Raw genomic sequence first — 71,730 nt, 5'->3', positions numbered from 1 at the left:
AAAAAAAAAAAAAGACAAGCAAGCCAGGGAGATGAATCCTAGCTTCTTCCATTGGAAAATTTAAGAGAAGTTTAACAACAAAACATTTGCTCTAGGGGGGGCAGGGAATACACAGATGCGTTGCAAAGGTAGGTTGAAGGGACCACTCTCTTACCAGTACCAGAAACACAATTGTAAATTTAAAAAAAAAAACTCTTTCTATTTAACAGTACATTTGTGTGGCTCTCAAACATCCCTTTGGAAGGGATTGTGTGTACTATGTAATATACTGTATATTTGAAATTTTATTATCATTTATATTATAGCTATATTTGTTAAATAAATTAATTTTAAGCTACAAAAATTATTTCTATACTGATTTAGTCTTTTATTTTAATTTTGCTTCTTGCCATCTCTTTATGTGTACAGTTGCTTTTCAATTTGATGGTAGTTTTATGCCAGCAACTTTGAAAGGTGATAACAGGGTATGCAGGGATAGAGGGGGGTGTCTTTTTGAACACACAGGACAGATCTGCATTAGCAAAGTCAAGTGGAGAATTGAAGCAATTACCTAGGATAATTAGGCTCAATTTTCCAATTCACTTTAAGCTGAAATCGACACTTGCTCGGCAACGTATAACCAACTCTTGCTTTCTTTCTCTCCTTTTAACCTGTCTATGAAAACAAAGCAAATCGCCCAAATGGCTTGATGACTGTAGACAGCTAATCCAGACAATTCCCACCTCCGCAAATCTGTTTTCCCACGAGAGGCCAGCTGGGGATGGAAGCGATTGCTTTGCTTCTCTAAATTACCCCCAGTGTAGACGCGGTTTGTGGAACTAATTTTGAGCTGCCAGAATATAAGCGCCTTCTCATCCCCTATTCTGGGCGCTAAAAACACAACACAACCTAACAAACTTTACAGAAAACCCAGGGCCACCTTTCATTCTCGCCTGGAAAGTCCTCTACAGGAGCCCTGTTTCCAAACCCTCACAAACTCGGTTTTTCTTAAGATCAGTCTTCCAGGAGAATATATTTGCACACGCGCCAAGTTTAGTTTTCCGGGGAATTCTGCAAGGACGCTGAATGCAGAAAATTACCCCTTGGTCAATAAAGCCTATTAAGCTCCAGGCACCGCTCTGTTGTCTTTCGTGTTCGGGCTGCGGCAGACCTGCACATTCCTCTCCTCCTTCAATCTCTGTGCCGCGGTGGCCCGCTCCTCCAAACTCCAAGTAGGATAGCGCTGGACTGTCTGCAGTAAGCCGTTAAGAGGGAGGCCAGTAGACTAAAGATGGTTCGAAACCTGGGTACCTGGCGTTGAACTTGGGCAGGGGTGAACAGCTCCACAGATAGAGACATTAAAAACAGAGTCCCGAGCGCAGCGCGCGATTTCTAGCCCCAGGACCCTGAGGTCGGCCTAGGAATTCCCAGTGAGCCCAGGGTTGGGGGAATGCGTCCCCGGCAGGTTCTGCGCGGGCGCCGGGCACATTCCGGGGCATCCTGGGCCTCGGATCCTCCAGTCTGCAGCTCGGGCAAAGATTCTGTCTACCCTGGCTGGAGCTGCAGTATGAACTTGTTACAACTCCGCTCCTTTAGAAAGAAAAGCTTGCTGTGGAGGGCAGTTTCGCTCCTGGGGAGCCCGGGAGCTGTTGCCCTCGGCCTGGAAACCTCTAGAAAAGCACCAGAGCCCGGATCTGGGCCTTTTCGCCCCCCAGAGGGGAGCTATGCCTAACAAGCTCTCAGACTCCCACGCCACGCAGCTCTCTAAAGATGCTTAGGGTTGAAGTGCCTCGCCGCGTTTTTTTTTTTTTTTTTTTTTCTTTTCTCTATAAATTAAGCAACCCTCGAATGACGGCACGCAGGACGCACGGCTCTGGCAAATCTGGGTTCCTTTCTGGAACACGCTAGAGACGTCCTCGTCGTGGGGTTAGTATTGAACTTGAAGTCAGAGACCCAATGTTGTTCAGTGTGGATCAAGCCCGCCACTTACTATGAAAGATCACATCATCTCTCTGCACCGCCGTTTTCTCGTCTGTGAAATGGGCCTTGGCCTCTTCCTCCTACACCCCAGGATTTGGGGGAAGGGTCGACGAGCCCCCGCGCGGGAGGGCACCCAGGGAATACCGGGTGCATCTGAATTTTCTTGGCTTACTGCGCGTCCTCAGCACTGAAGTTTTTTCCGCGCATCCGTGAAAGAGAAATGGCAGGGCAGGATCGGGTGTCTCCCCCGGCCCCGGCTCTAGGGCCTCCTGGCTCCTTGGAGTTTGGCAATTTAGGGTAGAGGTAAATTTAGAGCAACATAATTGCGGTAATGAGCAACGGCTCGCGCTCTGCAGACGCGTCGCGGCTCCAGTGAGGCGGTAGCTGCAGGCGAGGCGGGCACGCCTCCCCGCCCCCTCCCTGCGCGGCAGACCGGGTGCGAGGGCCCCACCGTCCTGGGACCCCGGCCCGCGCGCGCCTCCGCCTCTGGCTGCCGGTCTTGGATAGGGACTTCCTTCCACTTCTGGGCCTCCGAATCTCTCCATTTTTGTTTCTGTCCGTCTATCCCGTTCTTTGCCCCCCTTTTGTTTCCTCATTCCCTCTCTGAACAGGATGTGCACACAGAAGGTGCTCAATAATTGTTTGCTGGATCGGGGCGGTGCGCTGGTGTGGGGAGAAAACCCAGAGCCACAGTCAGCAGGGTCCGGCCGGAAATCGCGGCTGCACTCCCGGCACTGCTTCTCATCCATCCCAGTCCTTCGAACTCGGTTCCCTGGTTTATCAACCGAAGGAGGAGTGGGCAGGGGCTTCCTGGGCCTGTTCCTTTACGGACCAATTTCCTTCTCTGGCCAGAAACATGGGATCTACCAGGCGGAGTGGCCGGCCACCTTTCGCGCTGGGAGGTAGTGATGGAGCAGTTTCCACTTACAGCCTACTGTGTGCCGGGAGTTCCCGCTCACGCTGACTCCCAACAAACCTAGGAGATTTTTATAGCGCAGGGGACTGCGGCTCAGAGAGGTGACGTGGTTTTCCCAAGGTTACACAGTTAATAAAGGACAGAGCAGGAATTTCAACCCGGATTCCACTCGAGGATCCGACTTTTGCCGCATTGCCCATCTCCATCTGGTTGAGGGTCAGCTGGTGCCTGAGCAGCAATCCCGCGAAGTGCGCGTCTCGCTGGAAAACGGAGCGCAGAATCCAGGCACTAGTTCTGAATTTAACTCCTTGCGCTCTAACCACGAACAGACACTGTCCCTTGAGAAATGAGAAGGGCGTCTTACCGGCCCTGCACGCTGTGAAAGCGTTTTCGTTTTGTTGGGGAGGAGACGGAAGCCTCATTTTGCAAATTCAGCTTCTGACCACGCAGTCAAGACCAAAGCAGTCCGTGGCGTGGAAGCGGGGCAGAAATGAAGTTACCTGGCGGCAAGGGACCTGCGGCGCCTCTAGCTTTGAGCATAGGTCCGCGGGGCCCGGGCAGTTGGGGACCCGGAGGCTAGGGTGGGGCTTAAGACCTCGCCCTAAGAGCGCCTTATTTTAAGGTTAGTTTCTCCGATAGCTGAGCCCGGGGCTGAAGGCCCAGATTGCGCAGGAGGCCCAGTGAAGACAGTTACTGGTGAGGCAGGGGCCCCGAGTGCGAATCCTACGGCTGGGCCCTCCTTAGTGACCCAAGGCCGGGAGGTGAGCCCAGCCCGGTCCAGACCTGCGCCCCGCCTAGAGCCCTCCGGGGCGCAATAGGAAGCGGCGAGAAGAGGCCGCCGCCGCCTTTCAACTCGGCGGCTGGCGCCGGCCTGGCCGGGCCCCCGGGGCCGCGCGGCCTTTAAGGTTCGGTCTCGCCCGCCCAGCAGCTTGCATCGCCCCACAGTGGAAGAGTCCCCCGGCCCCGAAGCCGGACGCCCTGGGAAGCCGCCGGCCCCCAAGTGCCACCATCAAGTGCCCACTCTCCAGAGCACCCCAGGCCCCACTCCAGACTTGTGGAATTTTCCGCTCCACTCAACAGCTCCCACGCCTGCCGCGCTGTCCGCTGCCTTCCCAGGCCTAGGGGGACCTGCATCCACACCGCCTGCCTCCCCCACAGCGCCCTCCCGCGGCCCTCAGCTCACAGTCCGCTTTCCCAGCGCCTGCTCACTGTAGTTCCGGTGCCGGACACTGGCCTTGGCTCCCTGTGTGACAAGTAGATCCTCAAGTGCACACACACACGGACCAACACACATCATCAACACGACATTCCAACATACACCGAAACAGACACACATGCAACACATATGTATAACCCACATGCAGGCACCAACACACACCGTACACATAAACAAATCAACACACATCACTCACCACACACACCCAGCACATACACACAAGGCTGACAAATACAAACACAACACATAAATCAACACGTATCACCAACACACCCAGCCACACACAACCAACACATGCTAGACACAAAACCAACATACACTCAACGCCCACAATCAACACACATCCAACACCCACAAGCTCTAGTTATAGAGGCAACCATACACACTCAAGGCCACACTCTAACATCTCCACAGGGCTTCTGGTGACACAGACACATATCATATTGGGAGAAAGGGGGAGGGAGACCCCAGAGATAGAAATAGGTGGGAGAGAGAAACCAAGGAGGTGCTGTATTGAGAGAATTTCAGACTCAGGGACTCCAGGGAGAGGAGGAGCAAAACCACGCAAAACCGGAGCGGCGGAAGCTCAACACAGCAAGTGAGAAACTCAGCTCAGAGCGCAAGGTGTGAGAGCTCTGGGTGCTCTGCTGTGCTGACACCAGAGGATAAGCGCGGAGTCTGGCTCCACGCACGCACGTGGGGTCAATCCCCGGACACAGACCTTTTACAGGAAGGCCTGGAGAATCGCCTGAGGGAATGCCGGGAGTCCCCCCTCCAAGAACAGCCAGTGACTTCAGCTCTCCTTTCTCCTCCTGGGTCCCCTCCTCTGGGACCCCCTCCGGCCCCATCTCATCCTGTACACCCACCTTCTCCCACCTAGGCAGAGGGTTTCAGAATGCCTTGATCAGACCCAACACCCTGCTCATTCTCCACGGACCAAGGCCGGAGATCTGGAATGCCCATCCCATCTCCCCTTGACAAAGAAGGCGGTACTTCAAGAAGCAGTTGCAGACCCTGGTTAGGGCGGCTGTCGGAGTCGCCGGCCTGGAATCAGATCATCTACTTATAAATCCTCGTTTTGGTACTTACTGTGTGCCTTTGGGCAAGTTCCTTAACTTCACTGAGCCTGGCTTTTTCCATATAAAGTGTGGAATCGTCACAATTGCTTCTATTATTAAGGGAATCAAAAGAAATGCTCTGTGAGATGCTTGGCACTGATAGCAATTAACGTTGATTATGAGTTCTGCACTTAGATCAATTTCAAAGTGGGGAGGGTTATGTCTATACCTCCCTGGAACCTCCCAAAGAGTCAAGGCTGGTCATTGACTCAGACATGGGGCTCAAATCTAGGTTTCCCCCTCAGGGTGAATCTCTGCCCTTAATGCCAGGCTCGCAGGGGCNGTGGGGGGTGGGTAATGAAAAGCGAATTCAAAAGTCCACCCTTAATTTGGAGCCTGATTAGGGGCAGATGGAAGGAAGGGTCCCCCGACCCTTAATTCTGAGTGGGTCTGGGCAGCCTTTGTTGCACATTTTACAGGCGAGGAGACAGTGGTGGGATCCGAGCTCGCGACTGTGGGACCTCAGGAGTTGCTTTCTCCTCCACCAGCTGGGTGCAGATTTTGATGATTCGCAGGCGCGGCTGGACAGTTCGTGTGTGCGCCCACGCAGCCAGAGTTTGGGGAGTTTAGGGAGCGGGAGGAGGATCTGATAGACCCCAAAGCCTCCCCTTTGCGAGACCACTCCTTGCTTCACCCACCTGGCGCTTTCCATAACCCCCTGCGGTGCCCTGCCTCTTTGTTACCCCTTAGACAGCTGCCCCAAGGGCGGGCTGGCCTCTGGTGCTTTGAGTCCTTGTTTCTCTGACGATGCTGCTTTTAAAACGATACCCCCGTTTCCTCTCTGATGACTCCCCATGGCCCCCCGGTGACAGCAGGGCCTTCTCCACGGGAGAAACGGCCACATCGACTAAAAGGGAATGTTTGAGGCAGGCTGAGACCTTGGGTGGGGCCCCCACCTCTTGAGTTTTCAAAGACTCAGGTTCCATCTCTGTTAAATGGGCACAATCATGGCCCCTGGCAGTTCCTGAAAGAGTGGAAGGGAAAGGGTTCTCCACGGGCTGTTCCATTCACTTGCGTCCCCAGTTTGGTGATGGCGGTGAGGTCACCACAGTTGTTCCGCCTGGGGTGACCACAGCTGTCATGTATGAGCGCTTGCATAGGGATCAGAACCCTTAGAATCTAAGTTTTCCACGCGGGTTATCCCAACGAATCCTCACTACCAGGTGGACACGTGTCATTGTGACCCGTTTCATAGACTGAAGCATAGAGAGTTGAATGACTCAGACAAGATCACACAGCTAGTGAGAAGGAAACAGAGCTTCCAACCCAGACAGCCATTGCTGGGTGCCACCATCTGGTGCTCCTAAATCTTAGTTTCCTGGTCCGCGAAATGGAATCACTTCCGGGCTGGTGCAGAGGAAACTATGGGTGACTCCAAAGGCAGCGCGCTGTGAGAACTCCGGGTGAGAAGGGGAGCGCGCGCTGAGAGCGCCCAGCGTAGAGGCAGGGTTGTGACCTGAGCGCTCTTTGCTGGCTGGCTCTGCTCCCCGCAGCGCGATTGGAACTCCTTATGCTCCAGTCCTCCAAGGCTGTGTGTAGGTGAGGGGAGGTCCTTGAGGCCAGAGGGATGAGCAGAATGGAAGCGGAGGAAAGTGTTCTTGGTCTTGGAAAGTGTCAGGAAGGGTGGAACACCATTTTCTGTGCGACACTCTGGACCTGGAATTAAGACACCTTCACCTCTTTTAGTCTTCTCCCTATGACGTATGCACTCTATTAATCTGTTTCAAGTGAGAAAACCGAGGCACAGAGAGAGTGTGTGACTTGCCAAATGTCAGATAGGTGTCTAAAACCTGGCCTGTATTTCCCACCAACCTCTGCCGCTGCCGACCAGGCAACCGGGAAGCGAGCGCCCAGGCCAGAGCCGGTTCCTATACTTGGCAGAATTCCCCTTTGGCCATGGTCAAAGTTGACCAGGTTTGCCTCACTCTAGATGCTGGCTGAATCCCTAAACCCACATTGGACTGCGAGAAACTGCTCTAAGCGTTGCCTGACGGATGCTCCACTGTCACCAATGGGCCAACATCTTTCTTTACGGATGAGATACTGGGGCTCAAAGGGGTTTAGTGATTTGAGCGAGGTCCGGCAGAAAGGCTGGACAGAACCGGCATCCCCGATTTTAGTCCAGCTTTCTTAATTAATTCGGCGGTGTTGAACAAGAGCAACACACTAACAAATACGAGTTCGGTAGAACTGAATGCTTCTAAGGGGAGAAGTAACAAGATGCGGGCGGGAAGCACAGTCGGAGCTTATTTTTGGCGGAGCGGTCAAGGCAGGCCTCTCCGCGCAGGCGACTTATGGGTTGAGACCTGAAGGGTAAGGAGGGGCCATAGTTTGAAGAAGGAATTTCCTATTGAGAGGGTTCGGCAAGTGCAAAAGCCCCAAGGAGAGCAGAGGCCGCGGCGCGGCTGGAACCGGCCTTAGGCGAGTTTGGAGTAGGCTTAAAGTTTTGTGATGTTCTGGCGGCCACTTGGAGCAGAAAGATGGGGGCGGGGTAGAAGGGGCCGCGTGCCCTTGTAGGAGAGGGAAGTGTCAATGGCCGGGACCAGGGGTGGTTGCCTGAGACATGTCTCGTCCTTGGCGATTACCCTTCTTTCCTGTAATTCTCCGACCCCCAAATCGAGAGGGTTCCGGAAGAAACTTCCCAGCCTTGCAGAGTGAAGCATCGCCGGGACACACGGATATTTCTCCTCCCTCCGAGCTCACCCGGATTCCTTGGGGCCCAGCTGCGGTCCCGGAGTCCCCGAACTCGGCTGTGCCAGCCCGGGGCGGGGCCAGCTGAGAGCCTCAGTTGTGGGGCAGAGTCCGTCGCGGACACCCTCACCCACGGGGCAACCGCAGGTCCCAACTCTGCTGGCTTTCCCCTCCCTCTGACACCCTGCGCGGCTCCTGCGGCCCAGCTGCGTGCCAGCTGTACGAGCCTGCTAGGCCTGCGCCCCCGGAAAGCAGTCATCCTCCAGGCCCGGCACCGCGCCCATTTCTCGTTCCAGGAAACTGAGGTCTGGAAGCCTGTGAAGAGAGGGACTGTATTGATTCGTACCGGAACCAGACCCTGTGCTAAACGCTCGGCATCCATGGAGCCGTTTAATCCTCACAAAAGCCAAGCGACTTAGGGAGGACTATTATCCCACTGCACACATGAGCACACTGCTGCGCAGAGGCACGAAGGTACCTGCCCAGGGTTTCAGCTAGCCCCATTTCCAACTGAGGAAGGCAAGCGAGCAACACGGGGAGCAAAATGTAAGGAGATACTTTCAGGGTTGTGCAAGTGCGGGATGGGCACCTGGAGAGAAGGGAGGAGGGATGAACTATCCAGAGAGGAAGGCACCCCCGGCCCCGACTTATCAGAATAATTGTCTCAATTCTGCTTTCGCGGTGTCTGTTGTGCCCATTTAACAGAAGAGAAACATGAGTCCCAATCTGCCCCTCGCCGCCGCCGCCAGCACCTGGGATTTTACTCACACTTCAATTCCTGCCTGAGGAATTTATGCCAGGGCCCACTATGGCCCCGCGTGGGGAATCGAGCTCCCCATCCCTCGGTGAGCGCTCACTCTGAGCCTGAGCGTATGACAGCCCCCCCCCAGGCACGGTCTGCCTTAATCCACGCCAAGTGCTCTAAAGGAAAACATTGCCTTAGTTCTTTTTCACAGACGTGTCGACTGTGGATCAGAGGTGTCAAGCCACGTGCCCAAGGTCACCAAGCACTTTCTGGGTGAGCCCTCAGGGAATCCGAACTCCTGACCCAAACCCGGGATTTCCCCGCGCCCTCGAGGGCCTCCAAGGGGAGCTGCGAGAGGCGTGGACGCAGCGGGAACTTTGGGGCGCGGACGCAAGGAGGCGCTGGGACCAGTTTGCTGAGTGCTCCCGCTCCGGACTGCTCCTCGGAGAAGCGGGGCCTTAGGCAGCAGAATCCCAAGCTCCTCCCAGAGGGAAATCCGGCAGCTCCGGTCCGAGGGTTGGGCCAGTAGACCTCCTGATCCAGTAAACTCCACTGGCTTCGGGGATGGGGAGTTGGGGCAGGTGCGCCCGCGGAGCTCGGTATAAGAGCCGTGCCTGTGCCACGTCCTTAATTTCCAGGAGGAGAGCTCTGGATTTCCTGTCAGCCGGGCTGGGGGAGGCCGGAGACGCTGGCGGAGACCCCTGAGAGGACTTCTTCTTGCACCTTCTTTTTTTCCTCCCCAAGTTTCTTCTTCCTTTATTGTCTCTCTTTTCCCTCATTTTGTTTTAATACGATGACTATAATTTCTTACGTTAAAAAGTGTGGCGTGGGCAGTGGTTCCCTGAACGCTGGCTCATTCAGCCACTCCTCCAAGTGCAGGGTCGGGGTGAGGTGCTGAGGTCCCTGCCCCGCAGCAGCGGAGGATGTGAGTGGAAACTGCTGGCGCTAAGAAGGAACGGAAAAATCACACTATCAAGCCAGGTAGTATATAAAACAGAGTGGTGAGATAGCGATGGGGGTGGGGATTTTCCGGAAGAAGGAACATGGGGGACATTTGAATGGAATAAAGGAAGTCCAGGCCACGGAACCAGCAAATGCAAAGTCCCCCAAGTCAACGAGTGGGCAGAATTGTGAGGCTGTGACCATCCTTCAGCCTTCAGATGACCCTGGCATGATTTGCCTCACTGAAGAACCTCTCTGCTGTTCATGTGAATTCACAGACCTTGTCTCCTCTGGCCTTCATCATCTAGCAGGCAACAGGGACGGGTTCTCACCGTGCCCATTTTACAGATAAGGGAACTGAGGCTCTGTGACCTGTCCGTGAGTGAAGAGGTAAATCTGGGATGAGAAAGCAGGCCTGGGTCATTCCAGGACACCCAGCTGACTGCAGGCAAACGGGTTTAGCAGAGTGTTTAGGTCTATGCCTGCATCTCACCAGCACCTTCATTCCAGGAGGGACAGGGTGAGTGGTTTGGATAACCCAGAAGAAATGTTCCAGAGCATGGTGTGCACGGAGCACATTACCCTCTTGCTCAGAGAGAAGCCCCTGGAGGAGATCAGGAACTGTTGGTTTCTCAAGGGTGTTGATATCAGGGGGTGTTTCTTTTTCCTGTATACGGTCTGCCCTACCTCGGTGGGATTCCAAAGATGTTTGGATCCTTGTTCCTTCTGGGAGAAAGCACCTGCCCCTGGGGTCCGTCCACAGCCAGGGGGGATCAGCGCGCACCTGACCAGGCTCACCAAGATTGCATGGGGTCTCTGAAGTAATTTACCTGAATGAACCCCTGACCACTGCTTGGGGAGTGGAAGGGCCCAGGCTGATTTCTTTCTCCCATGCTGGATTCATGGGCATGGGGCTTGCACTCAGAAGGGTGCCATGCTTGGGGTGTAGTGCTTCAGTTACCATCTTGGAGTTCTTAGTGATTTTTATCTTTGAATTTATGCATTATAAGTGATGTTTGATGGGACAGTGGAGTGTGTTCTGGGCACTTGGACCTGCCTCCAATGCCTCTCTGGGACAATTCTTGGCTGCCTGCTTTCCACTCCCTGGGAAGCCAGGCCCTGCCCAGCCTCCAGCTCCCTGTCCCCACTGTGACTGCCACTGCCTTCCACCTGGCAGGGGCCTGGTTCCCAGTGTGAGGAGAGTCAGGGCTCAATGTTCACATCTCCAGCATCACCAGGTGAGACATGGTGGGCACTGGCCGTTCTTGCCCTGGGCTGGCAGTGACATATGTTTCATGGGCAAGGTGGGTAAGGGTTAGCCTTTCACCCAGCCCTGATCCAGGTACCCAGCACATCCAAGCACTGAAATTGCAATGCCCTTGGAGGTTACCCATCTGCCAGGGTTTGGGGCTGTGGCCTGAGGGAAGAGGAGGTAGATGCTTGACTTCTCCACCCTGGGTCAGATTTGTCAGCTGGTGAAGAGCCTTGTGCTCCCATGCCAAGTCACTGTTTGGGGCCCCAAGTGCCTGCGACAATCTGCACTCACTTGCGAATATCCCTGAGGATGCATGAGTGAGCGTGGCATTAAATAGGAAATGTAAAAACAACAAAAATCATGACGGGTCAAGAGCAAGACCACAAAGAAAGTAAAAAGCTTTACGTGAGAATACCTTTAGCAATGCTTCCCCCCAACTTTAAAACAGAGGCCCTGCGTTTTCCTAATGTACTGGACCCTACAGATTACGTAGCTGAACATACTCCCATGTACTGGGTGTCTTGACCTGGTCAGCAGGGCTGAGCCATGAGAGGTCTGGGTACAGGCAAGAGCAGCCTCTCAACCAATAAACATGTCTTTATAAAATAGGACACCCCCCTTCCTCTGAGACCGTAGCTTTACAAGGAGACATGCTTGGCAGCATGCCAGCAGGAGATGCCGCCTGGTCAGGGCTGACATATCTGCAGCAGGGACTCTGGAAGTCCCAGGCTCAGAATCACAGCTGGCAGGGCATGAAGACAGCCAAGGGTACACGTCCTGAGGGGCCACCGGGGGACACTGAGGTTCAGAAGATTTGGTGACAGCATCACACAAGGAGGTGGAGCTGAGCAGGATAGGGCACTCACCTGGTCTGGGCCAATTTCAGCCCCTTGCTTCACAAACCTACCCAGAGAAGGGACCGCACCCCAACCCCAGTTCTTTCTGAAGTCATCGAGGGAGGAAAGCATCTTTTAGCTGAAGGGATTCTCAAATCCCCCAACTTGGAGCATCCAAGCACCTCTTTATTTGCACCTTTTCCAAGATCACATGGGGTCCCTCTGCAGCTCCCAGCATTACTTCTCTTACTCCAAACACTCATCATCCCCAGACATCACCTATTGTTTCCTGTCTTTTAGCCCCACTGGAAAGTTCAGGGGCTTCCCAGTTTCCCTCATTGCTGTGACCCTGTGAGTCCTTAGGGCTGTTACATGGTGAGCAGCCCAGCAATGTTTGTTGAGTGAATAAATGAAACCAACCTCTGCTCTGATGTTTCCTTGTACGTTTCCGTGTATGGAGCACTCACCACCTTGGGAAGCAGTTAATTTGTCTATCTATCCACCTATTTACTCAGCATTTATCTTACCCATAATGAGCACCAAGCACTTATTGAGCACCAACTGTGTACCCAGGACCTGGGCTAGTACTGGGGACACACTGGCAAAGAGGGACAAAAGCAAGATCTCTGCCCTTATGGATGCTGGAGTCTAGATGAGACAGATATTAACTAAAGATTATGAAAATACACATGAATACTCATCTTCATAAGTGACACCGTGCTGAGAGAAAACTCAACATATATTATACTACTTAGTAATCACCTGGGACGTGAGGTCACCACAGCACATGAAGATATTCTTACCTCTGTTTTATAAGAAGGAACCCAAGGCCAGAGAGGAGGAAATTGAAGTTCAGAGAAGAGAAGGCAGGTCACACAGAGGGAGCTGAGTTGCAGAAGCTTATTTTTTTATTACAAATTTTTATTTTACTTTAAGTTTCAGGGTACATGTGCAGAACATGCAGGTTTGTTACCTAGGTATATGTGTGCCATGGTGGTTTGCTGCACTTATCAGCCCCTCACCTAGGTTTTAAGCCCCACATACATTAGCTATTTGTCCTGATGCTCTTCCTCCCCTCGCTGCTCCTCACACCCATCGAAGCTTCTTGATGACTTATTTTATTTTATTTTTTGAGACAGAGTCTCACTCTGTCGCTCAGGCTAGAGTTCAGTGGTGCCATCTCAGCTCACTACAACCTCTGCCTCCCGTGTTCAAGTGATTCTCTTGCCTTAGCCTCCCCAGTAGTTGGGATTACAGGTGCCCACCACCATACCCAGCTAATTTTTTTTTTTTTTTTTTTTTTTGCATTTTTAGTAGAGACAGGATTACTCCACGTTGGCTGGGCTGGTCTCGAACTCTTGACCTCAAGTGATCCGACCCCACTCGGCCTCCTAAAGTGCTGGGATTACAGGCGTGAGCCATCGTGCCCAGCCAATGACTCATTTTATAGATGGGGAAACAGAGGCTCAGAAAGCTTAAAGAACTTTTCTGAGGTCACACAGCTATTAAATATAACAGCCATAGTCTGAACCTTGTCTGGCTGACTTTGAGGTCTGGCTCTACACTCTCCTTTGTCCTCCTAAGTCTTTTCTTTTGTTAAATGTTCTCCTTCCTCCAGTGTCCCTTACCCTGTCCTGCAAGTCCCTACAGGATGTAGCTCCCCTGCCTCTTGTGACTTCGCTGACTGATGCCACTGAGTGATTCTGGCCGTCTCTCCAGCACAGCGCACACACTCCTGCCACAGGGCCTTTGAACTTGCTGTTCCCTTTTCCGGGAACGCTGTGCCCTGGTTATTTCTGTGCTTCTTTCTGTCCCTTTTTTCCCTGGCTCAGGTGCCTGCTCGGTGGCTCAGAGAAGCCTTTCCTGACCCCTTGCCTAAAATTGTGCTGTTGTGAGTCTTTATGGTTCCTCCTCACCTTGCTTTGTTTTTCTCCATTTAAATCACTCCATGACAGCAGAGGTCATGCTTACATGTTTATTTATTCTTTGTCTCTCCCTCACTAGGCCCTGGGCTCTGTGACGGCAGTGGCTTCATCTGTGTAATTCCCTGATCTTCCCAGCACCTGGAACAGCACCCAGCACACAGTAGGACTTTGATGTTTGTTAAGTGAACAAAGGATTTTGTTTTTTTTTTTTTTTTTTTTTTTGAGACAGAATCTTGCTCTGTCACCCAAGTTAGAGTGCAGTGGCGTGATCCCGGCTCACTGCAACCTCTGCCTCCCAGATAGGGTTCAAGCAATTCTCTTGCTTCAGCTTCCCAAGTAGCTGGGATCACAAGCACATGACACCAGGCCCAGCTACTTTTTTTATTTTTTAGTAGAGACGAGGTTTCACTATGTTGTTCAGGCTGGTCTCTAACTCCTGGCCTACCTCAAGTAGGTCTGCCTGCCTCAGCCTCCCAAAGTGTTGGGATTACAGGTGTGAGCCACTGCACCTGGCCTGAATGAAGGATTTCTGTCCTTGTTCTGCACAAGAGGAGCCTGAGGCTTGGAGGAGCCGCAGGATGGCAAACTGGACGCTGCTGAGCTCTGAGCCCAGCTCTGGGGCCTGTCCTTCCTGCCATCAATACTCGGAGGAGGCCCCATGGAACCCAGGGAGGCCCAGGAGGCATGGAAGTGGGTGCCGGTAAGTCAGCAGCCTCGCCCTTGACAGCTGGCCATGGCTGTCAAGTCCCTGGAACCTAGATTTGGTAGAAAGTGATAAAGGTGAAAAAGTTGGCCCTCATTTCCATGTAGGCCTGCCAGCTCCACTCAAGCCTTGCTACTTACCTGTCCCGACCAGATACAGGACACTTCAAGATTCCAAGAGATGGACAGACTCAGAGTGATAGGGCTGCCAGGGCTGGGGCTGAAGGGAAGTACCAATCTTCAAGGACATATAAGCCAGAATGTTTATTTTGTAGTTTAATCCCCACAATGATCCAAGAAGTTGGAATCTTAATACCACCTGCCCTTGGCTCTAAGATGGTGTGTGAGGACCCACAATTCCCCTTCTTTTCCTCCCATTTGGGAGAGTTCTCTCAATTTTCCTAAAGGTTTACGTTTTTATCGTGTGAGAGGAAGTATGAACACAGGAATTGGCTGAGTCTGGGGGCTCAGGAGCCAGGAGCCAATCCTGGCCCCTCACCTCCTGGCTGTGTGACCGTGGGTGGATTTCTGAACCCCTTTAAGTGACTGCGATCAGTTTTTTCGTCTGGATGACAAGGGTTGTGATAACTCCCACCTCATAGGATTGTTCTGAGGATCAAATGAGTTGATGCACATGATATGCTTCGAACAGTGCCAGCGACTTAGTGACACTGCAATAAGCTGTCTCTTGTGGGACTCAGAAGCTGGAAGCCCTGCCGGCTCTTTCCTGTCCTCCCACCCCACATCAGCCAGGGTGGGAGCAGAAGAGAGGGGGCAAGGAAACACTGGGAGAAAAGACATACAGATAGTGCCCTTACTTGCTCCCTCACCTTGTAGACCTCGCCACAAACCAGTGAGCTTGATGAGGCAGGGGTGTGATTCCCTTTAGCCAGATGAGGAAGCCACAGTCGAGAAAGGTGGAAGGATTTGCCCAAGATTGCAGTGAGGGATAGGCCAGAATCAGAATCAGACATTTGGATTCTGGGGCCAGTGCTATATTCTGGTCACATTTGCACATCGCACTGCTTTTCCTTGGATCTACTTTCTGAATGGCAATGGACTGATCATGACTCAGATGAGCTAGAACCTGAAGACATGATAGGGAGTTGGACCCTGTTTTACTGCTAATGCTAGGTCAGAGCACAGCCACTGAAATCCAAGGCTCTTCTAGGAGCTTTCAGCAGGCCCTATCAGTCTGTAATGGCCATAAGATATTTATGGACAAGGAGTTCCAAGAAATCCTCAAAGTGCAGGTGGATGGATGAAATTCCACTTGGACACAATTGTGGTAAAAGTCATTTAAGTAATTAGCGTCTGAGTACTTTTCTGTATATGTGGATGGGGGAAAGGAAGAGTAATTTCTGTTTGCTATACCTAGCAGGTTCTTTATGTCTGTTCTTTAATCAATTAATTAATTTTTTTTGAGATATGGTCTTGCCCTGTCACTCAGGCTGGAGTGCGGTAGCACAATCATGGCTCACTGCAGCCCGGACTTCCCAGGCTCAGGTGATTCTCCCACCTCAGCCTCCCAAGTAGCTGGGACTACAGGCACGTGCCACCAGACCTGGCTAATTGTTGTATTTTTATGTAGAGACAAGGTTTCATCATGTTGCCCAGGCTGATCTTAAACTCCTGAGCTCAAGCGATCCCTCTGCCTTGGTCTCCCAAAGTGCTGGGATTATAGGTGTGAGCCACTGTACGCAGCCTTGTTCCTTAATTTAATATTCACATCAATAGCTGGGGAAATGAATGTCTGGTTCCAGTTTTTCAGGGAATCCTGGAGCCCAGTGGGAATGAGTCAGTTGCTCAGGATCACACAGTTAATAAACCAGTATCTGGCATTCAAATTAAGTTCTGTGTGTCTCTAAAGCACATGCTCTTTCAATCCACTCACGCTGAGGGAGCTAAGCTTGCGTAAGTGCCTTTTTAACACATAAATAAGCTCTAAAGGCAGTGTGGAAAGTGGTTGTAAAAATATAAATCAAATAATATGCTTAGAGGAAGAACAAAGAATGTTAACTGAAAAAAATAGCAAACAACAAACTTTGAACCCGCTCCTGGTGTTGATGACTTTCACTGGAGATCATAAATAAACAGCAACTCTTAAAACCGGTCATTGGACTTGTTAATGATGGGCTGGTAGGAGAATGCTAATGAAATGTGATGAGTTTTTTTCTTGTTAAAATCTCATTTCAAATAACTCCGTTCGTCATCCATTTTTTATGAGGAACGAAAACAAATGTTTTCCAAAGCTTCAAACCAAAATCTCTGTGTGGGTTTCTTGTTTTGAGCCAAATATTCTATGTCTTTTCCCAGCTGGGAATTCCCTCCCCCTGTTTGTTGGTCCAAGTCCTGTGTGTCCTGCTGGTCCAACTCCTCCCTCCACCATCCTCTGACAGAGAGTCAAAGTCCTGGGTTCAAATCCAGTATTCCCCCCTTTTAAAAAAAAAAAATTAAAATTTAATTTTGTTTTAATAGAAGCCATTTTAAATATATTTCCCCTGTCAAGGGATACATATGTTGTTTATAGAGCCTGTTTCCACTTCTCCCTAGAGATTGTTTTAAAAGTTGTTTGTAAAATTAATTTTGATTTTTTTAAGTAAATAAGTCATCTATCATTTTAAAGGTCAAATGGTTTTCAAAGGCATATCATGAAAAAGAACAGCCCCACCCTGTGCCTGCCCACCCAAATCTTTTCTCCAGATTGAGCATTTTCAACCTTTAGTTATTTATTCTGGCATTTTCTCACCTCTTTCTAAATCGCTTCTCTGCACTGATAATCCTTGATTTTTTAGTATTAAATATTATCGATGGACTTTCTGTTATGAAGATGAAGACTAACTCTTATGCTGCTTTCCCAAATACCCTCTCACCATTCTCATGAGTATCATTTTTTGTTAGATAAATATTCTGTGGTTACTATTATGACCACATAGTGTCCATAGTTGTGCCACATGATATGCTTTAATTACATTTCCTGTCTTGTACAACCTTTTTTTCTTGAAGTTGATCATTGCCTTTATGTTTTCTTTAGTTACCTATGTGCTTGTCATTAATTTCACCTCTTCACTCTCTCAGAAATGGAGAACTATTCTGAGCAAATTTACACACGCCAGGTAACATCCCAGTTCGCTTTCTCCTCTTGGAGTCACTTCCCCTGGAGAACGTTGCCCTCCTACCACTGGATGTCCTGGAAGCCATCAAACTGCTGTCAACCCTGGACTTCCCTGCTTCGTCATCTGAGAAGTCCCCTTTGCCCATTTCCTGAATTGGAGCCCTGATTTCCTGGGTTCCAGGCCTTCCTTTTGCCTCATTGATTTCCTTTCTTGGAGCATCTCCTTCAGTAGCTTCCTGAGAGAAGCTGCATGGAAGGTAACATTTTCAAAGTTTTGCATGTCTAAGATTGTCTTTATTCTCCTTTTACATTTCAATGATAGTTTGCTTGAGTGCAACATTGTACCTCTTCCAACTGTGGAACCATTTCTCCGTGATCTTCTTTCCAGCTATTGATAGTCTGATGTCATTCCAATTCTTATTTTCTCTCTCTGTGGGGTTTTGGGTTCTTCTCCTTATCTCTGTTGCTTGGGAATTTCATCATCCTGTGCATTGGTGTGGTTCTTTTTTGTTGTTTGTGCTGGGCCCAAGTGAATCATTTCAATCTGGAAACCTGTGGCCTTCAGTTGCAAGAAAGTATAGGTTAAGCATCCCTAATCTTAAAATTTGAAATCGGAAGTGCTCCAAGATCTAAAATGTCTTGAGAGCAGGCATGATGTCACAAGTGGAAAATTCCACATCTGATCTCATGTGACATGTCAGAGTCAAAACAATGGCACACAACACATCGTTTATTTCATATCCCCAAGGGAAAAAAAGGCCTTCTCAGCCCCCTTCAGCGGTGATGTACCTTTTCCATGCACATCCAGATTCCCTCCACCCCTCAAGCACTCACACAGGGAATAAAATAGCACTTGCACAGGCTGAGGCACCAATGACAGGTTCCCCACGATGCCCCACACGAAGCCAAGATCTACCTGCATTACTCACTTGGTTCTTTTTCTTATTCTCTGCTGTGTAGTGTAAAGTTATTGATTAAGGCCAGGCACGGTGGCTCGCACCTGTAATCCCAGAACTTTGGGAGGCTGAAGTGGGCGGATCGCCTGAGGTCAGGAGGCGGAGATAGCCTGGCCAACATGGTGAAACCTCGTCTCTATTAAAAATACAAAAATTAGCCAAGTGTGGTTGTGGGCACCGGTAATCCCAGCTACTCTGGAGGCTGAGGCGGGAGAATCGCTTGAGCCTGTGGGGCGGAGGTTGCAGTGAACCACTGCACTCCAGCCTGAGCAACAAGAACGAGACGCCATCTCAAAAATAAATAAATAAATAAATAAAATAAAATAAAAATAAATTAATTAATAAATAAAGTTATTGATTAAAAATTTAAAGGCCTGCTGATACTCCCATGGGCTACAGTGATGAGAAAAAAAAAGAAGCATTTGTGTTTATCTATAACATGGAAAGTCAAGCTGTTGGAGAAGCCGGACAGTGCTATAGCATGAAACATTGGATGGAAGAGCTCANGAGGTTGCAGCGAACCAAGATCGTGCCATTGCACTCCAACCTGGGCAACAAGAGTGAAACTTTGTCATAAAATAAATAAATTAATTAATAAATAAAGTTATTGATTAAAATTTAAAGGCCTGCTGATACTCCCATGGGCTACAGTGATGAGAAAAAAAAAGAAGCATTTGTGTTTATCTATAACATGGAAAGTCAAGCTGTTGGAGAAGCCGGACAGTGCTATAGCATGAAACATTGGATGGAAGAGCTCAGTGTCGGAATGACTACAGCACATGACCTGAAGAAACAGAAGGATGAACTGTCAAAGTCCTATACCGCAAGTCGTGAACAGAAGTTAACGAAAACTAGAAAAACACTGTGTATAGCTAAAAATGAAGATTTCAGCTGTGTATGGAGTGTGACCCCGTCAGTTGTTGTGTACCCTGATCATGAAACAAGCAAGGATAGGTCACGCTGAACAAAACATCGAAGGAAACTGTGACTATTCAACAGGCTGGATGCAGAAATTTAAGAAAAGACAACATTAAGCCGAGCTCGGTGGCTTATGCCTGTAATCCTAACACTTTGAGAAGCTGAGGAGAAAGTGTTGCTTAAGCTCAGGAGTTTGAGCCAGCCTGGGCAGCATAGTGAGACCTCGTCTACACAAAACATTGTTTTTTAAGATTTTTTATTTCCACTGTGTTTTTATTTCACATCATCCCAGATTGTTTTATCTCCTTAAAACATAGGCTTACAAGACAATTTAAAATTTTGTTAAAGCAGTTATGGTCAATGCCCCACTGTGTCTGCAATTAAAAAATACGTATCCTGAATATTTGGGGATGAGATTTCTGTTTTGATTTTACTCCAGAAAAACCAATTACTATACAAAACATTTTTAAAATTAGCCAGGTGTGGTATGTGCCTATAGCCCTAGCTACTTGGGAGGCAGAGGTGGAAGGAAGGCTTGAGCCCAGCAGGTCGAAGCTGCAGTCAACCGTGATCGCACCACTACAATCCAGCCTGGGGGAGAGTGTGAGACCCTGTCTCAAAAAAGAAAAGAAAAACACCAACATTAGCTGGGCATAGTGGCTCATGCCTGTAGTCCCAGCTACTCGGGTGGCTGAGGTAGGAGAAGTGTTTGAACCCAGGAGGCAGAGGTTGCAGTGAGCCCAGATCACGCCACTGCACTCCAGCCTGGCGACAGAGCGAGACTCCGTCTGAAAAAAAAAGAAAAGAAAATTAAAGACAGCATTAAATTCTTAAAGATCATGGTGATAAAACATTTGCTGAACAAGAAGCAGTGAGTTTGCAAAGGTCATCACTGATAAAAATCTGACACCATTGTAGAACAACTCTACAATGCCGATGAAACATCACTGTTTTGCTGTGATTGCCCCAGAAAGACAGTGACTACAGCTGATGAGACAGCGCCTGTGGGAATGAAGGATGCCAAGGGCAGAACGACTGTGCTGGGATGTGCTAATGCAGTAGACACGCATAAGTTTGAGCTTGCTGGGATGGGCAAACACTTGCACCCTCACTGTTTTCATGGAGTAAATTTCTTACCGGTCTAATTGTTATGCTAACAAAAATGTATGCAACGCCAATTCTGACTGATTTCACAAACATTTTGCTTTTTAAAACTCAATTTAATTTAGTTTAAAAAAACAGAGACAGGGTCTCATGATGTTGCTCAAGCTGGTCTTGAACTCCTGGGTTCAAGCAATCCTCCTGCCTCAGCCTCCCAAAGTGTTGAGATTACAAGTTTGAGTCACTGTGCCCGGCCTATTTCACAAACATTTTGTACCAGTGACTTGTGCTCAGGGAAGCTGAGCTAGATTATGACCACAATATTTTGTTATTCCTTTTTTATTTTATTTTAATTTTTTAGAGACAAGGTGTCTCTCCGTCACATGTGCTGAAGTGCAGTGGTGCTATCCTAGCTCACTGCAGTCTTGAACTCCTAGACTCAAGTGATTCTTCCACCTCAGCCTCTCAAATAGCTAGGGCTACAGCTAAATTTTAAATATTTTGCAAAGACAAAGTCTCGTTATGTTGCCCAGGCTGGTCTCAAACTCCTGGGCTCAAGCACTCCTCCTGCCTTGGCCTCCCAAAGGTGCTGGAATTACAGGCATGAGCCACAAAACCTGGCCAGGTTTTGTTACTCCTTGACAACAGTTCTGCTCATCTTTCAGCTGAAATCCTCATAAAATAATGCTTATGCCATGTACTTTCCCAAAATGTGGCTTTATTAATTAAGTCATGTGATCAGGGTATCCTTAGATCAATGACGAGTAAATATAAAAACACTCTCTTGAATAGTGCACTAGCAGCAGTGAACAGTGGTGTATGTGGGGGAGATTTTCAAGAGGAGTTGAGCACAAAGGATGCTGTAAACATTATTGACAATGCTGAGAACACAGTGACTAAAGACACAGCTGTGCATGCCTGGTACAACCTCTGGCCTGTGACTGTGTTCAGTGATGATCATAAACAAGCTGGTGACTTTCAAGGATTCCATATGTCAAGTGAGAAAAAAAAAATCATGTCTGACCTTATATGTGCAAAATATAGACCTTCAGCATTTATCAGTGAGCTGGAAGAGGTGAATATAGTAGTTTTTAACATTGAGAATGGGGCTCTAATTGTTCATTTATTGACCGATGGCGAAATAGCTGAAATGTTTCTGAATCAAGGTGATGGTGATAATGGTGACAATAAAGATGATGTTAGCACTGCAGAAAGAGTGTCTACACACGACAACGATGAAAATGCAGGATGGGCTTATTGAAGGGCTAGCGCACTGCACATTCACAACAGAACAACAAAATTGTGTCCCTTATAAAATCAAAGAGAGACTCTCAGAAAAAAAAAACCTTATTAATGAGGCAGAGGACTGTGCCTCACGCCTGTAATCCCAGCACTTTGGGAGGCCAAGATGGGTGGATCACCTGAGGTCAGGAGTTCGAGATCAGCATGGCCGACACGGTGAAACCCTGTCTCTACTGGGTATAGTGGTGGGTACCTGTAATTCCAGCTACTAGGGGGGCTGAGGCAGGAGAATCGCTTGAAACCGGGAGGCAGAGGTTGCAGTGAGCTGAGATCACGCCATTAGACTCCAGCCTGGGTGACAGAGCAAGACTCCAACTCAAAACAAACAAACAAACAAACAAACAAAACCAGTTATTAGTAACCTTTTAATCAGACAAGGCATTGCTGGCGAAGTCGAATGCCTGCCTTTGCTGGCTGCTGCTGGTTAGCGGTGATGCGTGAGTTCTCGTAATGCTGCTGCACTGCTTGGGTACCCTGAGCATATGATTTTTCACTGTATTAATGGCACATCTTTTTTTTTTTTTTTTTTTTTTTTTTTTTTTTTTTTTACTGTTAAAGTACTCGTGTTACTAAGTGTAAGAAAATGGTTGCTTATTGGTAGAATATAAATTCAGTCAGGAATGTTGGTAATGCCAACCAACCAATATTGTCCACATTGGTGGCTGAGATAATCACACCGTTGCTTGCTTGCTTGCTTGCTTGCTTGCTTGCTTGCTTGCTTTTGAGATGGAGTCTCACTCTGTCACCCAGGCTAGAGTGCAGTGGCATGATCTCAGCTTACTGCAACCTCTGCCTCCCAGGTTCAAGCGATTCTTCTGCCTCAGCCTCCCAAGTAGCTGGGATAATAGGTGTGCAACACGCCAGGCTAATTTTTGTATTTTTAGTAGAGGCAGGGTTTCACCATGTTGGCCAGGCTGGTCTTGAATTCTTGACCTCAGGTGATCTGCCCTTCTCAGCCTCCCAAAGTACTGGGACTACAGGTGTGAGTCACCATGCCTAGTCCCTGCACCTTTGCTTTCTGATGTTTTAGTGTACACAAACTTTGTTTTCTGCCAAAATCATTAAAAATATTGCATAAAATTACCTGCAAGCTATGTATATGAGGTTTATATAAAACATAAATGAATTTATTGTTTAGACTTGGGTCCCACCCCCAAGATATCTCATTATATGTATGTAAATATTCCAAAATATGATACAAATTCTGATATGGTTTGGCTCTGTGTCCCCACCCAAACCTCATCTTGAATTGTAATCCCTATATTTTGAGGGAGGGATGTGGTGGGAGGTGATGGGATCATGGGGGTGGTTTCCTTTATGCTGTTCTCACGATCGCGAGTGAGTTCTCACGAGATCTGATGGTTTTATAAGTGGCAGTATCCCCTGTTCCTTTCCTCTCCTGCCACCAAGTAAGGCAGGCCTTGCTTTTTCTTTGCCTTCTGCCATGATTGTAAGTGTCCTGTGGCTTCTCCAGCCATGTGGAACTGTGAGTCAATTAAACCTCTTTCCTTCATGAATTACCCAGTCTCAGATATTCTTTACAGCATTGTGAAAATGGATTAATACAAATCCTAAATGCAGAACACTCATTGTTTCAAACATTTCAGATAAGAGATACTCAACCTGTACCCTTAACTGCAAATTTAATCATCTATCTTCTCAGAATTCCTATTACTTCCTATTATTTGGACGTTATGCTGATTAGATCAATCCTTTAGTTTACAAAAATTTCTTAAAATCTCTCCTATGCTCCATTCTAGAAGATTTTCTGAATTTTATCATTCATTTCCTTGGTTTCATTCCTGCTCTTATATTCGTAGTATTTAAGAGCTCTTCCGTAGTCTTTGAACGTCCCATTTATTATAGCATCCTGTTCTTATTTCACAGGTACAATATTTATCTCTCTGAGGCTTGGAATTACAGATTTTTTAAAAAATAAGTTTATTCTGCTTGCTGCATTTTCTCTCTTTTCTCTGAGTTCTTTCTCGCTCTCTCCCTTTCTGCTTTCATCTTCCTTTTTTATATCAAAAGATGTTTCCCAAATTACTGGTGACATTTGCCCAAAAACGTGGAATAAGAGCTCTGTGGGCATAGTCTGGGTTTGTGGGCAAGTGAGGCCATGAAGCAGCGATCCATCATTTCACTGGGGCTGCCGAAATGGCAGTTTGTGTCGGTCTTTCCCCTTAAGCCAGTGGGTTTCTCTAGAGGGGAACCCTTCAGTTTCTTCCCAGGGGAGGGCAGCAAGGGGAGAGCCTGGCTGCCAGGTTTCTGGGAGCCAACTTGGGAAAGATGCCCAGAGGTCTCACCATTGAGAGTGCAGATTTCCTCCACATGTACTGGGATTAGCCAGGTGTCAGGACACCTCCTTCAGATGTGTTAGTGTTTCTGAAGCCAAAGCCTGTTTGGGGCAATTCCTCCAGAGAGGAAACCAGAGTGGTGGCTCATGAGGCCGGGTGGTACTCATCTCGCTGCCTGTGATGAGGACCTTCCCACCAGGCCTGTGTGCTCCCCATTCATTTCCTGCCCCTGGGACTCTCATTCCAGGGCTATTATTCCTGGCTGTAGGCGTAAGTGGCTTACTTGTGGTCACTCCCCTCAAAGGCTGGGATAGAACTGTGAGAAAATACATTTACTTTGTTAAAAGACACCCAGCTTGTGGTTAATTGGCTACAGAAACCTCAGGGAACTAATGATGCCTTTGGGAAAAGTTTTCACAACAAAGATATGAGTTTAGAACATCTTAGGATTCTCCCACACATGACCAACTGGATACCTGCTGAAGTATGACCTGGTTTCTAAAGACCCAGGGCAGCAATCTTAGGCTGATGTTTCTTTCCAGCTTAAGCTTGGTTAATTTCTTGTAGGAGCTGCAGTTTTCAATGCAGGGTGTATGTGGAAACCACCTGGTTTCCATCCCAGAGGGTACCTGGTCTCCATCCCACGGCATTTTAAAAGAGGTTCTGTGTGTGCTTCAGGTTACACAGTACTGGTGAAGAGTCACGGCTCTGAAACCACCATCGGACCCCAACATACAGGGAGAGGAGAGCAGACCCAGAGGGAGTCTCCTGGCCTGTTCTTGACCTAGGGAGACCTCTGGGATTGTCAGGGAGGGGGAGTCCTTCGGGACCCACCCTTGTGATTGAGAAACAGAGAGGCCCAGAAAAAGCAAATGACTTGCTAAAGTCATGAAACTGGCAAGTGATGAAGCTGGAATTTGAACCAAGCTAGAAGTTAGGTCTCTTGACTCCAACCTCTGGTTTTCATTTCCTTTGGGCATGTATCTGTGAGACTGGAAAATGTATCCTAATGGATTTATTCATGGTCCGGGGCCATGTGGCCAAATCCCACATAGGTCCCCTCCCACAGAGCCCCAAAATAAAGAGTAAAGCAGAATAAAATGAACCAACTTTAATCAAAAGGAAATTCTCCTTTTGCCTGTTCTATGCCTGGTCGACACTGGGTGCTGGGACTAGTGAGTGAGGTGGTCCTTGCTGTCAAGAATGGAGGGAAGGAAACTCCCTAAGAGCAGCCTGTGCTGAGCCCAAGACACGTGCACCAGACACAGACTCGGGGCCACTCAACTGGCAGCAGGTGTCGCCACTGAACAGGTAGGAAAACCAAGGCTGAAAGGGTAACAGATCCTAGCAAGGGTCACCCCGGTTTAAAGTGGGGTTATGGGTTGAGTGCTTGTCCATATTCATATGCTGAAATCCACAGTATTATAAAAACCCTCGTTCCCAGGTCAAGAGATGCCTACGTAGCCCACAAACAAGTTCAAATTCATGTGCTGAAATCTAACCCCCAATGTGACAGCATTTGGAGGTGAGGCCTTTGGGAGGTGATGAGGTGATGAAGGCTGAGCCCTCATGATGGAATTCATGTCCTATGAGAAGGGACCAGAGAGCCAGTGTGCCCTCTTTCCACCATGTGAGGATCCAAGGAGAAGTCAGGATTCTGTAACCCAGAAGAGGGCCCTCGCCAGACCTTGGCCATGCTGGAGACTTGATCTTGGACTGGCAGCCTCCAGAATTGTGAGAAATAGGAGTCTATTGTTGATAAGCCACCCGGTGTGGTACTTTGTTATAGCAGCTGGAGCTAAGACAAATCTGTTATAGCAGCTGGAGCTAAGATAAATGGTGAAGCCAGGTTAGAACTCAGCTCTTTCCGATTTACAGCTTGTTAGGGCAGAGGGAATGTAAACAGATCATTGAAGCCTTCCCCAAGATGTGCTATCGCAGGTGGTCCTTCTTCCCCAGAGATTCTGCCCATCACTAACCCCAGGGGCTAGGGTTGAAGGAGTGGAGGGAAGAGGACATACCCTCTGAAAAGCCATCTTCCCATGCCTGTGGGCACAGGCAGAGCCTGTGTTGAGTTACAGGTCTTTGGCATAAGGTGTTACAGAACTGGGCTGTGTTTATGAACTACCCAGGGATCTCTTGACCTGGGAAGCAGGGTTGTTATAATGCTAAGCCTGGGGAAGGCAAGGGGAACAGGGGTCATCAGAGGTTACCTTGGAGGGTCTGACTCAGTCTCCCATGTCTCTTTTTCAGGCCTACTGAATTCGGCGAGAAGGCCCCTGAGTGAGTGGGTGGCAGTCAGGCAGCTTCCTCACAATGAGGAGTTAGCCAGCCTCAGCTGCAGTAGGCCCTGTCCACCTGCCCTCAGCGGGTGAGCGGAGGAGCCCAGCGCTATCCCGAAGGAGGGTATCTCAGACCTGGGGGCAGGCACACCTAGCTTCTAGGCTGCCCTGTGTGCTCCTCCACTTCTCTGAGCCTCAGTTTCCTCATCTCCAACATGGGATGACTCCGATGATAACACAGTAATGCCTACCTTGCGAGTTTTTTTTTTTTTTTTTTTTTTTTTTAGAAGATTAAGAACTGCAGTGGAGGAGCATGTTTTGCGAAAATGTCAGCTCCAAATAAACATCAGATTTCCCTGTCTTATGTGCTCCCATGGCCCCTTAAATAGCACTGAAGTTTACTACGTCACTGTCATTTTTACCGCATGTCTCCACGGTAAGGATGAAAGCTCTCTGCCAGTAGGCACCTAGGTTGCTCTGCTCATTGTCAAATTCTTGCCTGATGCTTAGGTGCTTAATAAATACTGGCTAAATGAATATATACAAATGTTGTTAATATGATTGCACAAGATAGGATTAATACATCTTTTGTCTTATGAATAGAGCATTCTATATCAGATTTTGTCTTCTAGGATATATATAGGGACTCCTCGACAGTCAGTATCTCTCTCCTTCTTTCTCACCCTCTCCAAATTCCACCTCTGTCCATCCATCTGTCGTCCTTGAGTCCAAGCCAGCACAGACCCTTCTTCCTCAACCCTCCCAGGCAGACCCTGTCCTTTCCCACAGGGAATTTCTGGGCCCAGGCCTGGTAGAGGTCAAACTATCTGGACCTGGGACCCTCTTGAGTCCAAAGGCAGGCTCTGGTCTGACCCAGTACTGCTCTCAGTGACGGACTGAGGCCATCATAGGCTGTGGCTGGGCACAAACCTCCTGATCAACATGAAAAAGATGTCAAGAATCTGAAAAAAATCTATGTTTTGGCTGGAGCCTCGGCTTAACCCCTCATGAGCTATCTCTGTTGAAAGGCTTTTTTTTTTTTTTTTTTTTTTTTTTTTTTTGGTTTTGTTCTGTTTTGCGTGCAGATTATTTGAGAACTGCTTGGCACTTGGGAATTTTCCATTGGCGTGAGCTGAGCCTACTAGTGCCAAGAAAGGAGAGAAGAAAAATCAGACAAAATGGGTCCCGCTCTCTTGCCAGCCTCAATTTGGGAGACTTTTTCCATCCTTGGGGCCATTTGTGAAAAATCAAGCTCTGAGGCCTTCTAGGGAAAATCTTTGGGCTTTTGATTCTCCAGTGTGGAAATTTTCTGCATTTGAATATTAAGTAGTGAAATGAGAGGGGTGTGGGCTACAGAGGCTAGAAGAGTTGTGTGCACTTATTTATTTATTTATCTTTTCCTTTATCATGGGGAGGCAACATGGTTTCTGTAGTCTGAGAAAGCTTAATCAGACTGTGGCTTTGTTAGTTACTGCGTGGGTTGAGGAAATTACATTGTTTCCCAAGCCTCAGTTTACTGCTCTGTAAAAAGAGGTAATGGTACTCATTTTGATGAGTTATTGGGAGGAGTGACTGTGGATTCTGTGTGTGTTCTGTGGTCTTCCTCTCCCTGGGGGGTGTGTGTGTGTGTGTTTTATGAATGAGGGGCTTGGTGGAGATGGTGTTTTCCTGTAGGGGTTTCTGAGCCCCACTGCCTAATTATCTCTAAAAGTCCCTTCCAGTGTTAATCAAATGAAGAGCTGGGTACTCAGCTGGGAAGCTGAATCTTGGAGGGTGGGCCCTGGGCTGGTGCGGGGGGACTTGCCTGAATCACTTCAGGTTAGCATTCCTCAAGGGCAGGTGTGTGTGGCAGGGTGGTCTTTGGGGCAGTGGGTGCTAAGATGGTGAGCAGATCTGGTCAGAAGCCAGGATGACATAGCCTGCTGAGATGATGCTGTTTTATGTTCCTCTCCACATTTATTTTGGACTTTAGGGAAAAAAATCTTGATAAAATAGAAACTTTTAGTCATGTCTCAACTGCACTATGGGATTTTAAGGGAAGAATCTCTGTAAAGAGAGTGAAAATGTGTGGGGCCCTGAGCAGGCTAAGAGTTTGTCCTCCAAACTCATGTTCCCTAAATGTCTTCATTCTCATCTGGGGGCAGGAGTGGCAGGTATGGGGAAGAAGGAACCCTGATTCTACATCTCTTTTGCTGTCAGAACAATTCTGCTCTGGCCCAAATTTGCAGGCTGTACAGAGTAAAATAAAACTATCATTAACTGAGCCCCCTCCACTAAGATTAGATCAACCATCTATTGATCATCAAGCCTGCCTTTGGGGGTCTCATTTTCAATCCAGGGGCCCCTCAAAGAATTCTTTCCTGTCATATTGCCCTTGAGAGAATGTTGCTAAATATAATTCCCTCCATCTTACTCCCCCTGGAATGATCTGGCCTCTCACATAGATAGCTTCAGAGACATGCTCAGCTGTTGGTTCTGTTTTCTCTCTTTCCTCTTATAGACAGGGTTTTGCTCTGATACTGAGGCTGGAGTGCAGTGGGGCAACCGCAGCTTAGCTGAGACTACAGGTTCATGCCACCATGCCTGGCTAATGTTTTTTTTTTCATCTTTGTAGAGATGAGGCCTCACTGTTTCCCAGGCTGGTCTTGAACTCCTGGGCTCAAGTGATACTCTCACTTCAGCCTTCCAAAGTGCTGGGATGACAGCCATCATGCCTGGCCTTGTTGGTTCTTAATCTGGCTCTGTGAGGCTAAGGGGGACAACCAATCTCCCCTAGGCCAGACAGGTGGGTCATGGTAGCAGAAACCACCATCGTCCATGAAGTAAAGAGGATTAGGACTGTGAGGTCCAAAGCCCCTTCCTTGATGGAGATTCTGTGTTGTAAACTTGAAAGTTAAGGGTTTGTTTACATTAAGGAAACTGCTAGCTTATTATAGTTTATAAAACAGCACAGGACTGGCATGTAGTAGGCATTGCATATGAGGCTATGTGGTGCAGTGTTTATAATAGTGGGTTTTAGACTAAAACTCTCTGGTTTCAAATATAATCAGTATCAGCCATGTGACTTTGGGAAAATTACATAAGCCCCCTGTACCCCATTTCCCCATCTGCAAAATAGGGATGATGACAGTACTACTTTACTTGGTTGTTCTGAGGACTAAATGAGATAATACTTTAAAAATGCTGTCACTGGGTGTGACATGCTGTGGTAGGCAGAATAATGGCTCCCAAAGATGTCTACTTCCTGATCCCCTGTACCTGTGACAACATTAGATTCATGGCAAAGGGGAATTAGGGCAGCAGGTGAAATTGAGCTTGCGCATCAGCCATCCCTGAGATGCAGAGCTCATCTTGGATGATCTCAGTGGCCTGATGTAATCGAGAGGGTCCTTATAGGTGGAGGGGGAAGGCAGAAGAGAGAGAACCAGACCAACGGCAGCGAGATTGTGGCCCACAATTGGTGGTTTTGAGATGGAAGAGGTCATAAACAAAAAATGGAGGTGACCTCTGGAAGCTGGAAAAGGCAAGGGAACAGATTGACCCCTGGAGCCTCCAAAAAGGAACATAGCCCTCCTGGAACCTTGATTTAGACCCATGCTGGACGTTTGACCTACAAAACTATAAGAATATCCATTGTGTTGTTGTATTTTTATTTTTTTTCACTGTTCAAAGTTTATTGGGGGTTTTTGTTGGTATGACACTTGGATAGTTGGTTGCATCGTTTATATGTAGATGTTTCTTTTGCAGTATATGGCAATGTGTACTACTGATATATATAGCACACAGAATAAGATCCTTTGGAACAATTATGCACAAGACATGCAATATTAAATTTATACACTGGATTCTAGGATGTGACTGATTGGGAAAAAAATGTTGGACTAGGCATGTTTGGTGAAGGAGCCAGGAAGTTATATAACATACAGTAAGCATCCATCTGGCTCAAGGGGTAACTGGAGCATGTGCAGCACTGGCAGTGGTGCCTCAAAGGTGGTAGACTTACAGGACTACACAAGATTAGTACCATCCAGCATCAGGATATAGCTGTAGGATTTTACAAACTATGCCTCTTTCTAACTTTAGGAATTGATGCTTTTCCCAGTCCATCTTAATATGACTGCTTTAATCACAGATCAGATAAAAAGGACAACATGTACAACCTCCAACTAAAATCCTGTGGTAGCCTAGACAGTGAAGTTGTGTGACATCAGAAAACTTTAAAATTGCAGCTCTTTTTGGATCCCCCAAAGTGTATCTGCACTGTTCTTCAAACAGGCCTCTTCCTCAGGAGTCAGAATCACCTTCACAAGGCGTGAGATTCCGTTCTGTCCCAAGATGCAAGGAACACTAAGGAAGACATCATCCTTTATTCCATAGAAACCCTTAATCGTGATGGAAATCGGGTGTACCTGCCTGAGATTCTTCATTATACTCTCTGCCAAATCTGCCACAGAGAGACCAAAGGCCCAGGATGTGTAGCCTTTCCGTTTGATCACCTCATAAGCACTCTTGACCACCTGCTTGTGAACCTCTTTCCATTGTTCTTTATCTGTATCAGTCCCTAAATCTGGGTGCAGAATCCTCAGGGAGATACCAGCAACATTCATCCCACTCCATACAGACACACGGGACTATCCATGCTCCCCAAGGACCCACCCATGACAGCTTGATGGGTGGACTCCCAGCCTTTCCTCCATCAGGGAATGGAATTGGGCTGAATCCAGATTGCAGCCACTTCCAATGACATGGCTTTTGGGAAAGCCACTTATCTGCCAAGCCACATAAGTCAAGATATTCACTGGATTTAAAACAATAAGCAACTTGCAGTTGGGCTGTATTTTACAATATTAGAAATAATGAATGTAAAGATATTTACATTACACTGGACCAAATTGAGAGAGCTTTCTCCTTCTTGCAGATGTGCCCCAGCTGTGATTATGACCAGCTTGGAATTTGCAGTTACATTATAGTCTTTGCCAGAGACAACCTTTTGTTTTCTTAGGAAAAGTCTGCCATCTTGGAGATTCATCATCTTTCCCTTCAATTTGTTCTCCATGACATCAACAAGAGCAAGTTCATCTGCCAAGTCCTTTGTTAAGATACTGATGGCACAGGCCATGTGAACAGCACCAACCTCAACAATGGTAATCATATTCTGGGGGGTCTGTTCTTCCTTTAGAAGATTATGAATCAGCTGATCCTTGAGAATTGCCATGTTGGACTTAGAACCAAAAGGAATCGGGAATGCATATTGGGTGGCCATCGGGGGCATGCAGCAAGGAGATTTGGACTTGGTGGCAGCGGCTCCAGCTATTGTGTTGTTTTAAGCCACAAGTTCTTCATATTATGTTACAGGATCAACAGAAAAGTAATCACATATGGAGGCATTGAAAAAATAGAAACTTTCAATTTTCCCTTTATGACTGTTCAGATGTTTCTTTTCTCAACCCCTAGAGAGCAGACATCATACATTTATTTGCAATGACCAGAGCCATGTCAGGCATACACGAGGTGGTCTAGAATAGATGAAAAACAAACTAATGAATATGGGTGTCTTAGTAACTAGCATTGGTTGTGTTCCTAAGGTGTGATGATGTGGTAGGCTGAATAATGGCCTCCATACATGTTCATGTCCTAATCCTTAGAACTGGTGGGTATGTTACCTTATAGGCAAAGGGAATTTGCACCTGTGATCAAATTAAGGTTTTGAGATAGCGTGATGGTTAATTTTATGTGTCAGCTGACAGGGTCAAGTGATACTCAGGTAACTGGTAAAACATTTCTAAGTATGTCTGTGAGGGTCTTTCTGGAAGGGATGAGCACTGAATCAACAGACTGAGTAAAGAAACTCTGCCTTCACCAATGTGTGTGGGCACCAAACAATCTGTTGAGGGTCAGGTAGAACAAAAAAAGTGGAGGAAGAATGAATTTGCTCTCTCTTCTTGAGCTGGAACATCCGTCTTCTGCCCTTGGACATTGAAGCTCTTGGTTCTCGGGCCTTTGGATTCCAGGACTTGCTGGAAGTTACACCATCAACTTCCCTGGATGGGGATGGTCCCAGTAGTATAAGTCCTGGAGCCAACTCCCATAATAAACCTCCCTTTCTATCTCTCTATATATCATATTTGTTCTGTTTATCTGCAGAACTTTCACTAGTACACACAGTATTAGTTTTCTGTTGCTGTGTAACAATGTTACTACAAATTTAGCAGCTTAAAAGAGCACACGTTTACAAACTATCCTGGATTATCTGGGTTGACCTAATGTAATCTTAAGTGTTTTTATAAAGGGACACAGAAGACTCAGAGTTACAAAAGTGATGTGATGATGGAAGGAGGGTTTTGAAAAAGCCACATGGCTGGCTTTGAAGATGAAGGAAGGGACCATAAGCCAGGGAATAAAAATGGAATTTAGAAGCTGCAAAAGATAATAAAATAATTCTGCCTTAGAGTCTCTCCAGGAGTAACTAGCCCTGCCAATGCTCAACTTTAACCCAGTGAGACTGATTTCAGAATTCTGAACTCTAGGACTGCAAAAAAGTAAATATGTGTTGTCTTACGCCACTAAGCTTGTGGTACTCTGTGACAACATTTATAGAAAACTAGTACAGCTGAGTATAGGAGAATGGTTTCCTTCCCACTGGCTGAGTGTACATCTGAAAGGTGGTGTATTTTACCCATTTTCAGAGAGAGAAACTAAGACTGTATTAGTTATGTATGACTGTGTAACAATGTTACTATAAACTTAGCAGCTTAAACCACTTCACATTTATTATCTCATAATTCTGTGGGTCAGGAGTCTGGGCACAGAATGGCTGGGTCCTCTGCTCTATGCCTTCACAAAGCTGCAATCAAGATATTGGCTGGGGCTGTGATCTCATCTGAGGTTTGACTGGAGGCTGTGCTCATAGGTTTTGGCAGTTCCTTGTAGGCTGCTGGACTGAGGGCCTCACCATCTTTTTTGGATGGAGGCGGGAGCTGCCCTCAGTTCACTGCCATGTGGCCCTCTCCATAGGACATCTTACAACATGGCAGCTTGCTTCTTCACACCCAGCAAGAAAGGTTACAATCTTTTGTATCATAATAATGTGCATCTCGTCACAAATCACAGGCCCCACTGACACTCAAGGGCAGGGGATAACACAAGAGTATAAATGTATTAGTTGCTTCCACACTGCTATAAAGATACTACCTGTGACTGGGTAATTTATAAACAAAAGAGGCTTAATTCACTCACAGTTCCACATGGCTGGGGAGGTCTCAGGAAACTTACAATCGTGGCGGAAGGTGAAGGTGAAACAAGGACTTTCTTCACATGGTGGCAGGAAAGAGAGTGAGAGAGAGCGGAAATGCCACAGACTTTTAAACCATCAGATCTTATGGGAACCCACTCACTATCACGAGAACAGGAAGGGGGAAATCCACCCCCATGATCCAATTACCTCCCACCAGGCCCCTCCCTCGACACCTGGGGATTACAATTCAACATCAGATTTGGATGGCGACACAGAGCCAAACCATATCAATAAACATCAGCTTATGGGGCCACCCCATAGGCTGTTGACCATAATGACCCAGAGAGGATCATTATGAGTTGGAAGAGTTGGAAGCAGGAAGTTAGTGGCTCTCAAAGGGAGGCAGTGTGATAAGGGAGTCAAGAATATTTGCCCAAGGAGACTGTGTTATGTCAAATTCCAACTATGGTACTTCTTCACCTTGAGACCATTACTTATTCTGAGCCTCAGTTTCCTCATCTGTAAAATGGGAATGATAGAGCACAGGCCTCGTAGGACGGCTCTGAGGTTACTAGTTGATCTGAATATAAAGGACTCTGCTCCTTGGAGGCCCTGAATCAATGCCACTCATGTTCACTATGTTTCCTCCATATTGGTTTGTTTTGCATGGTAGGGTACGTGTAGTTGTAGATTCTTGAAAGCAGTTTGACTGGCAGCAGAGGGTCCTCTTGTCTCCCAGTATCCATCAATCCAGTTTCCCTTTGATGATGGGATCCACCAGTTTGGGTTGGGTTCGTGGCCATCTAGCTGAAACCACTTTTCTTAACACCCCTTGCAACAAGGGGTGTGATCAAATTTTGATAACAAGATTTTGTGTACAAATTTTGGTCAACGGGGTGTGAGCAAAGCCCATAAAAGGAGCACTCTTCCTCTTCTCTCTTCCTGCAGGCAGGAATGTGACAAGAGCATTGACACCAGTCATGGTGATGGCTGAGAACGAGCTAGAGTGCCCTGCTTCCCAGCTCCTCACCAGCCCTGGGCCATCTACGGAGACTCTACACAAGTGAAAAATAAACTCTTCCCTTTTGAAGTCACTGTACTCAAGGTTGCTTGTTAAAATAGCCTCATCTGGTTCTTATTTAATACATGGTTGTTCACTGGCTTTAGCTGTGAAGAACAATCACATGCAGCCAGACGGAATAGTCCCTGCTTTAGAATTATGTGTGAATCCTGCCCGAGCCTGGATTCCCCAAAAGCAGAGCCTGAGACAGAAGCTTTTGTTTGAGGACTGTTAGGCAGTGTGGTCCCAGGATCAGGTACGGGACAACAAGTGAGGCTTGGGTGGAGGAGTGCCTTGGCTCCACCTTCTGTGACTTCCTGATCTCCTCCAACGATTCCATGAGAATCATCTCAGAGCAATCATTAAAGGTAGAGAGAGTGCAGCAATTTTCCACTGACTTGAAATCCCTGTTGGTTAAGGTTTAGCCTATTTGATGTTTATTCCTCACAGTTCTGAATAGTGCATGTGCCCAGCCCAAGGAGGCTTCCTGCGGCATCCTAAGCCCAGTATTGATAAACATTGGGTGAGATGCTGTCAGGTCACTGTTGCAGGAAGCTGGGCAGAGCCTGTGAACACCTGGCCACCACAGCTGGGGCTGTGATCATAGATGGATGAGGCCAAGAGGATCTAAGGTGGTGCACAGGAGAGGGCCCTGGGAGTCATCAGAAGTGGTGGGTCAATGAGCCAAAAGCCCATTCTTCCACCATGCTCGCTTTCCCCTGAACTCAAGCTGTCAGCAAGGCTGCATTCCCCCAACCCTGAAGGCTCTAGGGGAGGATCCTTACTGCCTCTTCCAGCTTTTGGTGGCTCTAGGTATTCCGTGGCCTGAGGCTGTAGCATTCCAATCTCTGCCTCCATAACCATATGGCCTCCACTGTCTGTGTCTCTGTCAATGTGGCTTCTCCTTTTCTCTCTCTTCTAAGGACTTGTCATTGGACTTAGGACCTACCCTAATCCAGCATGAACTCACTGTGAGACTCTTACCTTAATTACATCTGCAAATACCCTAATTCCAAATAAGTTCACATTCTGAGGTTCTGGGTGGAAATTTCCTTTGGAGGCCACCCCATTCAACCCACTACGTACACATTTAAAAACCGTCTGGAGGTTTTCCGTTTTCTTTTTTAAGGGTCTGAAACCCAACTAGTTCGCATAAGACAAAGGCTGACATGAGACTGGGAAGGATGGGAGTGGACCTGACCTCAGACATGGTCAGGCAACCTCTTTTTCTCTGTTTCTCTCCACTGCCTTCCTCTGTGCCTTGGCCCCATCTTCTCCCTCTGACAGTGAGCCTTGTCCAAGCAGGAGGAGAAGCAGAGTCACAGGCCACTCCCAGCCAAGCTAGACAGGAGAGACTTCTTCTTATGGTGACTATATATGAAGTCCCAAGCAAGGACTGTCTTGGTCCAGCTTGGGTCACACTCCTGAAAGGAGGGGCATGCAGGGACGCTGGGGGCAGCAGGTGCCCACAACCTATCAGCTTAGTGCTCGAGATGCCCAGCGATCATCTCCTGACTCTCCCACTGCACCTAACAATGTTCTTCCCAAATCCTTCACGCTGTCTCCCCACTGTGCCTGGCACATACTGTTTTCTCTGTGTGAGCAGTCTTCCTGGGGAAGTCTTACTGCCCTGCACCCTGCACGCAGCCCCCAGCCCTGGCTGAGCTGAGTCTGTCCTCAGTGCTCCCTTGACCTGCTTTGTTTCCAGCAATCACCAAGCTTAACACGTGTGTCCCAATGATTTAGTGTCTCCCTCACTGCCCCTGAGCTCACTGAGCCCAGGCACCAGGTCGCACCATCCTAGCGAGCAGAAGCTTAGGGAATGTGCACTGAATGAATGGATGCATGAGTGAAGGAAATCTTGGGCAAGCTGGGAGATGAGTCATGGCTGGAGGTGTAGTGGGCAGTTCTGGGAGACTCTATTAGTTTCCTGTGGCTGCTGTAACAAATGACCAAAAGCTGGTGGCTTCCAACAATAGGAATTTATTTGCTCAAAGTTCTGGAAGCCAGAAGTCTGAAGTCAAGGTGCCTTCAGGGTTATTACCTTCCTGGAGGCCCTGAGGGATAAATCATCCTATGCCTCTCTCCTGGCTTCCAGTGGTCATCAGTGATCCTTGGTACTTTCTGGCTCATAGACAACTCTCTCCAGTCTCCACTCCATCCTCACATGGCCTCCTCTCTCTGCTTTCGCATGGCCTGCCTATAACAACATCAGCCATTGGTTTCAGGGCCCACCTAAATCCAGTGTGGCTTCACGTTAATTTAAGTAATTACATCACAAAGACTCTATTTCCAAATATGATCATATTCTGAGGCTCCAGGTGGACACAAATTTTGTTATTCAATACAGTATAGAGAACTTCTGTACATGTTTCAAAAGGTTATCTGAGACCTGAGAGCACACCTTCCCCTGCTTCCTCCTGCTTCCTGGGGTCACCTCCCAAACAAACTACCCACACCCAAGCTCTGTCTCAGGCTGTGCTTTGGGAGGCACCAAAACTAGGACAGGGGTAGAATGCATACCAACTTCAGATCTCTTTTTAGTACTGGCTGTTGGGGCCTCCTTGTTCCCCACCCTGCAGCTGAGTCATCACCAACACCCACAGACCAGAGACTCTATGATTACAGTTAAAGTCAGTTGGGGACTCAGTATGTACAATCACTATTGTCCCCACTTTACAGGCAAAGATACTGTGGACCCAATCCACTCTATCACTTGTCCAAGGCCACACAGCCAAGGAGTGACAGAGCCAGGTTGAATCCAAGCCCTTCACCTGCCCAGCATAGGCTCCTGCCCTCCGTGTCTCCAGGGACCCCGTTGATCACCGGATTCCCTGTGTCCTTGGGCCAGCCACGTGACCCCTTGACCTGCTGCATGTGGCCATTCATCTCTGCCTTGAATTTTGCAGATGTCATGGCTGAAGACCAGGATTCTTGCTGGCATCCACAACAGGGGAGGCTCAAGAAGGAAATTCGTGAGTTGTTTCCTTTTCACACTTTTATTGCAATTATAATTTTTATTTACTTATTTAATTGATAAATAATAGTTATGTATTTATGGGGTATGATGTGATGTTTTGATATATGCATACATTGTAGAAAGATTAAATCAAGCTAAGTAACATATCCATCACCTCACTTATTTATTCTTTTCTCATAGTGAAAAGTTTAAAATCTACTCTTTTAGTAATTGTAAAATATACAATACATTATTACTAATTGTAGTCACCATGTTATGTGACAAATCACAAAAACGAACTCCTCCTGTCTAAGGGAAACTTTGTATGTTTTGACCTACATCTCTCCTTTTCCCATTCCTGATTCCCTGTTCAACCTCTGGTAACCACTGTTTCACTCTGTTTCTATGAGGTCACCTTTTTTAGATTTCGCAGGTAAGAGAGCCCATACAGTATTTGTCTCTGTGTCTGTCTTACTTCACTGAGCAGAATGTCTTCCATTCTTATCCATGTACCTCCATGTAAACAACAGGATTTTCTTCTCTTTTTAAGTCTGAATAGGATTCCACTGAGCATATATGCCACATTTTCTTTATGTATTTATTAATTAATGGACACTGTAGTTACTTCCATATCTTCATTGTTGTGAATAATACCAGAGGCAAACAGATATCTCTTTGACATATTGATTTTAATTCCCTTAGATATATACTCATTATTAGTCCATTTTCATACTGATGTAAAAAACTGCCTGAGACTGGGTAATTTATAAGGGAAAGAGGTTTAATTAACTGACAGTTCAACATGGCTGGGGAGGCCTCAGGAAGCTTACAAGGGGAAGCAATGTGTCTTCTCCACAAGGTGGCAGGAAGGAGAAGTGCTGAGCGAAGGAGAAGGAGCCCCTTGTAAAACCATCAGATGTTTTAAGAACTCACTCACTATCATGAGAAAAGCATGGGAGAAACTGCCTCCATGATTCAGTTACATCCACCTGGTCTCTCCATTGACTCATGGGGAATTTGAGATATGGGTGTGGACACAAAGATTTGGGTGTGGACGACACAAGATGAGATTTGGGTGTGGACACAAAGCCTAACCATATCAGCTCAGCAGTGGGATTGCTGGATCATATGGTAGTTCTATTTTTCAGTTTTCTGAGGCACTTCTATACTGTTTGCTGTAATGGCTGTACTAATTAAATTCCCAACAGTGTGCAAGGGTTTCCTTTTCTCTCCACCTTCACCAACACTTGTTGTCTTTTGTCTTCTTGATAATGGCCTTCACACTTTTTTTAATAAGGTAAATGATGGGTTTGAAAAAATGCTTTTGCCTTGATGAAGACCCTTTGTACCCAGAGCATGGCATAAGTAAAGGATGAAATCTCAAATTATAGGCATGGGCATCCCTCCCCTCTGCCCTATACCTTCTCAGGATTCTCACTTGCTCTGGCATCTCTTGAGCTCTTGTTTTGCTGACCATGGTGAGGGGTAGAGAGGATGAGAAAAGGAGGAAATACAGGAGGACTGATTAGGGGCTAGGGGATGGGGAAGGGGAGGGGAGAGAGAAGGAGATAATAGCAATTGTCGTTGGACTTTGGGGACAGAGACAGCAAAGAGCATATCTTATTCTATTCGTGCAATAAGCTCCCCTTTCATTGTTCTTTCAGAACCTCCTTTAGAGGAGGTTGACATTGCTGGCCAGTGGATTGAAGCCAGATTTCTGCTTCTCTTGGTGATGACATGATGCTGAGAAGGTCCTGCATGAATTAAGACACAATATGCTGCAAATATCAGAAGGCTCATTCAAGGTGGCATAACCTGGAAGGATGGAACATATTGGCTCAAACACTGGGAAAGCTCACAGGTAGAGCAGGCTTCTGGGTTGCTTGGTCCACATATCAGATGGAAGCTTAGTTTCTCTATGATCCTCTTGGTTCTGCCAGTCTCTAGGTATCATTCATCAGGTTTGCTCTCAAGCTGGCTTTGGGGCTCCCAGAGCTACATGCTTTCGCCTTCACTAGAGAAGAGAACAGGATTCTCTTCCATTAGCCACCAGACAGAAGTTCCAAGCTTTATTCAGAATGGACTAACCCAGGTCACCCACCCATAGCCAGTAAGCATGACTTGGAGGTGGTGGGAATTCTTCGGTTGGCTCAGTCTAATCAGGGTCCACCCTCAGACCTGGGTAGAATGGAGTGAGTCTTTATCAAACTACACAACTGCTATGCAGTGAGGTTTGAAAAGTTGGCCATTTATGGCTGCCTGAGCCCATATGGTGCCTTTATGTGTATTAGGAAAATGTGCCACAATTTGTCCTTTACTTTGAGGGGATGTTCCAGCATACCCTAGATCAGTGAACCTCTCAAAACTTCACCTTTATGGCAGTTCCCACCCGTTGAAGCCCATACATCTTAAGGAGGAGTCAGTATGGTGGACCAATATGATATTCTGGGTTGTGCCTAGATGGTCCAGGGTCCTTCAGGCTTTCTGTTGCAATAGAAAGTAGGACAAAATGAGACTACTCATGCAACAGGGAAAAGTTGTGAATGTGTACTGATGCCCATCCCTTGTGAATGCATGCTGTTTCTAGTACCTTTCCGAATGGATATAAAAATAATAAAAATAATAAAATAATTTAAAAAACGCATTCTGCACATTAATAGCACATTAATAGCCACATACTACATTAGAAGTTGCATTAAATTTCTCTAGTAAAGATACAATGTCTGGCACTGTGGCTGCAGTTGGGTCATTAATTGGTTAAATTTGTCGTAATCCATTGCTCTCTGCCATGATTCATCCAATTTTTCCAGAGGTTAGGCTGCTGAATTAAGTGAGGATATGATGACCATCTGTTTACTCTTAACATTTTTGAGGGTGGTGCTAATCTCGCTAAATGTGAAATTGACTTTGATTTACTAGCTACACCAAAGGCAGAGTTGTTTCGAAGGCTTTCCCTACTGTAATGGTCTCCTCCTGGATTTTCCTACTACGATAACTTCTACTCCACAGGTAAAGGAACCAGTATGAGAGTTCTGGCAAATTGTCTATTCTGAATATACTTTGGGAACTGGAGAAATGACCCAGTGGACATACTATGATATGAACCTGAGCCCCTGAGTCCATTATACCTGACTCTCAACTGCTTCTACCCTCATGGGGGAACCAAGATGGCCCTTTGGCATTCTTCAGTGTCATCTTGGACCGGGTATCAAACAGTTCTCAAAAGACTTGGACATTTCCTTTCCTTGGTGTATGATTAGCCAAAATAATGTCCAGAGGCTCTTTTTGGGAAGATATCAGGGAATCATTTCTGTATACTCTTCAGTGTTACATGGTCTCTCATCATGGAAACAGGACTCTTTTCAATGAACAAATTCTAGAGAATCCATTCTTAAAATGGGCAAAGGATTATGACTTTCCGTTGGGGTGGCTGGAATCAGATTTCTGCTCATTTATTTATTTTTGTTGAAACATAGTAGATTTGCATATTTCATGATGCATATAATTTAATACATTCATATAATTTATAAAGATCAAATCAATGTAATTAGAATATCCATCACCTTAAATATTTGTCTTTTCTTTATACTAGAAACATTTGAATTATTCTCTTCTAGCTGTTTTGAAATATGCAATAGATTATTGTTAACTGTGATCACTCTATTGATCCATCAAACACTACATCGTATTTCCTCTGTCAAACTGTATATTTGTACCCACTAATCAGCCTCTCTTCATCCTCCTTTCCCCACTACCCTTCCTGGCCTCTGGTAACCACCAATCTACTCTCTGTCTTCATAAGAGCCACTTTTTTTAGCTCCCACATATGAATGAGAGCTTGTAACATCTGTCTTTCTGTGCTTGGCTTATTTCATTTAACATAATGAACTCCAGTTTCATTCACGTTGCTGGAAAAGACAAGATTTCATTCTGTCTCATGACTGAATCATATTCCATTGTGTATATGTGCCACACTTTGTCCGTTCATCTGTTCGTGATCACTGAGGCTGACTCCATGTTTCAGCTACAGTGAATAGGGCTGCAATAAACATGGGAGTACAGGTATCTCTTCAATATGTTGATTTTCTTTCTTTTGAATATATACCCAGTAGTAGAATTGCTGGGTCATATGGTAGTTCTATTTTTATCTTTTTAAAGAGCCTCCATACAGTTTTCCATAGTGGTTATACTAATTTACACGGCCACAGTAGTATATGAGGGTTTCCCTTTTTCTACATCCTCACCAGCATCTGTCTTTGATGACAAATGATAAAAGCCATTTTAACTAGAGTGATATCTCATTGTGGTTTTGAGTTGCATTTCTCTGATGATTAAGGATATTTAGTATTTCTTAATATACATGTTGGCCATTTGTATGTCTTCTCTGGAGCAATGTCTGTTCAGATCTTTTGCCCATTTTAAATCAGATTAATATTATTATTATCATTATTATTCTTTGCTGTTGCATTGCTTGTGCTTTTTACATATTCTGGTTATTAATCCCTTGTCATATAGATTGTTTGCAAATATTTTCTCTCATCCAGTAGGCTGTCCCTTCACTTTGTTGATTGTTTCCTTCACTGTGCCAAAGCTTTTTCGCTTGATGTAATCTTATTTGTCTATTTTTGTTTTGGTTGCTTGTGCTTTCAAGGTCTTACACAAAAAATCTTTACCCAGACCAAAGTACTGGACTATTTTTCCTATGTTTTCTTCTAGTAGTTTCATAGTTTCAGGTCTTAGATTTAAGCCTTTAACTCATTTTGACTTGATTATTCTTCTGCATGTGGTTATCCAGTTTTCTCAGCACTATTTATTGAAGAAACTGCCCTTTCCCCATTGTATGTTCTTGACACCTTTGTCAAAAATGTGTTGGCTGTAAGTACATGGATTTATATCTGGCTTCTATATTCTGTTAACTGACATTTGCAGAACATTTCACCCAACTGCTACAGAATACACATTATTTCTATCAGCACATGGAACATTCTTCAGAATAGAACATATGAGAGACCACAAAAGAAGTCAACAAATTTCTAAAAAGTAGAAATTATATCAAGTATTTTCTCTGACCACAGTGGAATAAAACTAAACAAGAGGAACCTCAGAAAATACACAAACACATGAAATTAAGCTACATGCTCCTAAACTACAAGATGTCAATAAAGAAATTAAGAAGGAGATTAAAAAACTTCTTGAAACGAATGAAAATGGAAATACAACATGCCAAAATCTACGTGAGAGAGTAAAAGAAATACTAAGAGGAAGTTTATAGCAATAAATCCCTATATCAGAAAAGTAGAAAGATTTTACATAAACAACCTAATAGTGCATCTGAAGGAACTAGAAATGCAGGAATAAACCAAACCCAAAATTGGTAGAAGGAAAGAAGGAATAAAGATCAGAGCAGATATAAATGTAATTGAAACTAAAAATATACACAAGATCAAGAAACAGAAAGTTTTTTTTTTTGAATAAATAAACAAAATCAATAAACCTTTAGTTATACTAGGAGAAAATAAGAAGAAGACCCAACTAAATAAAATCAGAAACAGCTTTTCGGCTCTCTGATCAGCACCATTGGACGGTTGGCAAGACAAGCGCCTACGGAAAGGCGGGCAAAAACGGGAGCCAAGAAGAAATGGTTGATCCATTTTCTAAGAAAGATGGTATGAGTGAAGCACCTGCTATGTTCAATATAAGAAATATTGGAAAGAACGCTCATCCACCAGGACCCAAGGAACCAAAAATGGCATCTGATGGTCATCAAGGTCGTGTGTTTGAAGTGAGTCTTGGCTTGATTTGGCAAATGATGAAGTTGCATTTAGAAATTCAAGCTTGATTACTGAAGATGTTCAGAGGCCAAAAACTGCCTGACTAACTTCCATGGCATGGATCTATACCCGTGACAAATGGGTTCCATGGTCAAAAGTGGCGACAATGATGAAGGCTCATGTTGAGTCAGGACTACCGATGGTTACTGCTTCGTCTGTTCTGTGTTGGTCTTACTAAAAAACGTACCAATCAGATACGAACGGACTCTTATGCTCGCACAAACAGGTCCGCAAATCCGGAAGAGGATGATGGAAATTATGACCATAGAAGTGCAGGACAAAATGACTTGAAAGAAAGTGGTCATAAATTGATTCCAGACGAATTGGAAAAGACATAGAAAAGTCTTGCCAATCTATTTATTCCTCTCCATGATGTCTTCGTTAGAAAAGTAAAAATGGCTGCAAGAAGCCACGTTTGGAAATTGAAAGCTCCTGGGGCTTCATGGTGAACGTCAGTTCTGGAAAAGCCACTGGGGACGGGGGGGGGGAGACAGAGTGCCTAAAGTTGAACGAAGCTGATGGATTATTGAACCACCAGTCCAAGATCTGTTTAAAGTTCAGATATTCAATTAGTGTCAAATAAAAAGTGCTATTTGTGAAAAAAATAAAATAAAAAATAAAAATAAAAATAAAATAAAATCAGAAACAAAAGGGAGGCATAATAACTGAGACTACCGAAATACAAAGAATCATTAGAGACGATTACAGACAACTACATGCCAACCAACTGGAAAATCTAGAAGAAATGGATAACTTCCTGGGTACATACAACCTACCAAGTCTGAACCATGAAGAAATAGAAAGCCACAACAAACTGATCACGGTAACAGGATACAAACTGAAGTAAAAAACTTTCTCATCAAAGAAAAGCCCAGGGCCTGACAGTTTCACTGCCAATTTCTACCAAATATTTAAAAAAGAACTAATGTCAATTCTATTCAAACTCTTCCGAAAAAAATGGAAGAGGAGGGAATACCTCCAAACACTTTCTACAAGGCCAGTATAGCCCTGATACCAAAACCAGATAAGAACATAACAAAACAAGAAAACCACAGGCCAATATCTCTGATGAATAGAGATGAAAAAATCCTCAACAAAATACTGCAAACTGAATTCAATAACGCATTAAAAATATTTTTTATCATGATCAAGTGGGATTCATCCCAGGAATGCAAGGATTGTTCAACATATGCAAATCAATAAACATGATACATCACATTAACAGAATCAAGAACAAAAAACAAATGATCATTTCAATAGATGCTGAAAAATCATTTGATAAAATTCAACATCGCTTTATGGTAAAACCCCTCAACAAATTTGGCATAGAAGGAATATACCTCAGAATAATAAGGGCATGTATGACAAACCCACAGCTAACATATTACTGAACAGGGAAAAATTGAAAGCCCTTCTTCTAAGATCTGAAACAAAACCATGATGCCCACTTTCACCACTTTTATTCAATATAATACTAGAAGTCCAGACAGAGCAATTAGGCAAATGAAAGAAATAAAGGGCATGTGGAATTCAAAGGAAGAAATCGAATTAGCCTTGTTCACCAATGATATATAATCTTATATTTAGAAAAACCTGAAGACTCCATCAAAAAAAGGTTACAACTATTAAACAAACTCAGTAAAATTGCAGGATACAAAATCAACACACAAAAGTAAGTAGCATTTATATATGCCAACAGCTAACAATCTGAAAAAGAAATCAAGCAAGTAATCCCATTTACCATAGCTACAAAAGTCATAAAATACCTAGGAGTCAACTTAACCAAAGCAGTGAAAGATCTATGCAACAGAAACCACAAAACCCTGAAAAAGGAAATTGAAGAAGACACCACAAATACGGAAAGATAGTCTATGCTCGTGAATTGGAAGAACTGATACTGTTAAAATGACAATGCTACTCAAAGGAATTTACAGATTCAACACAACCACTATCAAAATACCAATGACATTGTTCACAGAAATAGAAAAAATCATCTTAACATTTCCATGGAAACACAAAAAACCCAGAATAGTCAGAGCAATCCTGAAGTAAAAGAATAAAGCTGAAATTAGCCAGATGTGGTGGTGTACATCTGTAATCCCCACTACTCAGGAGGCTGAGGCAGGAGAATCACTTGAAACCAGGAGGTGGAGGTTGCAGTGAACTGAGATCATGCCACTGCACTCCAGCCTGGGTGACAGAGTGAAACTCTGTCTCAAAAAAAAAAAAAAAAAAAAAAAAAAAACAAAGAACAATTTGAAAGTATCACACTACCTGACTTCAAAATATACTACAAAGCTATAGTTACCAAATCAGCCTGGTACTGGCATGAAGACAGACATATAGACTGAGTCTCATTCATTCTTGTTCTCTTTTGATTATACATTGTGATACCTTTTCTTGGTTTCTAGCTATCTTAACTTAGGAATGCCATATTCTATTAACTACATCTAAGGTATTTGTGGATTAGGGACCCCTGGTTGCTTATTTAGGGTAATTATCCTGATAATTAAGTGCTGCCCCTCTACTCTGCTATTCTGGGATGTTATCATCCTCATTGCTACTGAGTAGCCCAATTTATCATAGCATCTCTCACCATTGGCCCAGATTACAGAGGACAGTCACTAGGACCTTAATGTTACTCCTGCTGCTCTTCCCAGAGCATTTAATGCAGTCTTGGTAAATGGAGCATCCTTCAAAGGCTTCCTGGAGAACAGAGTAAAGCCAATAGGTTTTCTGGTTTGATATACATATCCATAAGGCATGGACACTTCTGTTAATCTTTTGATCTCTTCTTCTAGAACATCCTATCACAGTTCTGGCATCTCTAGTTCATACTATTAGGTCCATCACTTTTCCTGAGCACCTAAAAACAGCATGCTAGAAAATTCTCCTGGGTCGCTTGCCAAGATATTAAATGCTATAAAATGAGAGAGTGTCCCATGCCAATAAAATCTCCTGTACTCAGCTTTATATTCCAACTTTTTAATCCAGCACCTCCAGGGTCTCCTTCTGAGAAGATGCTCAAATTACTACTGGTATATGTTAGCCAGTCTGGAAACTTTATTGGGGCCTATCATCCTGATCATTCCTTAGAATACTCACCACTTCCCCACCTGGGTCATGCTGAGATTTGAGCCTAACTATTAGTCTGATGGCTAGAAGAGGAAACGAGGAAGATTCTGAGGAGGACAAGTGCTTTCGTGTAGGGCATCCACCTCACCAGACCCATGTACGGTCTTCAAGCTATGGACCCCCATTAACTTCCAACAAGGGGGATGGGCCACTCTGCAGGGTCAGAGAACTCAAGGGAATTTCAAAGTTCTCAGTTACATCTATGCAAATATCTCTAATCCAGGTCTCAAGATTCTGCTCTGTGCTTCCGTACCTGCATGGCACAGAAAATTCACCTAGGCTGAGCACTCAACTTTCCTCGAAGTTCTGCTATCTTCCAATTAAGTCCTATGCCTGGTCTCCAGCTCGGTCCAACTCCAGGTGCAGAGAAAAAAGTCACTGAAACCTTACCAAATAGATCTTCTGATTCTCACACTCATCTTTTAATTGGTGATTTCTCAATCTGAGCCTGTGGTTTTCTACCTTCCATTCATCTATGGCAGGGGTCCCCAATCCCTGGGCTGTGGACTGGTACTAATTCATGACCTGTTAGGAACTGGGCTACACAGCTGGTGAGTGAGCGAGCATTACTGCCTGAGCTCCCCCTCCTGTCAGATCCACAGTGGCATCCGATTCTCATAGGAGCACGAACCCTACTGTGAACTATGCATGTGAGGGATCTAGGTTGAGCGTTCTAGAATCTGACTAATGACAGATGATCTAAAGTGGAACAGTTTCATCCCAAAACCATCCCCTGCCACCACAGTCCATGGAAAAATTGTCCTCTACGAAACTGGTCGCTGGTGACAAAAAGGTTGAGAACCTCTGATCTATGCAGTTTAGCAACAGCCTCTCAGTTCCACAGATCTTATCATTACTGTTTCTCCTATGTCTCTTATTTTAGTCAGTTTGGGCTGTTGTAACAAAAATGCCATCTACTGGGTGGCTTAAACAACAGAAATCTGGCTGGGTGCAGTGGTTCATGCTTGTAGTTCCAGCACTTTGGGAGGCTGAGGCAGGTGGATCACCTGAGGCCAGGAGTTCGAGACCAGTCTGGCCAACATGGTGAAACCCCATCTCTACTAAAAACACAAAAATTAGCTGGGCATGGTGGTTCACTCAGGAGGCTGAGGCTGGAGAATCGCTTGAACCCAGGAGGTGGAGGTTTCAGTGAGCCAAGATCACACCAATGCACTCCAGCCTAGTTAAAATTTAGACTAGTTAGGAGAAAGAAAGAAAGAAAAAGCCAGAAATCTATTTCTCACAGTTATAGAGGCTGGGAAGTCCAAGATCAAGGTGCCAGCTGATTTGGTTCCTTGTGAGGGCTCTCCTCCTGGTCTGGGGACAGATGCCCTCTGACTGTATCCTTACAAGGCAGAGAGAGATCATTTCCCTCACATTTCTTTTTTATAAGGGCACTAATCCCATCAAGACTGCCCCACCATCATGACATCATCTAAACCTAAGTATCTCCCAAAGGCCGCATCTCCTAATATTATCCCCCTGGGGATTCAGTCTTCAATGTACGAATTTGGAACCATACAAACATTCAGCCCATAGCACCTCTCAAACTTCAGAAACATTACACAGGCGAGTGAATCGCCCTTTCACCTATGTATTGCCCCAATGAACACAGGTGAGACTCTTGGCAGTCGCATTGTTACAGCATGCCAGGGATGCCCCTGTTACCAGTGATGAGGTCCTCATGGCCATCGGGCTGGCGAGGGATCCAACTCCAGATTCCTGTCCTTAGGGTCTGTTTCCTGGCTCTGCTCTGGTACCACATGTGCTGAGTTGGGGTCCCCAGGATAGGAGCCTGGGATAAGAGATCTGGTACAATTGAGATATTGAAGGAATACTTTCTGAGAAACTGGGAAGAGAGCGAGAGAAGCAGGACAGGGTAGGGGAGCAGCTTGGCAAAGACATGGGTTCAACTGAAGTCTGGCCTTCCCTGCATCCCATGGGGAGCCCTGGGGTGTCTCATTTCGAGGCAAGGTGGAGAAAGCTTTATATACACGTTAGTCAGAAATTGGCTCAGGCAGACCCTGGCCAGCTTGGGGACAGGGTGTAGCTCCTCAAATATATTCCAAAAGGCCCAGGGCCATTCTCCAGAGAGGAGGACAGCTGAGAGACATTAGCGGTGTGGGCAGGGTGGGGTGCCCACCTTGATGAGTGGGGTCTGGATGAGCAGCCTCAGCATTTCTTACTGTTTATCTTTGGACAAGTATTATTTGGTTTTCTCATCTCTTACAGTCAGTGTCTTCATTAGCACCTTTGATTTTAGTCCCAGAAACCCTAAAGTGATGTGAAATGAAATCCAATGATGAGCAGAAAAGTAGGAGGAAAGCTGAAAGAGGAATTGAGCTGGGCTCATAGAAATGCTTTCACTCTAAAGCTGTTTCTAGCTGTTAACTAAAAGTCGCTTTTCTTCCTCGGCACTTTACTGTTTGCAAAGCACTCTCAAATCTTTTTGACTCGGATGATCTGCACGGCAACCGTGTGTGTGTGTGTGTGTGTGTGTGTGCAGCATCTCACTGTTCCCAGAGGAGTGAAGTGACTATCCCAAGGACAAGGGGCAAAGCTAGAGAGAGAAGCCAGGACCTGGCACCTTCCACCACCTTCCATCAGAGTTAACCAAGTCCGTCCACTTCTATGTGTTCACTTAAGCACTATCACTCGGTCTCAAACACGTACTTCTTCCTTCACTCAGAGGAAAATACAAGCTACTATGGGATACAATGTTCTTGAGCTATAACCTAATGTTTTAGGTTACGATGTGAAGCTTTTAAAGTTAGCCACCTAAGTTTATTCTTCTCTCTGTAAACATGAAAGGGCCATGTGGTCTGCTTAGCTGCCTTTCTATCCACCCACCCCTTTCTGGGTTTAAATCAAGGTTTGCTTCTCTCTCCCCTTGAGAAACGGGCTGGATGTTTTGACCAGTGAAAACATTTGGTTCTGTTACCAGCTGACAGCTGTTTGGCAGCACCAGGTGAGGTGATGGACTTCGCACACAGTAGGCAGGTTTCTCAAAGTTCTCCGGCTGGAGCAGAGCAAGGTGGCATGTCCAAGAAGCAGTCTCCTGGCCGCTTTATTATGCACAGCTGCAAATCACTACAGTATGTCGTGGACGTTTTCCACTCTGCAAACTCAGCTTGTGATCGTATTTTTCCCCCCTCCGGATGATAGACGACTACAGACTTTCATATCCAGGCCAGCTATCCTTCCTCCCTTCCTGGCTGCTGAATTCCTCCACTCTAGCGGCCTCTCTTTTCACAATCTGAACACGTCTTGAAGGTTTTTCTGATTATCCTCCCAGAAACGTCTGTTCTTAAAGCCTACACTTCTGAAATTCAAGCATCTCCGCAGTCACTGTCTCAACAGTTCGCTTAAATTCTCTTCCTTGCCCTCAGTGTAATCATTTTTCCAGGCTATATATTTATGCCATGTCTGCTTCCCTTACTTAGAGGCAAGCTGTATGAGGGCAGAAACTGGGTCTATTTTGCTCACTGAGGGCCCTGGCACAGACTAGGTGCTCAGTAAATACTTACTGAAGGCAGGCCTCAAGCTTTGCATGACTTACCCCCTGAAATCTGCCCCAGCCCTGCCAGGAAATGAGCAGGCAGGCTGGGAGATTAGATGATCCTCCCAGAGTTGCAGAGCTGATTCTGCCTCATTCCTCCCAGAATTCCACAGAAGAGGGGATCATAGCCCCTGTCAGGCTCTGCCTCTAGTGGGCTGTTATCTCCTCCTGGGAACACCCACTCTGCACCAAGAGTAAACCCAAACAATGAGCAGATGTCGGCCAGATAGAGGTTTGTGGATGTTTTATTTATTTATTTTTAAAGACAGGGTCTCACTCTGTTACCCAGGCTGGAGTGTCCTGGCATAATCATAGCTCACTGTAACCTCCAACTCCTGGGCTCAAGCAATCTTCCCACCTCAGCCTCCCGAGTAGCTGGGACTACAAACATACACCACCATAACCAGACATTTTAATATTTTTTAGTAGAGACAAGGTCTCACTATGTTGCCCAGGCTGGTCTTGAACTCCTGGCCTCTAGCACTTCTCCCATCATGACCTCCCAAAGTGTTGGGATTGTGAATATGAGCCACTGTGCCTGCCCTCATGGATGCTTTATGATGGACAGAATGTCAATAGAGAAAAGTGAGGCAGGGCTGGGACAATGTTAGAGCTAACACTACACCCACACTGCATCATCTCAGCATGATGCCAGGTGAAAACAGGGCACTGTGGTTCAGTGGACATGAGCAGAACACCCATAAAGGGAAACCAGATCCCTGGCCTATGGAAGAAAAGCTAGTTCTAGACCTCATCTGCTAGTATTGGTGTGGCTTATACTGCATAGGAGAAGAGGATAGTGTTAGAATTGAATGGGCGTATCTCCCCCAAATTCATATGTTGAAACCCTAGCCCACAAAGTAATGGTGTTAGGAGGTGATTAGGTCTTGAGGCTGGTGCCTTTAGGATTGAGATTGGTGCCTTTATAAGAAGAGGCCAGAGAGCCAGTGAGCTCTCTTTTCACCATGTGAGGATTCACAGAGAAGTTGGTGTGTGCAACCCAGAAGAGGGCCTTCGCCAGCACCCAACCATGCCCACACTCAGATCTCGGCCTGCCAGGCCCCAGAATCGTGAACAATGAATGTCTGCTGTTTATAGGCCAGCTCTAAGGTACTTTGCTTAGCAGCCTGAACAGACTAAGGTGGATAGAGACCTATGTTTGTTTGAACACACACTAGGTACCATCGTCCCATGGCATATTCCATATTGATTTCTTCGTCACCCTGTCTATTTATCATCTAACAACCCATCGCCAACTTCATCCTCAGATGATCCAAAGTGACTTGTCATGTTCAAAATCCAATTTGGTTAAAAACAAAGCTGAGAGAAAAAAATCAGGTCAAAGAGGCAATGAGGGTGAGGAAAACCAAAGGCAAGCCAGGGTGAAATTGGCGTGTGAAATTTTGACAATGAGGTCAGGAGACTTGATAGAGGTGGGTCATAGATTCTGTGCTGACCTCTCCAGCAACCAATGCTGAGAGCCATGTGATCAGGCACGTGATTGTGTCTGCAAAGTAGCACTAAACCAGTTGCTCAGAAGCCCATATGGTGCTAAGAGTAGCAAGATGATTTCTGGTACTAAAGCTGAACCTGGCTGGGCACAGTATCTCATGCCTATAATCTCAACACTTTGGGAGACTGAGGTAGGAGGATTGCATAAGCCCAGGAATTTGAGACCAGCCTGGGCATCATAGTGAGACCCCATCTCTACATACACACACACAAACAGCTGGGCATGGTGGTGTTTCCCTGTGGCCCTAGCTACTCGGGAGGCTAAGGTGAGAGCATCACTTGAGCCAGTGAGGTCAAGGTCACAGTAAGCTAAGACTGTGCCACTGCTCTCTAGCCTGGATGACAGAGTGAGACCTGTCTTAAAATAAGTTAATAGGTAAATGAAATAGAGCTGAACCTTCTCCCACAAGTCTTCATGGATGATACATGGGAGGACGACACTGTGTGAAGCAGTGAGAAACGTTCTCAACAACGTCTGCCCAGTAACCACAGTGGGTGGTTTCTTAAAGCAGCTCATTTGAGGCCCAGGTAGAACAAAAGAGTGGAGGAAGAATGAATTTGCACTCTCTTCTACATCCATCTTCTCCTGCCCTTGGACTTTGGACCTCTTTGTTCTCTGGCCTTTGGACTCCAAAACTTACAGGAAGTTACACGGTCAGCTTCCTGGTAGTATAAGTTCCAGAGCCAATTCCCATCATAAGCCCCCTCTTATATCTTTCTATATATCCTAACAATTCTGTTTCTGCTGTTCTTAGCCCTGAATTTATCACACCAGAATGAAAAATCATAACCTCTTTTTGAAGGGGGGTTAGGTGGGATAAAATTGAGACTAGTTAGGACAATGGGTAGACTCTAACTTCTCCAGTCAGTACTTTGTTTTCTTCTCAACTGAGCGTGTAACCCTGCTGCATGGTGGTCCCTGTAGTTCTACTTTTGTTGCCAGTGAGGTGTTCACCTGTCCATTTGTACAGTCACCCACACCAGTCTGCATTAATACTCTCTCCAACCCTGTGATTTAACCCTTACTGTCTCCATTTTCAGTGGGGCCAAGAGGACTGAGTAACTTGCCCAAATTAGCCAAGTAGTAAGTAGCAAACTCGGGTTCCAACCCCCCATCAGTCTGATTCCAAAGCTAGGATCTTTCCCTGTACCATCCCTGTTGGATTCTGTTCCTCCAGGTGACAGACCCAGGGAAAGTAAGAACTGAATGGTTTTCCTAATCTTACAAAACGGCAGCCAAGCCATGTCCATTCAGATATCAACTTCCTCACTCCCCAGTAGTCCCCAGGAACCCATGGAACAGCCTGTTCTTTTGACTGGATGGCAACCAGGAGGAATTTCAGTATTTTCTAACCAGAAGGCCTCACCCTTCTCACCCTTGCCTTTGTTTGCTGCTCTCTAGTTTTTCAAACGTAAACCCCCTGATTGACTGTGGGTGGCTGCCAAACACATCTGGCCCAAAGTAAATCCAGAATAGTGGTCAGTCATCCAGGTGTTGGGTAGACCCAGCCAATGGGTCATCTGCGGTCAGCAGTGCCACCCCCTGATTGGCCTGGGTCTGGCCCTCCCCCCTCATCTTTGGAGCCTTCCTCCTGAGGACAGGCCCTGGGGAAGGAGGAGGGAAAGGGACTGGGCCAAACATTTGGAAACGCTTGCCTTGCAAAGAGTCAGCCAAAAAAAGAGAGATTTAAACATTTCTTCTACCACACAATTGAGGAAAGCTTAGCTTGAAATTTCATAATTTTTATGCTTCATTAAGATAAAGTGTCATAGATAATGTGCAGAACTTTGGTTTGTCTGCAGAGGTAGAACCCACCATGGACCCCTAGCATGGGGAAGCTGCTGGGAACCGTGGAGGCTCCAGAGCAAACTCCTCTTATGTCGATGTGGAAATAGCCCAGAGAGGGAAAGGACTTTTCACACTAGAGGGTGGCCATCCTGGGATTTGACTCTGGGGATGAGGAAAACCAATGCTGTTCCCTCCCTGCTCCTGCCTGTCAGCCTCTCCAGCCTGCCCATCAAATGGAAGGGGTCTTCAGAATGGCCGGTGCAGATTGAGCAGGAGAAGGGGCACAGAGCATCAAGACCTTTGTTCAGGAACAGGCAGTCACACTGTCTGCAGATCGCTGACCATGCATTTCCAGAAAATGCCATTGTTTTACAAATGCTACTGTTGTTTAAGTTCAGGCACCAGGCAAGCCAGTTTCCTGAGCACCCTTGGCTAGGGGCTTATGGGATTATCATGACTGACCCTGTCTGTTGGCTCTCTAAGGTTGTAATGAGGAATCCAAGGCATAGAGAGCTGATGCAACACAACAATGTGAGTAAAGCCAGGTTTTGTACCCAGACGATCCCTTTCTTCCTCTGGCCACCTGCAAGAGTTTTCAACAACAAAAAAATAATATTGTGTGTAGCCAAGATTTTGTAGGAAGCGGAATCCCACCCAAAAGGGCCCATAGAGGCAAAATTTAATGAAGGAACCATTTACAGAACTGTGGGCAGGGTTAGGGAAGCTGGCAAGGGATGTAGAGGCTCTCGGTGCTGGTAATGCAGGAAGTCATCACCTCCTTTGGGTCTGAAGAGATGAGGGAGGAAGTAGTGGTATTGGCAGTCAGTAAGAACTATGGCAGGGACCAGGGGATGCCCTGCTGCCAGCCACTTTGGGGACTTGTCTGGCCCCTGAAAGTGTTTAAGGTTGCAACTTGGTCATCAGAAAAGCAAATCCCCTCCCTTTCTCCTTCTTCTCTCCCACCTCCCCCAACACGTGTCAGTGCCCTCACTGGCTGACCCCACCTGGAAGGCAGGGTGCAGGGGACCCTGAGTGCTGCAGCCTATGGATTAGATCCCAGTGATACACCTGCTTTGAACCGTATGGCATTTTCTATAAAAAAAAGCCTTCATTGCCAACTCTTGGAAGTTGGAGCCATCACATAAAAATCTGTATTTCTGGCTCCTTTTGAGGGAGAGGGAAGATTTATTATCACTGGACCTGTGTTTCATTTGGCAGAGGGAGGCTGAAGCTGAACCACCCCCCTGTTTAGGGCTGCTGTGTTCGCCAACTCCACTCTCTGTCCTCTCAAACCCTACCCCTCTTTGTCCATTGATGACTCCTGCCTGGGCCCCAGAGTTTGTTATGTTCTTGGAGGGAAGGTAGAAAAGCAGAGCCAGGGAGGAGGAGTGACTCCGCCAGGGTCAGCAGCACCACGACTGGCACTCAAGTCCTCTCCCCTGCAGCCCCAGTTGAGTGTTCCTTCAAGGCGCATTTTGCTGTCTCATGGGGGCTTTGCCTACTGCAGTGATTCACCCCAATCCCCACTGGATCTGGGACTCTTCAGCCTGTGCCATGAGGACACAGACCCCTGCAGAGCCCACCCTTCTCTGAGTTCAAGTCAGAGAACTGGGTTTCATCTCAGGGTCAGCATCTCCCAGGCGTGCAGCTGGAGGAGGAAGCTGCCAGCATGTGGGCAGATCTGCAGGTGACTGGGCTCCAGGTTTTACAATGATCCCTCCCATTTGTCCTGGTGTTTCATACCTCACAGTACCCTCACAGGCAGTGTCCTGTGAGCTCTGGGATGGCCCCACCAGATGAAGGAGGAGGGCTTCAAAGGGGGCTGCTGGGATCAGGGGGCAGGTGGCAGCACTGGGGCTGAGCTGGGATTTGACCCTGTATGTAGGTCGTCTTGTCAGGAGTTCACTGCAGTGGTCTCTGTGGAACTGGGTCTGACTGGTTGTGAGGAGGGGTCACCAACTTAGCTTTGGATTTCCCTAGATTGGCTGCATGGTAGTGCCAGGTCAGGTCACTGAATGATGGGGCAGAGCAGGCCACACCCAAACTTTTAGAGAAGCTGGGCTCACACTTTGGTGCCCTCTGATGCCACCAGCCCTCACCCCTGCCCATCTGTGGCCGATATTCTCAACTGAGGCAGCAAAGATCCCAACTCCAATCTGGACTCTGCTGTCTGGAGTGGCAGGGTCTGTCCTGTTCTGGCAGCACCTGCCCCTGCAACTTCATTCAGGGATCTCCTTCCTGCATTTCTTGTCCAAGGCTTGAACTCACTACTCTCAGCTCCAAAAACCATGTCTTCCTCATTTCCAAGGAGGAACAGGGTCTAAAATATTTTGAGCCCACTCCCACAGAGTGACAGCAGAAGAAGAGTGCTCATTCTGTATCACAGATTGTGGAGTCCCTGGAGAGTCAGATCTGCCCTCAGCCACTATCTAAAACCCACCTCCTGCACAGCTCCATTTGTCTTCAAAGCCTTTGTCGTCATTTGCAACATGATACATTGACTTACTTGGTTTTCATTGTGTCTCCCTGGTCTCATGATAGTGAGTGAGTTCTCATGAGATCCGGGAAAAAACACTCCCATGATTCAGTCATCTCCGCCTGGTCCCGCCCTTGACACATGAGGATTATTTAATTCAAGGTGAGATTTGAGTGGGGACACAGAGCCAAACCGTATCATTCCAACCCTGGTCCCTTCCAAATCTCATGTCCTCACATTTCAAAACACAATCATGTCCTTCCAACAGTCCCCCAAAGTCTTAACTCATTCCAACAATAACCCAAAAGTGCAAGTCCAGAGTCTCATCTGAGACAAGTCCCTTCCACCTATGAGCCTGTAAATTCAAAAGCAAGTTAGTTACTTCTTAGGTACAATGGGGTACAGGTATTGGGTAAATACATCCATTCCAAATGGGAGAAATTGGACAAAAAGGGGCTACAGGCCCCATGCAAGTGTAAAATCCAATAGGGTAATCATTAAACCTTAAAGTTCCAAAATTATCTCCTTTGATTCCATGTCTTATATCTAGGTCATGCTGATGCAAAAGGTGGGTTCCCATGGCAGTTCTGCCCCTGTGACTTTGCAAGGTACAGCCCTCCTTTCTGGCTGCTTTCACAAGCTGGCATTGAGTGCCTGTGGCTTTTCCAGGCACATCATGCAAACTATCAGTGAATCTACCATTCTGGGGTCTGGAGGATGGTGGTCCTCTTCTCACAGCTCCACTAGGCAGTGCCTTAGTAGGGACTCTGTGTGGGGGCTCCAACCCCACATTTCCCTTCCACACTACCCTAGCAGAGGTTCTCCATGAGAGCCCCACTTCTGCAGCAGACTTATCTCTGGACATAGAGGCATTTCCATACATCCTCTGAAATCTAGGCAGAGTTTCTCAAACTTCAATTCTTGACTTCTGTGCACCTGTAGGCTCAACACCACATGGAAGCTGCCAAGGCTTGGGGCTTGCACCCTCTGAAACCATGGCCTGAGCTGTACCTTGGCCTCTTTTAGCCATGGCTGGAGCTGCAGGGAGACAGGTCACCAAGTCCCTAGGCTGCACACAGAAAGGGTCCCTTGGACCAGCTCATGAAACAATTTTTTCCTCCTAAGCCTCTGGGCCTGTGATGTGAGGGGCTGCCATGAAGGTCTGCCATGCCCTGGAGACGTTTTCCCTATTGTTTTGGTGATTAACATTCAGCTCTTTGTTACTTATGCAAAATTCTGCAGCAGGCTTGAATTTCTGTACAGAAAATGGAGTTTTCTTTTCTATTGCATCATCAGGCTGCAAATTTTCCACTTTTATGGTCTGCTTCCTTTTGAACACTTTGCCACTTAGACTTTCTTCTGCCAGATACCCTAAATCATGTCTCTCAAGTTTAAACTTCCACAGATCTCTAGGGCAGGAGCAAAATGCCACCAATCTCTTTGCTAAAGCATAACAAGAGTCACCTTTGCACCTAAGAGGTTCCCAACAAGTTCCTCATCTCCATATGAGACCACCTCAGCTTGGACTTTATTGTCCATATCACTATCAGCATTTTGGTCAAAGCCATTCAACAAGTCTGTAGGAAGTTTCAAACTTTCCCTCATCATCCTGTCTTCTTCTGAGCTCTCCAAACTGTTCCAACCTCTGCCTGTTACCCAGTTCCAAAGTCACTTCCACATTTTCAGGTATCTTTATAGCAGCATCCCACTCCTGATACCAATATCCTGTATTAGTCCATTCTCATGCTGCTATAAAGAACTGCCCAAAACCGAGTAGTTTCAAAGAAAAGAGGTTTAATTGACTCACAGTTCCACATGGCTTGGGAGGCCTCAGGAAACTTACAATCATGGTGGAAGGTATCTCTTTACAGCACAGGAGGAGAGAGAATGAGTGCTGAGCAAAGGGGGAAGCCCCTTATAAAACCATCAGATCTTGTGAGAGCTCACTCGCTATCATGAGAACAGCATGGGCAAATTTGCTTCCATGATTCAATTATCTCTACCTGGTCCCGCATTAACATGTGGGGATTATTACAATTCAAGGTGAGATTTGGGTGGGAACACACAACCAAACCATACCACTTCCCCTGTACATGATGTAAACCTTACAGGGGTGGGGACTGAACCTGTGAGGTTCAGTGCTGTATCCTTTGTGCATGGAACAGTGTCTGGCATATCATAGGTGCTCCAAAGTATTTGTTAAATGAATAAATAAATGCCAATACATTGTTTGCCTCCCGTGGGATGGGTGTCTGCCCCTCATCTCTCTTGTCTTCACCTGTCCCCACAGGTGCTGTCCCCACTCTGAGCTGTCAGTCCCACCCCCTGGCCACTCCAAACTGAACTATGATGCTGCCACCCTCATTGATTCTGGGGGCTGCTACCTTCTGTAACCCCTGACGTCACGCTCCCTATTGGACTGGGCTAACATGGGCCATAAAACCTAGATTAGTTAATAATGCAAGAAACACTTCCCTTAGGCCCCCGATGGGTAAGGCTTTGGCCTTCTAAGTTTACAATCTAGGGGTTAGAGGAGGCAGAAAAACAAGCAACAAACATGGCACCAGACCCTGGGAGTGGCCTGGGGAGGACAACAATGTCACATCCTTCAAGGGTGGGATCTCAGTGGGTTGTTGTGTGCCTTCGGTTGCAGATGCCAGAAGCCAAATGTAACCAGCTTAAGTCCAAGAGGAACATCTATTGGCTCAAGTCCTCAAAGATGGAAAAGGAGCATGAAGTGGATGTTGCAGAAGGGCCAGCACAGCCAGAAACACAGAGTGACATTTTCTCCACAAGGGTACCTGCTTCTTTTTGCACACTGTGGCTTAGTTTTCTTCTGCTATAGTTAACTGGGGAGACATGCCTCTGGAGCCATGCCTGACTCAAGAGGAAAAGGTCTTCTGTCTCCTGCTCTCCCCTCAAAAATCCTTTGGAAGGATGAGGTTGGCTCACCTGGGGTACAAGCTCCCCCTTGGGCCCAGGACTGTGGTCTAAGAGATGAGACACCAGGCAGCCAGGAGATCTCTCACACACCTCTGTGAGCAGATAGACGGGGGCTGCTACCAGACAAGGAGGGAGAGGGCTGGGATTGCACAAAGGGCTCTCTCTAGGTACTCCCTGGGACCTGGGTCTGCAGCCATATCACACCTCCCACTCCTTGGCCTGCCTAGTTGGGCTTCTTCCTGCCTGGTGGCCCATGCTATAGAAGACCTTCATGCCTTGCTTGCTACTGAGACTGTGCACGCTATCACCCTGTGCCTAAGGCCACTGAGCTTCCACCCTGTCCCAGAGTCTAGATGCCCTCTGTCCTTACCTGCACAACTGAATGATCGCTGCTGCTTACCCACCAGCTTCTGCATATGCCCTCCCAACACCCTCACCCCCACCCCCACAAAAGCAAACTCCTATTACCCTGTAATACTCAGTGCAAGTGCCAGCTTCACCATTCTCAGCTGTTCTTGGGCTCTCAATTCCCAGGCCCTCCTCAGGCTTCCCTAGGCCTCTGAGCCCAGCAGGCTGCAGAGCCAGGGGCTGAGGGCTGGGCCATGATAGGTCCATGCCCTGGAGCATGGATCTGCCAAGTGGCTCTTTGTGGCTGAGCAGGGGCCACCTTGGTTTAGTGCCTGGACTGGGATTTTTTTCCTCTTTTCTCCCCCGTGCATCTCTGCCTGTCTCACTGTGCAGATGGGAACCCAGGGAAAGGCTACTGGAGCCCCACTTTAAGTGATGTGCAAAACATCCCAGGGGTCAGCAGGCTAGTGCGGTGAAGGACAGGCTGTCAGGTGTGTGGGGGTAGGGAGGTGGGGGCTCAGTTCCCTTTGCCTGGTTACCTTGGAGCCCATCGTACTAAAGAGGATGGTTTCATTAGCTGGGCCCTGGTGTCCCAGAATTCTGGGTAAATCAATTATCTTGAGGATCCAACTTCCTGGGTGGCTTTGCCTGACTTTACTTCCTTGGAAGCAACCTTGAGTTCCTGGACACAGTTGCGCTTGCCACTTGCCACTCAGCTGTCCAGAGAGGACACACCAAGCACACCCAGAGTGGGAAGCTCTCAGAGGGCAGAAAGGCCCAGTGCTCAAAGCAAGTGGATGCAATAGTACAGGCTGAGGGAGCCCAGCAGCAGTAGCACCAAGAACTCACTGCAGGCCAGGCATCCAGAGAGCACATTCCATGCCCACAAGCAGCTCACAGTCCAGTGGCTGGCTTGGCTGTGGGATGCCGGTGACTCACTCAGTACCGTTCAGCCCATGTGAATCATGGCGCCGCCGGTTGCCCGGGCCAGGCTGCTGGCCAACCTCTCTGCACAGCTGGGTAACATTAAGAACTTGGCGACGCCCGCAGCATGCAGCAGATCCTCTGGGCCCTCTTGCTGTTGTTGTCAGATGTTGATAGGAGTTTGGGAAGCAAGTGAGGAGCGTGTTCGTTCTGGGCTGGGTCAAACCTGGGCAGGGATGAAGGGCAGGATGGGCCTGAGGTGACAGCCTGCAGGGCATCTGGCCCCTCTTTAGTTCAGTTGTCAGCTCTGAGCCGTGGCATCCTGGGTGCATTCATGATCTTCTCCATGCCCCAGGGTCCCCATCTATTAAAGGGGATATTGGGGGATCCTGGGAGGACTGAGTGAGAGTGTATATAGAGAATACCCAAAACAGTGCTGGCACATAACAGCTACCCCACACACCTTGGCCATCCTGGGTGCCTCAGTCTCTCCTGTATCCCTTTCTCCTCCCCCACCCCTCCCCGTCTGTCACCCCATTCACACATTCACACCAGCCACAGTTGGCGGGCATCCACGTTCTCTTGAGGATCCACCTGCTCCTTCCCATCCTCTCTGTCTCCTCCCTCACCAAGATTTTCTTAATATTCTAAGCTCTAGAGTCCTAGAAATTTCCAGTTTCTAGCACTCTAGAACATTCTAGGCCCCACCAAGCATGTGCCTCTGTGTCTTTGCTCACTAGTTTCCTTCAGCCTTCAAAACCTTGAGAGCTTCTTTGGAGGCCCTAGCAAGGGTGCACAGCTACTTATATACCCTTGGCTGAAGACCAGTCCTCCTTTGTTGGAGATGGTCATAAGTGCAGCTTTGGGAGGGATGCACATGGAGTGGTGAGGGAGGAAGGGGACACCTGCCTAGCCAGCCAGCCAGATCAGCTGAATCAAATTTGGCCTTCAGTGGGGTGACAGATGTCACAGCCAAATCACCCTCACATCCCCCTAGCCTTGAACACCTTTCCTCATCTTCTTCACCTGGCACTTTTTCTTGTGGCAGGAGATGGCAGGATGAGATTGTGGTCTTCCATCCACACAGGTAAGTGACAGTCCTCAGCTCAAATCGCCTCCTCTGTGAAGCCTTCCTAATCTCACCTCCCCACCCAGATGGACTCGGCTGTGTCTTCTCCTGTGCCCCATGGAGAGGTGGACATCCCCATCTCACAATGGTCCGCCCCATTCCTCTGTGCTCACCTCCAATTTCCTCCCACGTAGGAGCTCCTGCACAGTAGACAGCCACTGGGGCAGGCTCGTGGGGGCAACCTCCCACACTTTTTGAAAGACTAAATGGAGGACTAACAGGAGGTGGGGAAAACGCTGGCTTGGCAATTAGGAGAGCAAAGCTTCCATGTTCTTCCACACCCCTAATCTTTGTCTCAGACTTTGTCAGGCCCTGCTTTCTATTTGAGGACCCCAGGACTCTGAGAAGACCCAAAGCCAACCTGCTCAGTTGCTGGCTAAAAACCTCAAACTATCAAGAACATTGACCATGGTTTCCTTGGGTACACTCCGGAGCTTTATGAATGCTCCAATTACCCTGTAGTCTCACGGTAGGAGAGAGAGATGGAATTGGGAAGAGACCTGAGAAAGTGTTTTTTTTGTTTTTGTTTTTGTTTTGTTTTGTTTTGAGATGGAGTTTTGCTCTTGTTGCCCAGGCTGGAGTGCAATGGTGGGATTTCAGCTCACTGCAGCCTCTGTGTTCTGAGTTCGGGTGATTCTCCTGCCTCAGCCTCCCAGATAGCTGGGAATACAGGCACGCACCACCACGCCCAGCTAATTTTGTATTTTTAGTAGAGATGGGGTTTCATTATGTTGCCCAGGCTGGTCTTGAACTCCTGATCTCAGGTGATCCACCTGCCTTGGCCTCCCAAAGTTCTGGGATTACAGGTGTGAGCCACCACGCCCGGAAAGACCTGAGAAAGTTACCGTCATATTTCAGTTAATGAAATCCTTTGACAGCTTTCTCTTTTGAGACCCCTACTGCATGTACATCTGCAGGGAGGTATGGAAGTGAGGTGGGTAGGGGATGTGGGGAGAGGTGGTGATATACCCAGATCCTTACAAACATCTAAAATTATTCAGGATTCATTTTTTAAAAGTTATTCAAAGATTAGATTCCTGGAAATGGGGAGACAGTTCAGCCTCTGGAAGGTTAACACTGTGCAGCTGATTTGTCCAAGTCCGACAGATTTTTCTCCCCAAAAGACTGCTGGGCCTTGGGACCCTGTAATGAGACTGCTGGGAGCCTCAGCCCTCTTGCTTCTAGTTCCTTCTCTCCATTATCTCCCGAATGTCCCAGCCGCTTCCTGGCTAGTAGATGCTGATGGCCCTGAGTGACCATCCAAGTGGCTCCAAGCCTTGGATTTCTCTTCTAGGAAACAGAGAATAATTTTTCTCTATTGTGCTCATAGGGAAGATGAGGGCTGTGGAGACAAAACAGGCTCAAACATGAGAAATAACAAATTTCCTATTAAATGTAAAATGGTGAAGAGGAAAAGGAAGTGGGCAGAGAGCTGGGACTTGTGGATCTGAGCTGTGGCTTCCTCTAGTTCATGAAGGGATGGACCTTGTTTGAGTCACTCACCATCTCTGGACCCTGGCTTTCCTGATGTATAAAGAAGTGTCTTGTATCTGCTCATTTGGGGGATGTGGCCAGCTTCCACCTTCCAGATCTTGCATACCCCATTTCCTGTCCTTGCAGCCCTGGAGGAGAGGTTCCCATCAGGTTTGGTGAAAGTTTCTTTCCAAACGATACGGCCATGGAATGCTGGGTTGGGATCTACTCGGAGGCTGCGGCTCCCTCCATCTCCGAGACCACGCCAGCAGACTGGGGCTCTCACATTTTGAAGCATGTATGAAATCTGACCTGGCCTAGATTTCCCAGCAGTGGGGTTATGTCCTTCTGACTTGGCCATCTGAAGTAGGACCCCAGGCAAGAGGACACCTTCTCAGAAACTGATTCATGTTTATGAAAGTCATTCATCACTGTTCATGGCAGAATTTCCTCCAGGATTGGTTTCTCCAGCAGTGAGCCAATACCACGTAGAAAGCTTGGGGGTTGAGGGTGCTAGAGTCTTGGGCCAATCATGATGTAGATGCGGACATGAGCTCCAGTTCCTTCCTGGTTTTGCCACTTCCTAGCCGTGTAGGCTCAGAGAAATCACTTGACATTCCAAGTGGAAAGGGGGTGATTGGATCACGGGGGCAGTTTCTCCCATGCTGTTCTCCTGAAAGTGAGTGAATTCTCACAAGATCTGATGGTTTTATAAGTATTTGGAAGTTCCCCTTTCGCTCTTCTCTCTACTGCTGCCTTGTGAAGAAGGTGCCTGCTTCCCCTTTGCCTTCTGCCGTGATTGTAAGTTTCCTGTGGCCTCCCCAGCCATGTGGAACTGTGAGTCAATTAAACCTCTTTCCTTTATAAATTATCCAGTCTCGGGCAGTTCTTTGTAGCACTGTGAAAACAGACTAATACACCCCCAAACCTGGCTACCCCATCCATCAAAGAGGGACAATAATAGTGTGGCCAATAATTAGATTGCATTCCCCCAAAGCAGATCCCAATACATAGATTTGATTAAAGTAATTTATTTGGTGATGACCCAGGAGTCAGGGGTCAGGACCAAGAAGTGAGACAGGAAGGGAGGTAAATTCATTCAAGTGGGAAGATGGGCAGGTCTTCACCAAGGGCAACCAGGCTTGATCCCCCAGGAGCCTCTGCAGGAGTACATGGAACACACCTCAGAGCTGCTCCGCTGTGGGGTGAGGAACCTGGGTGTTTATCCATTATCTGTGGGCTGCTCTTAGGATGTTAGTGCCTCAGAATGCCCCACCTACCTCGTGTGTGGACCAAGCACGCCCCTATGACCAGAGAACACCCTCAGCCACAGAGATGCAGGAAGTCAAGGCTATGTTTGGGAACTCTAGGGTAGGCAGAAAGGCATGGGCCAGGTGCTGATGGCGCCTGCTGTGCCAACTCAGTTGCTATGAGGGTGACGCTTACAACAGTGCCTGGCATGTGACCAACTCCAAAGAACTCACTTATTACTATTAGCTATGCTCCAACTTCCTCCATTCCAAGTGAACCTAGAGTTTGTTTCAGCAACAACCTTTCTCCTTGTAGCCATGGGTTTCAACGGAGGCTGACTCCAGCCCAGCTCCAGGGCTGGGGTCTTGGTCGGTGTAAATCGATCATGCCCCCATCTATAGTACCTTTTCTAAAATTTTCCTCAGGAGAGGAACCAGAGCACAGGTTTACCTCCAGGATAAGCTTATCACCTTCTCACAGGGTCAATATCTGTGTGCTTCCTTCTTTAAGAGAACAAAAGTCTAGGTTGGGGAAGTTCTCCTAGATAATATACTGAAGAGTGTTTCCCAACTTGGTTCCATTCTCCCAGCCACTTTCAGGTACACCAATAAAATGTAGGCTTGGTATTTTCATGAAGTCCCATATTTCTTGGAGTCTTTGTTCATTCCTTTTCATTCTTTTTTCTCTAATCTTGTCTTCACACTTAATTTCATTGATTTTCAATATCTGATATCCTTTCTTCTGCTTGATGGATTCAACTATTGATACCTGTGAATTCTTCATAAAGTTCTCATGCTGTGTTTTTCAGCTCCATTATGTCATTTATGTTCTTCTCTAAACTTCTTATTCTAGTTAGCAATTCCGCTAATGTTTTTTCAAGGTTCTTAGCTTCCTTGCATAGGGTTAAAACATGCTCCTTTAGCTCAGAGGAGTTTGTTATTATCCACCTTCCGAAGCCTACTTCTGTTAATTCATCAAACTTATTCTCCATCCAGTTTTGTTCCCTTGCTTGCAAGAAGTTGTAATCCTTTGCAGAAGAAGAGGTATCTGGTTTTTGGAATTTTCAGTCTTTTTGCACTGGTTTTTCATCATTTTCATGGGTTTATCTACGTTTAGTCTTTGACGTTGGTGACCTTCAAATGGGGTCCTGATACACCCTAGCATCACAATTACAAGAGGTAGAGAAGCAAGGGCAAACAAATTTAAAAGCTACTAGAAGACAAGAAATAACTAAGATCAGAGCAGAACTGGAGGAGATAGAGACACAAACACACACACAAAAAAAACTTTCAAAAAAATCAATGAATCCAGGAGCTGGTTTTTTAAAAAAATTAGCAAAATAGATAGATGACTAGCCAGGCTAATAAAGAAGAAAAGGGAGAAAAATAAAATAGACACAATAAAAAATGATAAAGGGGATATCCTCACTAATCCCACAGAAATACAAACTACCAACAGAGAATACTGTAAACAGCTTTATGCAAATAAACTAGAAAACCTAGAAGAAATGGATAAATTCCTGGACACATACAGCCTCCCAGGACTAAACCAGGAAGAAGTAGAATCCCTGAATAGACCAATAACAAGTTCTGAAATTGAGACAGTAATTAATAGCCTACCAACCAAAAAAAGCCCAGGACCAGATGGATTCACAGCCAAATTCTACCAGACATACAAAGAGGAGCTGGTACCATTTCCTCTGAAACTATGCCAAACATCAAAGAAGAGGGACTCCTCCCTAACTCATTTTATGAGGCCAGCATCATCCTGATACCAAAACCTGGCAGAGACACAACAAAAAAAGAAGATTTCAGGTCAATATCCCTGATGAACATCGGTGTGAAAATCCTCAATAAAATACTGGCAAACCGAATCCAGTAGCAAGTCAAAAAGCTTATCCATCATGATCAAGTTAGCTTCATCCCTAGGATGCAATGTTGGTTCAACATACGCAAATCAATAAACAGAGCCAATGACAAAAACACATGATTATCTCAATAGATGCAGAAAAGGCCTTTGATAAAATACAGCATCCCTTAATGTTAAAAACTTTCAATAAACTAAATATTAATGGAATGTATCTCAAAATAATAAGAGCTGTTTTGACAAACCCGCAACCAATATCATTCTGAATAGGCAAAACTGGAAACATTCCCTCTGAAAACCAGCATGAGACAAGGATGCCTTCTCTCACCACTGCTATTCGACTTAGTATTGGAAGTTCTGGCCAGGGCAATTAGGCAAGAGAAAGAAATAAATGGTATTCAAATAGGAAGAGAGGAAGTCAAATTGTCTGTGGTTGCAGATGACATGATTATATATTTAGAAAACCCCATTGTCTCAGCCTAAAAACTTCCTAAGCTGATAAGCAATTTCAGCAAAGTCTCAGGATACAAAACCAATGTGCAAAAACCACAAGCATTCCTATACGCCAATAATAGACAGAGAGCTAAATCATGAGTGAACTCCCATTCACAATAAAATATCTAGGAATACAGCTTACAAGGGATGTGAAGGACCTCTTCAAGGAGAACTACAAACCACTGCTCAAAGAAATAAGAGAGGACACAAACAAATGGAAAAGCATTCTATGCTCATGGATAGGAAGAATCAATATCATGAAAATGGCCCTACTGCCCAAAGTAAATTATAGATTCAATGCTATCCCCATCAAGCTACCATTGACTTTCTTCACAGAATAAGAAGAAACTACTTTAAATTTCATCTGGAACCAAAAAAGAACCTGAATAGCCAAGACAATCCTAAGCAAAAAGAACAAAGCATCATGCTACCTGACTTCAAACTATACTACAAGGCTACAGTAACCAAAACAGCATAGTACTGGTATTAAAACAAATATATACACCAAAGGAACAGAACAGATACCTCAGAAATAATGCCACACATCTACAAACATCTGATCTTTGACTAACCTGACAAAAACAAGCAATGGGGAAAGGATTCTCTATTTAATAAATTGTATTGGGAAAACTGGCTAGCCATATGCAGAAAACTGAAACTGGACCCCTTCCTTACATCTTATACAAAAATTAACTCAAGATCGATTACAGATTTAAATGTAAGACCTAAAACCATAAAAAGCCTAGTAGAAACCCTAGGCAATACCATTCAAAACATAGGCATGGGCAAAGACTTCATGACTAAAACACCAAAAGCAATGGCAACAAAAGTCAAAATTGACAAATAGGCTATAAATAAACTAAAGAACTTCTGCACAGCAGAAGAAACTAGCATCAGAGTGAACAGGCAACCTACAGAATGGGAGAAAAATTTTGCAATCTATCCATCTGACAAAGGGCTAATATCCAGAATCTACAAGGAATTTAAACAAATTTACAAGAAAAAACAAACAACCCCATCAAAAAGTGAGCAAAGGATATGAACAGACACTTCTCAAAAGAAGGCATTTATGTGGCCAACAAACATGAAAAAAAGCTCATCATCACTGATCATTAGAGAAATGCAAGCCAAAACCACAGTGAGAGAGTGTAAAGTAGTTCAACCATTATGGAAGACATTGTGGCGATTTCTCAAGGATCTAGAACCAGAAATATCATTTGAACCAGCAACCCCATTACTGGATATATACCCAAAAGATTATAAATCATTCTACTGTAAAGACACATGCACACATATGTTTATTGAAGCACTATTTACAATATCTAAGACTTGGAACCGACCCAAATGCCCATCAATGATTAATTGGATAAAGAAAATGTGGTGCATATACACCATGGAATACTATGTAGCCATAAAAAAGGATGAATTCATGTTCTTTGCAGGGACATGGATGAAGCTGGAAAGCATGATTCTCAGCAAACTAACACAGGAGCAGAAAACCAACAGCACATGTTCTCACTCATAAGTGGAAGCTGAACAATGAGAACACATGGACACAGGGAGGGGAACATCAGACACTGGGGCCTGTTGAGGGGTGTGGGGCTAGGGGAAGGATAGCATTAGGACAAATGCCTAATGCAGATGATAGGTTGATGGGTGCAGCAAACCACTATGGCAGGTGTATGCCTATGTAACCTGCACGTTCTGCACATGTATCCCAGAACTTAAAGTATAATAATAATAATAAAAGAAAAGAAAAGGCTTTGGCATTTTCCTTTAGTACCCTCCCTGTCTTCACAAAAGTCTCGGGTTCACAGTCAATGTGCCTGTTTCTTGTTCTGACGTCTGGAGGACTGGGCCCAGAAAGGAGGAAGACAGTCATTTGTGATGAAACTGAGAAAGTTGAATGAAACTTCCACATTCTTGCAAATTCACACCTTCTCTGAGTGCTGCACTTAGCCACATGCTAAGTATTTCGGTGCCTTCTGGGGGCCTGGGAGGCTGGATGAAATTATTGAGTTATGAAGTAATTTTACTTGGAACAAATACTGAATTTTTTTCTTGCAACAAAGAGACACCAACATGTATCTGACTTTATTTTTTTCTTGGTAATTAATTTTAAGAAGTACTTGTGAATGCAATCAAGATGAGGGTGAACAAAGTCATACTCGGCGTTGTCTCAGAGCTGTAGAGCCAAACAACAGCCTTAATGAACAAAGCCACGTGGTCTTGGGGTTGGAGGGAAGGTTAACAACTGACTCAAGGCCTCAGCAATGCTGGAGGGACACTGAGAGCTCACTCAGGCCCAGAGATGTGGGGAACCCTGGAGGCTGGGAGTCTCCTTGACCCCTGCATAGGAAAACAATGCATTAGGGAGAAAGCCCTTCACTTTTGCTGCTTTATAATGGCCTGATAGAGCTGTGTGGACCCTTCTGGTAAATTGAGACATTGGCTATTATAAAAGAGGTGCCCAGGCAGTGAGGGGGAGAAGTTAATAATATTAATAATAATTCTGATGATTACTCTGCATGAGGCACTATTTCTATTCCCTATAGCTCTCCCGCAAGATAGACATTATTAGGCCCATTTTTATATGCAAGGAAATTGAGCCTCAGAGCATTAAGTAACTTGCCCTGGAGAATGTGTCTGGTAGCAGGGCAATCAACTGTCCTGATTTGCTTGGGACTGGTGTGGTTTCAGCACTGAAATTTCTGCATCTTTGGAAACCTTCTATTCTGGGCAAACTAGGACAGTTGGTCACCCTAGAAGAGTCAGGGCCTATGTGATGGCCAGGTCCACCTGGTTCCCAAGACTGTTGCTCTCAACACTGTGCCAGCCTCACATGTAAGGCAAAGCTCTTTCCTGTAAGGCCGCATGAATAGGAAGCCGCAGAGGAAGAATTTGAACCCAGGACTGTCTTCCTCCAGAGTGGGTGTTTTCTTACCAGGCCATCAAGACAGGAGCACCTGACTGTTGATACACAATGACAGAAGGTCCCAGAATGCCTTTAGCCCTGTGGTGCTGCTGTGAACCGATAGGTAGACCTAGTGGTTATGCCTTTCTAGGGGGTGCACATATTCCTGGGGGAGAAGCTGGAGTCTTTGTAGCATCTGTATCCTGGCCCTGGCTTGGGGCCAGGCCTGGTGGAAAGCAGAGATGTCCTAAAGCTTTGAGGAATGAAGGAGGGAGGAGATTGCACACAAGGTTGCTTTCATTTAAAGAGCAACACCAGGCTGGGCAAGGTGGCTCACGCCTGTAATTCCAGCACTTTGAGAGGTCGAGGAGGACAGATCACCTGAGGTCAGAAGTTTGAGACCAGCCTGGCCAACATGGTAAAACCCCATCTCTACTAAAAATAAAAATAAAAAATTGTCCGAGCATGGTGGCAGGTGCCTGTTGAGAGGCTGCTTGAGAGGCTGAGGTAGGAGAATCACTTGAACTCGGGAGGCAGAGGTTGCAGTGAGTCGAGATTGCACCACTGCACTCCAGCCTGGGGTGACAGAGAAAGAGCAAGACTCTGTCTCAAAAAATAAATAAATAAACAAACAAACAAACAAATAAAGAGCAACACCAATGTTCAACTGCTCAATAATCAGCAGACACAAATACAGATATAAAATAAAGACCAATTTTAGTTGAGGTGTCACTTCTCTTTGTCTCTCTGTCTTTGTGCCTGTCTCTCTCTCTCTATATATATATATGTATAAATAATATATAACATATTCTGTCACCATATTTATATACTCACAAAAGTTTTTCAAGCTGTTTCTCCTTCCTTGAAGCTGTTTTGAATTTATGAGCAACTAGAGTGGAAAACTTGTTCTTCATTGTGGCTGGCATTAAACATCACATTTAGCTGCTTGTCCTAATTATCCCTAGATTTGTTTCCATGTTTTGCTACTCCGCGGAATCCCTGTCTTTCCCGCCTCCCTTGTTCCAGGGCCCCTGTGTTCTCCTTCCTTGTAGCCAGAACAGAGCCCAGATGGAAAGATGTGCCAGCCGAGTCTATTTCAAGTGACTTTGCACCTTGGCTGTTGGCACGCTGCTGGTGTGTTCTGATATCCGCTCTCCTCTCTTTCTATGGTAATACAAGCCTGACATTTTGGCTGAGCCTACAGCCACACCCAAAGTAAAGACTACATTTAGCGGCATTCTTTGCAGCCAACTGTGGCTCTCTGAGTAAGTTTTGGCCAAAGGGTATGAGTGTGACTTATACAAGCTCTGAGTTATGCCCGTAAAGGGAAGCCTTGTACCCTCTCCAGCACCATTTCTTCTCTTCCTGCTAGTTGGAATACAAGTGTGTTGGTGAACTCTTTGGGAGAATTTCTTCATTTGTTTAAGTGGGATAATCCTGAATGAAAAAGCAAACAAAGAAATAAGACTCCATGGTGATAACCAGTAGAAATAAAAGACAATAGAAATAGACCTACAAAGATGTCAGATATTGGAATGGTCAGAGGCTGACCACAAAACAACATCATAGAGATGGCAGAACAACATCCTGGGAGAAGCTTGGGTTCCTGTTACCTTGGGGGCTGCCTGGCTAGCCTGCATATGTAAGGGAGAAGTCAATGTCTACCTTGGGCCTCTGCTATGGTAACTGACTCCATATCCAAGTAGCATACTGCTTCTCTGTAGCAGTTAATTTCACTCCTGAGTCACTGTCTTCCAATCAGTATGTTAGTAGATGCTATGTTTTGGATATGGCTTGTTTGGGCCTGCCAAGTCTCATGTTGGAATTCGATCCCCAGTGTTGAAAGTGGGGTATTGTGGGAGGTGTTTGGGTTGTGGGGGCAGATCCTTCATGAATTGCTTGGTGTCATTCTTGTGGGAGTAAGTGAGTTTTCATTCTTAATTCCTGCAAGATCTGGTTGTTGAAAAGAGCCTAGCACCTCCTTCCATCCCTCTTCTCAGCTCTCCTTTCATCATGTGATCTCCACATACCAGCTACTTTTGCCTTCTGACATGAACGGAAGCAGCCTGCAGCCCTCACCAGAAGCAGATGTTGGTGCCATGCTTCTTGTACAGCCAGCAGAACTGTGAGCCAAATAAGCATCTTTTCTTTACCAGCTTTGGGTATTTCTTTGCAGCAACACGAGTGGACTAATAATAATGTATTTATTAGCATGGCCATTTTCAGAAATAGCTTAAGCTGACACCAAACAAAATCTTCAACTTCTGGCCGGGCGCGGTGGCTCAAGCCTGTAATCCCAGCACTTTGGGAGGCCGAGACGGGCGGATCACGAGGTCAGGAGATCGAGACCATCCTGGCTAACACGGTGAAACCCCGTCTCTACTAAAACTACAAAAAACTAGCCGGGCGACGTGGCGGCGCCTGTAGTCCCAGCTACTCGGGAGGCTGAGACAGCAGAATGGCATGAACCCGGGAGGTGGAGCTTGCAGTGAGCTGAGATCTGGCCACAGCACTCCAGCCTGGGTGACAGAGCGAGACTCCGTCTCAAAAAAAAAA

The 71,730-nt window shown here is 46.3% G+C and overlaps 1 protein-coding gene and 1 long non-coding RNA gene across 2 annotated transcripts in view; one reads left to right on the top strand and one right to left on the bottom strand.

Moving 5' to 3' along the window:
* Nucleotides 1-30,493: 30,493 nt before the first annotated feature.
* On the bottom strand, nt 30,494-31,491 carry LOC108523802 (L-lactate dehydrogenase A chain-like). The gene is given in 2 exon segments (XM_017864575.1): nt 30,494-31,076; nt 31,250-31,491. Coding segments are annotated over 2 exon segments (825 nt in total).
* Nucleotides 31,492-60,776: 29,285 nt separating this feature from the next.
* The window catches only part of LOC108523804 (uncharacterized), a 55,825-nt gene continuing 44,871 nt past the window's right edge, over nt 60,777-71,730 (top strand). Inside the window, exons 1-2 of the long non-coding RNA XR_001883897.1 lie at nt 60,777-61,133; nt 71,175-71,299. This is a non-coding gene — a long non-coding RNA (uncharacterized LOC108523804). The remainder of the gene's footprint in view (nt 61,134-71,174; nt 71,300-71,730) is intronic.

Source organism: Rhinopithecus bieti, unplaced genomic scaffold, assembly GCF_001698545.2.
Source record: "Rhinopithecus bieti isolate Rb0 unplaced genomic scaffold, ASM169854v2 scaffold_75975, whole genome shotgun sequence".
Lineage (NCBI taxonomy): Eukaryota > Metazoa > Chordata > Mammalia > Primates > Cercopithecidae > Rhinopithecus > Rhinopithecus bieti.
Note: the sequence above shows the minus strand (reverse complement) of the source record. Positions and strands in the feature narration are given on the sequence as shown.